This window comes from Lytechinus pictus, unplaced genomic scaffold, assembly GCF_037042905.1.
Source record: "Lytechinus pictus isolate F3 Inbred unplaced genomic scaffold, Lp3.0 scaffold_20, whole genome shotgun sequence".
Classification (NCBI taxonomy): domain Eukaryota; kingdom Metazoa; phylum Echinodermata; class Echinoidea; order Temnopleuroida; family Toxopneustidae; genus Lytechinus; species Lytechinus pictus.
This window is the reverse complement of record NW_026974141.1, coordinates 4,969,874-5,039,721: the sequence shown is the minus strand read 5'-3', so window position 1 is coordinate 5,039,721 and position 69,848 is coordinate 4,969,874. Positions and strand designations below refer to the sequence as shown.

The 69,848-nt window shown below is 36.2% G+C and overlaps 3 protein-coding genes across 3 annotated transcripts; all 3 read left to right on the top strand.

The window, feature by feature from the left end:
* The first annotated feature begins 30,954 nt into the window (after positions 1-30,954).
* Positions 30,955-31,944, top strand: LOC135157938 (galanin receptor 2b-like). The gene has a single exon (XM_064115143.1). The coding sequence runs from the start codon at positions 30,955-30,957 to the stop codon at positions 31,942-31,944; it is 990 nt and encodes a 329-aa protein (XP_063971213.1).
* An 8,977-nt stretch (positions 31,945-40,921) lies between these two features.
* LOC129282843 (galanin receptor 2a-like) lies at positions 40,922-42,126 on the top strand. The gene has a single exon (XM_054918701.2). It carries the CDS (start codon positions 41,074-41,076, stop codon positions 42,124-42,126), a length of 1,053 nt encoding a protein of 350 aa, XP_054774676.2. The 5' UTR covers positions 40,922-41,073.
* A 3,468-nt stretch (positions 42,127-45,594) lies between these two features.
* On the top strand, positions 45,595-46,723 carry LOC135157937 (galanin receptor 2a-like). The gene has a single exon (XM_064115142.1). It carries the CDS (start codon positions 45,659-45,661, stop codon positions 46,721-46,723), a length of 1,065 nt encoding a protein of 354 aa, XP_063971212.1. The 5' UTR covers positions 45,595-45,658.
* The last annotated feature ends 23,125 nt before the right edge of the window (positions 46,724-69,848 follow it).

The window sequence follows — 69,848 nt, the reverse complement described above, 5'->3', positions numbered from 1 at the left end:
AATATAAAGGAAAATATTTTAACAATCTTTTAAATTATATTCAAAGATGATGCAACATTCGAATTTCTGAACAAAATTTCATTCACATTTGAAATATTCATTAGATTGTTATGTTGATTACTGCGATTTAAAGGCTCCTATAAAATGGATACAAGAATATATAATGTATATACATATCTTCTTTTCTTCTTCATACTCTTCCTGTAAATATCATCTCTATATCTTTATCGCTATTAGTAAATTATCTTTTATTTGTGTTTCTTTGTGGAAATAGTACAATTTTATATTTTATTATCGTAATTCTACACATGTCGAGGACCCACTGGAAATAGGTTTTCGAGCTTTCGTGGGTCCTTGTGCAAGCCTGTTTTTTAACGCTACTGTATATATGTTGTGGTGACTTGCCAAAAAATCAATCAATCAATCAATACAGTACATACATACATATATACATAGTAATCCTAGACTAGTGTAGGTTTATCTTGTTAACGGTATTGATGAGTTCAATGTCATCATTAACTCCTTCATGCCATATCATTTCTCCCGTTTACACAAAGATGACAGAATATGCCCACCCCCCCCCCCCCCCATCCACGCCGGTGTATTTAAAGGATATTGGTAATAACCATATTCAATGTAATAACCATATTCAAAAGTAATTGGAGTCATACCATTTGTAAATGAACTCAATATTGCCATACTCTTGTAATACAGCGAATATAACGTTTGCAATATATCTGAACGATGGAATATGTTCAAATTCTTGTCAGAATGAGCACGGGAGCGGAGCAACCGCGCGAAAAGCATTGCGATTTAAGAGCATTTTGGCGGCATTTAAAAATAAATCTATGCATATACACTAATATTAATCATCGGTCGATTAAAACAATTATCGTTTTAGTGTCGTGAAAAATGTGTGGGGTGATTGAATAGGCCACCCCCTCCGAAAGTTGAGGGGGATATATTCCCTATCACCCAGCATTTACGCTAGTGTACAGGCATATTTAGATGATGTATGTTGTTTATTCTGACGAAAAATGTTACATAGTTATATCATGTATATGCTTTGTTGTAGTGTTACATTATACCTGACAATATCCTATTTCGATGTTATGATTTTGGTGCCATCATGTTGGTGGGGTGTAATAATTTATTTCGTATACAAAATGTGTATCAAATAACTACATTGGTTAGTAATATATTGAAGGAACATAAGTATGCTGATTATTCTACATTTACTCATACAATTTATCAATGTTTTTTATTATCATTTTTTATCATTATTATCTGTTTGGCGTCACCTGTGCCTGGGAGGCGAAAAGCGAACTGAATCACTATGACCCGCAGGTCACTCCTCCCGATATAACTGATTGGGGGGAATGCAGGTGGACCACTCTACCGGGGTTTCCCCCTACTCTTATATGAATAGTGCAGTGGGTTCTTAACGTGCAAAAGTAGTGACTCTCCTCTAAACGGGTCCTCCATTTAAAGTCATATCCGAGGGACGGAGTGTTTTCCATTGTAACATAGCCTGCATCTATGAAACATGGGAGAGACGTTTACACAAAACGCACTGGCTTCAGTCATCCGCCCGGGGTGGACTCGAACCCACGATCTTTGGTTCGACGGCAGACGCGTTACCGACTGAGCCAACACCGCTCTCAATGTTATAAATATTATAACATTGATAAATTCTATGAGCAAATGTTATTTTATTTCCCTATCAATTTTCATTTGTTTTCCCCCAAATTATTATGAAATAAAATATAAGTGTCTGTTATTGCACTGTAGTAAAGTCCCCCCTTCCTTTCGAGGCCAGGCTCCTAAAGTGCTTGGGCTGAAAGTCTCCAGCATTTTCTTTATTGTTAAGTTTTTGATCGTGTAATATTTTCAACGATTGATTAAAAGAGAAACAAATGCAGGGCATAATTCATACATTGTATTTTAATTAGAATAAAATATGCTTTCTCATTTTTATAATGTAAACCTTTCGCTTACTAATTCAGTTGAAAATATGATACTAGTATACCTTTGTTAAAATATTAAATTAACACGAAAATCAAATCAAATCAAATCTAATTGATTTTCAATTGAAAGGAATAGTGAAGTGTTCACCCTTTGTATTTCCTCTCTTTGTAATATTTTTTTTGGGTATTTTACATGATTTTTTGAATGCTGTATGTAGGCCTATATACTTCCTTTTACATAATCATGATGAGAGATGTTGTATGTTTATTCTTACAAAGAATGTTATTAGTCACCATAGCGATGCATGCATTGTCCCGCGCAATTTTATAGTATTGTCTGTCCTACGGGAGACACAATCAATTGACTTTATGTTTTGTTGCAGCATCAAATTATTCCTTTACAGTTCTCTCTTTCGATATTACATTTTGATACTATCGTGTGGGTATAGGTGTAACATTTCTTGTCTCGTGTACTATATATGTTTGTTTCAAATATTTAAATACATTTGCTGTACATTTCTCATATTTTATAGTCAATGAACATAAAACACTCAGTAACTTTATATTCCCACTATGCTACCCAAAGGAACATTTTAAGTTCAGAAACATATCCTTTAGATTGTTTGTACCATGCAGCATACTATCGTGTGGGTATAGGTGTAACATTTCTTGTCTCGTGTACTATATCTGTTTGTTTCAAATATATAAATACATTTGCTGTACATTTCTCATATTTTATAGTCAATGAAAATAAAACACTCAGTAACTTTATATTCCCACTATGCTACCCAAAGGAACATTTTAAGTTCAGAAACATATCCTTTAGATTGTTTGTACCATGCAGCATACTATCGTGTGGGTATAGGTGTAACATTTCTTGTCTCGTGTACTATATCTGTTTGTTTCAAATATATAAATACATTTGCTGTACATTTCTCATATTTTATAGTCAATGAAAATAAAACACTCAGTAACTTTATATACCCACTATGCTACCCAAAGGAACATTTTAAGCTCAGAAACATATCCTTTAGATTGTTTGTACCATGCAGCTGGATATGAGGACATAAGATTAAACAAATCAATGTAGACAAAAGTTCATTTCAGAGATCTCCAGCATTTTTCTTATAATATTTTGTCATGTAAAGGGGTTTAGGCCTACACATTTCATGCTTAATTTTAGTTTCACCTGCATAGCAGAGTGAGACTATAGGCATGATACGCATGATAGGCACCGCTTTTCCGACAGCGGCGGCGGTGGCGTCAACATTCTGATTCAAATCTTAACCTAAGGTTATATAAGTTTTTGAAATGTCATAACTTAGAAAGTATATAGACCTATTTCATGACACTAGGCCATAGGGTGCGTCAAATAATACTAAACATCCTGCCTGAGGCCCAAGTCACATGATCAAGGTCAAAGGTCATTTAGGGTCAATGAACTTTGGCCAAGCTGGGAGTATTTGTTGAATTACGATGTAAACATTTCGCTTACTAATTCAGTTGAAAATATTATACTAGTATACCTTTGTTTTTGAAATATTAAAACAACACAACAATCAAATCAAATCTAATTGATTTTCAATTGAAAGGAATAGTGAAGTGTTCACCGTTTGTATTTCCTCTCTTTGTAATATTTTTTTGTATTTTACATGATTTGTTGAGTGCTGTATGTAGGCCTATATACTTCATTTTACATAATCATGATGAGAGATGATGTACGTTTATTCTTACAAAGAATGTTATTAGTCACCATAGCGATGCATTCATTGTCGCGCGCAATTTTATAGTATTATTTTATAGTAATGCCTGTCCTCCATGATACATTATGTTAGACTTTATGTTTTAATGCAGCATCATATTATTCCTTTACAGTTCTCTCTTTCGATACTACGTTTTGATACTATCATGTGGGTAGGTGTAACATTTCTTGTCTCGAGAATGATTATGTTTGTTCAAGTATATAAATACATTTTCTGTATATTTCTTATATTTTATAGTCAATGAAAATAAAACATTGAGTAACTTTTTATACCAACTATGCTACCCAAATGAACATTTTAAGCTTAGAAACATATCATTTAGATAGTTTGTACCATGCAGCTGGATATGAGGACATAATATTAAACAAATCAATGTAGACAAAAGTTCATTTCAGAGTTCTCCAGCATTTCTCTTTAGTATATATTGTCATATCAAGGGGTTCAGGCCTATAAATTCATGCTTCATTTTTGTCTCACCTGCATAGTGGCAGAGTGAGATTATAGGCGCCGCTTTTCCGACGGCGGCGGCGGCGTCAACATCAAATCTTAACCGTAGGTTTATTTTTTTTTAATGACAGCATAACGTAGAAAGTATATGAACCTAGTTCTTGAAACTTAAACACAATATTAATCAAGTATTACTAAACATCCTGCCTGAGTTTCAGGTCACATGACCAAGGTCAAAGGTCTTTTTAGGTAAATGAACTTTGGCCATTTTGGGGGATATTTGTTGAATTACCATCATAATTATGTAATGGCATTGGCCTAGTTCATACAACTTGGACATTAGTATAATCAAGTATCACTGAACATCTTGTGCGAGTTTCAGGTCATATGACCAAGGTCAAAGGTCATTAAGGGGTATGAACTTTGACCATGTTGGAGGTAGTTATTAAATCGCTTTCATAACTTTCAAAGTTTATAGATATAGTTTATTAAAAGTGGATATAAAGGTTATTTAAGTATCAATGACAAGTCTCATGTCACATCAAGTTTATATGTCATTAAGGGCCAATGAACGTAGTATTGTATCATTATATGAATGGTGTTTTTTTTGTTAATGATTATTTTATAGTAGTTTTCAAAGTCAGCACTGCTGCTATATTTAATCGCGTAATGCAGGTGAGACTGCGAGGCGCTCCACTTGTTACAGGTGCTTCTCTCCATGTTCTCCGGGCACAAAATGGATCCTTGGTCTTTTCGTGCTGGCACAGACCCTTGGTTTTCGCAATTCACATAGTGCATAATGCAGAGTCTGAATTACCGAGACTAGATTTACTATGTACTGTGGCTGGCTCTACCCTCTAACATCCATGGCTCTACCAATAATTGATAAAGACGTAGAATTTGGCGTCTACTCTTAACTCTGGACCTGTTACTTAAAGTGTCAAATATGGGTCTGTGCTTGCAGATATCTCTCATTAATTGTGTGTTATGAAATAACTAGTCTAATTTAAAAATTACCACACATTTTTAGATAACCATTAATGATTCAGAGAATGAATTAGCCTATGATAATACAGAGATACTAAAATGTTTTGAGAGGAAAGGAATTGCTTTGCTACTTTGTAACACAAAGAATGGGGTATAAATCATATTGAGTGGTGAATTAATGCGTTATCATTCAAGTAGGCCAATATTCCAAGACTACACAGCTCAGAATGTTGCATTATGCTGGCCAGATTTGAGTAGTTCATTACTTGAGGAAGCGTTATTAAGGCCGCTGGTTCGTTGCTGCTTTAACTAAGCAGATATCATCACAATGATGTTTTACATGATTAACCTCTACTTTTATCCATATAGACGGGTCAATATACGACCAAAAGTACCCTTACCCGGAACAAATTTCAACAAATGATTTTTCAACAGCTTTTTGTACAATTTGACCTCAGGAATAACATACTAAAGATCGACCAAAATCCGCATCCGGGAAAGTGGTTATTTTCAACATGGCGTCCAAGATGGCCGCCATTCACTGAAAAGGGATACAACTGACTCATTATCCACCCTAGAATCATATTTCGATTTATATTCCATGGTCTAGGGGGTAAACAAATTGTTGATACAGGCTAGAGTGAATTATAAGCCCTCCAGCAAGATGGCGCCCAAAAAGGCTGAAAATCCACAATTCATCTGAGTGGCCTTTTATTTGGTTTTTATTCAATGGTTTTAAGGGTGAAGTAGTACAATAAAACAAGTTACAAGGTCAGCCAGTGGTGTGATGTGTCCAAAAATCCAAGATGGCTTCCAATCATTGAGTTTAAAATGGTTATTAATACTTAAAATGGAGATAGGTCATATTATTTCGACCTGGGAAATATGATTTTGGTGTCTAGACCATGGTTTTTAATAGTCAAATAATACATTGGGTCAAGTTACAAGGACAGTCAGTGGTCCAGTATGTTCAAAAATCCAAGATAGCTTCAAAAAATGGAGTCTAAAATTGATGTTGCTACCTAAAAAAAACCCGACATAGTTTAATATCCAGAAATGTGATTATTTTGTCTATACCATGGTTAAATGGGTCAAATAATACACTGGGGCAAGTTACAAGGAAAGTAGTCTGGTAGGGAGGTAGGGTTCCCATGCACCCGAATGATATATTTTTTTAACCTACATTTTTGTAATCCTTAAGATGTTTATTAAATGAATTTTGATGTTCCCAAAACGAAATATTGTCCCATGGGATTCAAATTCAAGATGGCGTCCAAAATGGCCGCCATATTCATGGGATTTGGATTTTCGTACATAGATTCCGACACAAACATTCATTTGCCACAAAATTAGTGTCATATGAAAGATAAATAAATTTTCTACAAGTTGATACTATTCAGGGGTGATGAAATGGTAATTCGGCTGAGATTTTAATGAGAAAAGTACAATTTTGATAATTTTTTCCCCAAAATTGAAAATTTGTGAAATACATGACATACCATAAATCTAAGGAAAATAAAGGAATCGCCTCGAAAATTTCTAGAAAACTTTCCTAATATACAAATATTAAGTGGACGAAATTCCAAATTGATATCAATATTGGTCACAAACTTATTATGTCTCAAACTTGAAAATTCAATTTTCAGAAATTTAGCTTTTTTTACTGCATATCGGAGATTTGGATATATTAATGTATATTGTCACATTTTCAACCCAGAAAATGTAAAAAGGCCTTCATGAAATGCGAAATTATCTATTATTTTGTTGGTAGAATTTACTACAATCCCTTTATTTATTCTATTTCAAGTCGGTTGATATAGTTTTTAAAAGAATTAAGACTTTTGGCCAAAATATGTATGTTTTTGGTAAAAAATTGCACATGCACTGTTATTGATCAGATTTATTATGAATATCAGTAATAAATGCACAATCTCAACATTCGATATGAAAGATGATGTATCAACGAGAATATTGGCAGGCTTCATGCCACCATGAGTATCTTCATTTGCTTCAGATGGTAGGAAAATATGCTGAATGTATTAAGCGATTTTGCGCTAAAGTGAGGCCAAAAAGCAACCTCGGTGTGGCAGTCACACCTATGAAAACGATTGCAAAGTGATGAATGGTATGCCATTCAAATAATACAATAGCTCTGATCAGCCTTTTGCATCGATTGTGTTGGTATGACTAACACACCGTAATGTACAGTATAGAATGTGCATGGTAATAGAAATGTATCTGATTCAACAGGATGTAAAGGGAAAAAAGGTGTTTCTGTTACATCATAAAGAAATTTATTTATTGAAGTCTTTTGGAAACATTTATAAGATACACTAGCACTGCAGGTAATAGAGATGAAGTTCTGACATATCAATACATAACTGAAAGGAACATGTCATAGCTACCCCCACCTTATCTGTATTTTGAATCTATGGCCTGTATTCCAAAATCAGGTTTATTTTCCAACACGTTCTAACTCTTTTCTAAATTTATGAAGAGCCAATATTCTGTTTATTGTATATCTCTTATGTTTACAACTCTGTTCCGTTTGCTTTCATAATGAAGGAAAAAAACCTCAATTTCATTCTCAGACAACTATGAACCATTTGGGGGTCAATATTAATGGAATTTGCTCTCCACAGTAAAAATCATTTGGGGTAATTCTGTCGTCAGTCAAAAAGTGATCATAGTTGAAAACCATAACGTAGTTCAGATGACCGAAGATCTGACATGGTATGTGATGGTCGTTTACCAAAACAAAAGAAATCACGATCAAAATCAAAACGTCGAAAGAACTAACCAATCAGCGAAATGGACACAGCACATGATACTATCACAGATCCTGATCATTATCGGTCTAAAGGCAGTCTATCCAACTTTGCATAATTTGACATAATACATACCAATGGACCACACACAATCGTAAATTCAGAAGGCACAGTAGCATTTGCTAACATTTACATATGCACACAGAGCCGGTCAACATAAGCTCTACCTAAGAGTTGACTCAAGTGCAAGTACTAACACTATCATAGTCCGTACGCCAAGGAAATATAAAGTTCAAAGTGGGAATCATTAGTGAAACAAACACCAGTAAAACTTGGAGCTTATGGTGAGATTCCAATTAAATGTAAAGGTACACTAATTTGACATAAAATGGTACAGTCCAAAATGGTCAACATAGACATTCTATGTACCAGATGTCAAGGTTTCAGCTATCCTTGGGTTGTTAGGTTGCACTGACCTTGGAATTATCACAATTTACTCAATGTACAATTATGACACACCAACACCTAACCCTAAACCTGAACAAATACTTATCACAAGTGATGAGGATCTCGTACAAGCATTTCCAGAGCAGTTCGATGCTATTGGTAGTTTCAAAGGAAAAAACTATGCTTCATGTCAAGGACTTCGCTAAACCTACCATAGACGCACCACGCAAGTGCAGCACATTAATTGAAGGACAAGATCAACGTGGAGGAACACGACAAGAATCGGTACTTGTTCATTAAGACGGCAAAGCAAGAAGGGTCAGTGTTCAACAGCTCCAAGTGCACAATCAAGAAAGAAGCTATCAACTTATTTGGCTCCAAGTGCACTAGATCCGATATCTACTCAGATCATAGCAAGGTAGAAGCCAACACATTACCCAAGGACGAAGAGGATGATATTCAGAAATGCCTAATATTGTTCAAATACCTAGCAGCATATATTCCTAATTTGTGGGAAAAGTCAGCACCACTTCGATAACTTCTCCACAAGGAAGTACCGTTCACTTGGGACGATGATCATGAACATTCCTTGAACAGCCTGAAATGTGCAGTATCATCAGGTGCATGCCTACAGTTCTATGACCCAGAGAGAGAGGCCTGTCGAGATGGATACATCAATGAAAGATCTAGGAGCATGCCTTGCTTCAGGATGGTAACCTGCTGCGTTTGCATCCAAAGACTTTCCACTGCACAGTCCAACTACTCAAACATAGAGGGAAATCTTAGTCCTAATGTTTGGTATCAAACGCTTCTATAATATCAGTTCGAGAAGGAATTCACAGTCATAATCAATCACAGACCACTGGAAATTATATGGAAAAAACTCTTACAAGTGCACTGCCGCATCTACAGCGATCGCTTATAATCAAAGTCCAAGGAAACAGGTTTCAAGTCAATTACCGACCTGGAAACAACATGATTCTTTCCAATTCATTGAGTTGACTTTGTAATCCCAAGGAAGCATGCGATGTACCGTTAGGAAAAAGATTCGCATATGCGATCGACTTATTACTCTTCGGAAAACACAAGAGGACAGAACTTCAGAGAGAAACAGCTAATGATCCAATACCTAGATCATTATGGCAGATAGTTACTAAGAGTTGGCCTGAAACAATCCAAGAGTTTTTGAAATCCCTTATGCAGTATTGGTCGTATAGAGATAACATCGGATTATCACATGGAATACTCTTCACGGGAAGTCAAGTCATCGTACCGAAGTCACTGAGGAATGATATTCTTGGACAGCTTCACCTAGGACACATGGGAATCGAAAGTACCAGCTGACTTGCTCGTGAGACAGTGTTCTTGTCAAACATCAACGAGGACATCGACCAGTTGATAAAGCAGAGTGAAACATGCCAGAAACATCAAGCAAGGCAGCAGAAAAAAAAGAAGTGGAATATCAAGCACATTACTTCTTCTCCACACTATCCAAGATCAAACGGATTAGCTCAGAGGGTGGTTCGTACAGTCAATAATCTGTTGACAAAATTTTCTCAGACTGGCCAAGACAGTCAACTAGCAATGATGAACCTGAGAGCAACACCAGTCGAAAGTTACTTTAGATCACCAGCAGAAATGTTATTTGGTAGACCCATCAGAACCACATTATCAAGTCACTATTTCTCGAGAGATTCTACTGCCACTGATTTTCTCTTGAATAGGCAAGGCAAGGTGAATAAAGTGCATTATCGACATGCAAGTTCTGATCTACCACTTCTGCATGGAGGACAGCCAGTGAGAGTTATACATCCATGATAACACACTTGGATACCAGCTAAAGCATCCAAAGTCTGTGAGGAACCCAGGTCTTACGAAGTATCAAAAACCAAACGGAGGAATCTTAAAAGGAACAGATCACACGTGAGGGAAATTCCATCCACCATCCCCACTCCAAAGCAGGAATCGAAATTAGCGGTCGCCCGGGTGACGTTGGCAACCAAAACTGCCATCATGGTTGCCCGGATGGCAACCTAGAAAATTCCATGTTTTTTTTTCTCAAAGAGAATAAAATTCTCTTGAATTTTGCAGCAAGCAAAATTGCTTTTCCAGTCCAAAGTTTACAACTTCTGGATCAGGAATATATCTTTCAAAATCACATTGGCACAAAGTTTTAGCTAAAAAAGATCGCCCAAATGTAGCACATGAGCCTGCCAATGACTTCTAAGATTGACTGCCTGTTTGTCAAAGTCCTCCCTAAGAACCATACAGCTTGCATTTTGACATGATATAAGTTAATTGTTGGAAGTTGTAAAATGCAATTTACAGGAGGCGTTTTCCGTGGTACTGATTCGTCACCACATTTTCTACTTTTGAAAATATTAAATAGATTAATAACACAGCCATACACATCTCAATGTTCCAAAAATGCCTTCCCCTTCTTTACATTGGTCAACAGAAAGAGGTTTTTGTCATTTTTGGCACTTTAATGTATCAGAATTGTTTGATTTAAATTGTAAAGAATAAAGATAACCCACTCAATTAATTTCTCATACTCAGAATACCCTCAAAATAGAGTTCTTTTGTCAGAATCCAAGATGGCCGTCAAAGTGGCGGCCAAGGGACAATATTCAAGTATTCAGAACATCAAAATAAATTCATTCAGTGTACGACTCCAGGATTGAAAAGATGTAGGTTAGAAAAACTTATCAAAATGGTGAAAAAGGGTGGTAAGGATTATGACAAAATAGTACATTTAAGTCTGTAAAATGCAGTAAAAAAAACTAAATTCCTTAATAATTTAATATGAGGAAAGTTTTCTAGAAAGTTTCAGGGCAATTCCTTTATTTTCCTTAGATATATGGTAAATCAAGTATTTTGCAAATTTTCATCTTTGGGGGAAACATTTTCAAAAATGCACTTTTCTTATTAAGATCTCAGCCGAAATACCTTTTCATCACCTATGAATAATATCAACTTGTAGAAAATTTATTCATCTTTCATATGACACTAATTTTGTGTTCGAAGATAAACCTGATTTAGGAATACAGGCCATAGATTCAAAATACAGATAAAGTGGGGGTAGCTTCGACATATTCCTTTGAGTTGTGTATTGATGTGTCAGAACTTCATCTCTATTACCTGCAGTGCAAGTGTATCTTATAAATGTTTCCAAGAGACTTCATTAAATAAATTTCTTTATAATATAACAGAAACACCTTGTTGTCTTTGCATCCTTCTGAATCAGATACATTTCTATTACCATGCACATTACATACTGTACATTAGGGTGTGTTAGTCATACCAATACAATCGATGCGAGAGGCTGATCTAAGCTATTGTATTATTTGAATGACATACCATTCATCACTTTGCAATCGTTTTCATGGGTGTGACTGCCACACTGAGGTTGCTTTTTGGCCTCACTTTAACGCAAAATCGCTTAATACATTCACCATATTTTCCTTCTATCTGAAGCAAATGAAGATACTTATGGTGGCATGAAGCCTGCCAATATTCTCGTTGATACATCTTCTTTCATATCAAATGTTGAGATTGTGCATTTATTACTGATATTCATAATAAATCTGATCAATAACAGTGCATGTGCAATTTTTTTACCAAAAACATACAAATTTTGGCAAAAAGTCTTAATTCTTTTAAAAACTATATCAACCGACTTTAAATCTAAGAATAAAGAGATTGTAGTAAATTTTACCAACAAAATAATAGATAATTTTGCATTTTATTAAGGCCTATTTCCATTTTCTGGGTTGAAAATGTGACAATATACTTTAGTATATCCAAGTCTCCGATATGAGTAAAAAAGCTAAATTTCTGAAAACTGAATTTTCAAGTTTGAGACATTATAAGTTTGTGACTAAAAACGACGTCGATTTGGAATTTCGTCCACTTAATATTTGTGTATGAGGAAAGTTTTCTAGAAATTTTTGAGGCGATTCCGCTATTTTCTTTAGATTTATGGTAAATCATGTATTTCGCAATTTTTCTATTTTTGGGAAACAAATCTCAAAATTGCACTTTTCTTATTAAAATCTCAACCGAATTACCATTTCATCACCCCTGAAAAGTATCAACTTGTAGAAAATTTATTTATCTTTCATATGACACTAATTTTGTGGCAAATGAATGTTTGTGTCGGAATCTATGTACGAAAATCCAAATCCCATGAATATGGCGGCCATTTTGGACGCCATCTTGACTTTGAACCCCATGGGACAATATTTCGTTTTGGGAACATCAAAATTCATTCACTTCACATCTTACGGATTACAAAAATGTAGGTTAAAAAAATATATCATTCGGGTGCATGGGAACCCTATCTCTCTCCCCTACTACAGGACCATGATGTCTAAGGATCTCAGGGCAATTAGTAGTTTCGGATTGACTAAATGTAAATTAGAAGAATTACGGGTGGGGTAATCATGAATAGTTTTATTTAAAGTATAAAAATTATGAAATGATGGTGGTAGCATCCCATTTCAATACTTGAATATGAACAATAAACTTCGTAGTGTATTAATGTCGAATACTGTCAAGAGTTTTTAATTGGTAAAATAATGGTCTGGTGTGAGATAAATATTGTGAACCGGTACAAATGCGATACTGGTACTGCACTATTAGTAGTTTATTTTAAAACCGGTACTGCTGTATTTTATTCAGTCCAATAAGACCAGTGCCTCTTTGTACTTATTCGATTCGGAACCACTTATGACATGTATGAGGGACGTTTTTAGAACAGTTGCGATCACCTTGGAGTTCTTCTTACCAGTTTTCGTCACATGAAGTGACACCTTATCACTCGGAGTATCATAGCGGGTTATGGACCTTGGGGGTTCAGGTAGAAGTAGCCGTAGTAAAGTGTGCTCTTTGAGAAAGTGTTCTTTGCAAAGAACACTTTCTCAAAACTTAACAAACTTCTCACCAACCGGAATATAAGCAGTAACACACGATTACGCCTCACCAAATGCTATGTGTGGTCCATCTTCATGTACGGCAGTAAGACATGGACACTAAACCCATGTATGGAAAAGAAAATAGAGGCCTTCGAAATGTGGTCCTATCGCAGAATGTGCCGGATATCATGGAAGGAAAGGAAATCAAACGATATGAAACTAATCGATCTCACACGGAAAGAACTATTGATATCAATGAAAGAACGCAAACTCTCATTTTATGGCCATACTAGAAGACATGAATCTTTGTCAAAGAAAATCATAGAGGGAAAATTTCAAGGCAAAAGAGGGAGGGGACGTAAAAGGAAAACTGGCTTGGAAATATTGAAGAGATGACAGACAGAACGATAAAAGAATGATGCAAGATAGCACTGGACAGAGACAGATGAAAAACCATGACATCCAACCTGTTTAAAGAGAAGGAACAGCGGTAAGGTAAATAAAGTGTAGTGGAGCCTAAACAAACCCTCACTTGAAGTAGTTTCGGGGAAGCTCTTCCTCATGAGGCATAGAAAGAAGGGGGCGGGGCATAACCCTTTAGGTTTACTTTATGCCAATAAATAAATTGTGCATCTATAGTAATAAAAGCTTTGAATCATCATCGATCACTGCGATATTACAATATTATAGTTATAATATTTAATGACATACGAATCAGCAGCCTTAATCCCACCTCAAGTCGTCCTCCACTGTAATGCAACATTCTAAAGAGTGCGGTCTTTAACCCACCATTAATTCACTTGCAATCAATAAAACATATCATATTGTGTTAGCAAGTAGTAAAATAGGTACTCATTTATCATGTTTATGTCTCTCTACAAAAATAAATTTTGTTAGGCTAAGTTGTCCTCTGAATCACCAACAGTTATACCAAAAGCTACATTTTAAAACCAGCAATTTATAAACACACAGTCTTTAATACATGTCGTCGGGATGAGCATATTTTAACCTTGATGATGGAGGGTTTTTTTTTTCTTTTCTTTTTACATCATACATGTCACAGGCCTGGTGGGTGCGTCATTTAAAGCGGTTCGTAAAGTTGCGCGCGACTTTACGCACGACCAAAGACACTATATACTTGTCGTGTCCTTGTAGTGTCTTTGGAACGACTGGAGCACGTTCTTAGGTGCTAGAATCATCTGAACGGGGATCGTTGTAGGACAAGAAAGGGTTACCAGTCGTGCGTAATGTTATTCGGAAACAGCTTCATAAAACACCCAGAAGGTTGTAATATGAAAGTATTCATTCTACGCAGCCTATATAAGTGACTTGCATTTCGAATCATATCCACATAACATTAGAGTTGATTACAAATCATTGAAAGTGATAATTTGTTTGCCCTTTTACCGGCATTTTAAATGGACATAAGCAAGGATTTACATGTAATGGACTACCAAATCGTCAAATAAGTACTCGGACAAAGGTATAATTCGTCACGTCTTGATGACTACATGCATAGGACTACCAAATTACATCAACGGTAATCGTCAAATACTATATAGAGCAACGGCTTCATCACGACTAAATGGCTGGGCTGAAGGGAATTGTCATAATTGACTTTATACGAAAGCAAGAACTAAAGATTTAACCGTGGATAATTCTGATCAGTGCATCAAATAGTCTTTACATTTTTTATTATAGTGGATTCGTTTAATCTATAGTAAAAGCTCAAACATTTAAGTTTGTGTTAAGTTGTTTAGAGATTTCTCTTTAACAAATAATTTTATTTGCGATTTTTTGCTACGAACACGTTGATGAATATCTTTAGTACTTCAAACTACATGTGAATGATACAAAGGGATACTCTGGACTTTTAAACAGGTCTCTAGGACAAATTCAAATATTGCCTTCAAAAGGTTCGGTAATCATGGATAACAGTACTCTACCTAAGACATCTTCAGAATCCAACCAGCTAACCACTATGATTGTCTACACTGTATTCGGCATCTTCGGAATCGTCGGAAATGGTCTCGTTCTCGTTGTCATCGCCCAGGTCGATAATCTTCGTGGTGTCACAAATATTTTCATCGCCAACCAATCCTTGATCGATCTTTTATCCTCGATCGTCCTGATACTTAATTTCGTTGTACCTCTGCCATCGTTGCCATCAAATCAACCAATCCTTGCCGAGTTCCTTTGCCGATTCATGTACTCCGAGTATTTATTCTGGTCCCTCATAGTTGCCAGCTCCTTGAATCTTGTACTGATGACACTGGAGCGTTTTTGTGCTATTTACCATCCCATCAGATATCGCAGCTACACTAACACTCGATGCTTGAAGCTCATAGCAGGTTTACCTTGGATTATTGGCTTTTTGTTCCAGCTAACTGGTGTATTTTATTCAATTGTCCAAGAAGACGAGTGCCTCTTTTTGTACTTATCCGATTCGGAACCTCTTTTGAGGGACGTTTTTGGAGCCGTAGCGATCTCCTTGGAATTTTTCTTACCAGTTTTCGTGATGATCATCGTTTACACTTCTATAATGTTTCGGTTGAAAACAGGATCACTTTCTAAACACCACCTAGATGGCACGGTAAAATCTGGCCCTATCTCTGACAACCAACATGTCATCGATTATCGCAATCGCGCAACAAAAAACACTATCAAAACAATGCTTGTTGTGTCACTGTGTTTCATTCTGTGCTGGTCTTTGAACCAAATTGTCGTTTTTTCTTTCGCTTGTTGTGGTGGAGGTATTGATACGAATGGCCTTCTTTATCGGATCTCCGTGTTTATGGGCTTTGGGAACATGTGGATCAATCCATTCATTTATTCATTCCAATATCGTTGGTTTCAGAAAGGAATGAAACAATTGTTCTGCAAAAATACGGGAAACCGTCGTAGCCAAGGGCTGCCAACCATATCGAGATTTTGATACGGCGCAGATGAAAAATAAAGAAAAGACAACATATCGCTATTCCAATGTCATTACGAGGAATTATTATTTGTAGTGCGTAGCCAGCAAGAGTAGACTGAACCCAAACACTACTGCTATCAATTTGTATTTAGATACTCGTTAATGATAAAACTTTGGAATAACAATTTGCAAAGAACGGATTTCAACCTAACCTAATGCTCACAATACTAAATGAGAATGGCAGCAGAACCCTGTAAATCTGATAAGGCACGAAAGACGAAGGGAATCACCGCCCGGGATGAGAATATGATAATATGATTATTAAAAGTTGCAAAATTGAAGAAAGCTATGATTTTCAAAAAATTATTGCATCAATATGTCACAACAAATTACATTTTCATCAATATAACATTTAGTGATCTATAATCCAGAAAAGAAAATAATTAATGTTTATCAAGTTTATGATTATTTGAGACGGATTGTTTGTCATTTCAAAGTCAGTATATAAAACAAGTGGTTTTAGAATTTTTTCTGTATCGTAAACTCTTTTTATGTTTGTTTAATATTTATAAGCATATTTTGTTTGCCTTTGACAATTTAAATGTCGTAGTGGATTTCGTACAATTATATTTGCATTTGAGGCATTCGGCAAGCCCTCAAAAAGTAGCTTCTTTTATCCAAGTGATATTCATGACTAGAGTGTTTTTGCATTGTTAATGAGCTTGGTGCAGACCAAAAACACCTCTTTTTATTCGGCCATTGCTGCTCTAAATATAGAACAAATTTCACGTTCTTTAAAAAAAAGAAAAATCATTCTTTTAGGTCATGTGTTTGGATTTAAAAAAAAATGTTGTAATATATGGGAAAATTTTGATCTAAAACATGAAACAAAATAACTATTTTCATGCAACAAATGCTGTTGTTCTTACACTTAATTTCTGTTTGAGCCCAAATGATTTTTACATTATAATAAAGCTGAAGATCTAAGCTTTAATATGATATAATTTTCATAACAAGAGGTATTTTAGATGGGTCAGCAGCCAGATTTTCATGGGCCAAGTACATTTAGCAGCTCAAAAACAAGAATACGGCGCTCTGATTGGTCAGTCATAGAGACCACACTCCCACGCAAATTCCAATGTTCCCCACACTGGGCCTCTGCAAGGTCACACTCACCATGTGGTAATATCTTCAAAACCTTATTCAGCCAATCAGAACTCTAGCTTTTATGCCACTCAGAAATGTCAGAAATCTCGTCTGGCATCTTGATGGAAAAAGCTGGCTGCTGACCTATCTAGAGTTTGAGCTCTCCGATGATATAATAATGTTTGCGCCTAAAACTCAAAATTTTGCACAATTTGCAAGAAAAAACAGAGGAAGAAAACTCCATTAGAGGCTTCTTTTCAGGCCTGAAATTCACTTATTAATCATAATATTTTATTCAAAAGAAATAACCAATATAAAAGAGTAACCTTTACTCTTTCCCATGGTATAAAAATAATCAATTTTACTTAAGGAAAAAATGGTTAAATTCTTTTAGAAAAAGTCTCACAATTCATGAGATTTTGCAGTGATATGAATTCAGCCACGAGAGGACTTGGATAAATATTGCTCATTTGCTCATTAACATAGGGACTTGCAGACTGACTGATTTGTTATTTAATCGTTTAGCTAGAAATATGTTTTAGAGTAATTACCCATATGTGAGACTGATGTGAAACAGTTTTGCAGGTCGCTACCTTTAACGATAGTGTAGTGTTAAGAATAGCGATATTTTTATAAGTTTATGTAGGACAACTATTTTTAATGTTCTAAGGCTATGTTAGGTCCAGCTCCGACTTAAGTTATGAAGAAACAACAAATCAATCATCAACGATTTTTAATTCAGCCTTTTTTACGCTTTTCGGGACTTTGAAGCTGATGTCATCCGAGCTCGATATAAATTATTCGAGATCGCGGCTCCAGTTACCGCCGACGAACTTCGAAGCTTTACGAGCCACATCGACGTCGTCATCGAATTCGTACATATATTTCCCAGCATGTAACTTATTTGGGGTATAGGCCTATGCATTAACAATTTTATGAAATATACGCCTTTATATACCTTCACACTGCTGAAATCTTATAATTAAATTGTCATTCGAAATTTGAAACTGTACTCTAAGAACCTGTTTTATCTCGTACTTGTTTATCCTGGCAGATTGCGTATTTTTCTTGGAAAAGTTTGGGGTGCTGATTGTGGATTGATTACTTGATTGATTCTCTTTATCAGTTCCTTGTTACTACACATCCATCCTTAATTTAGAAATATCTGATCCGTGCTAACAAAGGTTTCGGGGAAGCTCTTCCTCACGAGGTATAGGGCCTTGAAAGAAGGGTGGCATAACCTATTAGGTTTACTTTTTGCCAATAAATTGTGTATTTATAATAATAAGAAAAGGTTTGAATCATCACTGATCACTGCAAGATTACAATATTATAGTTATAATATTTAAGGACATACGAACCAGCAGCCTTATATAGCCCCACCTCAAGTCGTCTTCTACTCATATAAGGCCAGGTTTATTACCCATAATGCACTATTCTGAGGAGTGTGATCTTGTGATATAACCCACCAATTCACTTCCAATAAATCCATTTCACAACAATTGTGTAAGCAAGTGGTAAACAGGTACATTTCTCCCAAAAAAATCATGTTTCTCTACAAAAATAGATTTTGTAGGCTAAGTTGTCCTCTGAATCACTAACAGTTACCAAAACCTACGCGTTAAGACTAGCAATTTATTACACACAGTTAATGATAGTCAACACACATTTTTTGGTCAGTTCGCTACCTCCTAAATACGTGTCGTCGGGTTGAGCATATTTTAACCTTGATGATGGAGGGGTTTTTTTCTTTCTTTTTACATCATACATGTCACAGGCCTGGGGGGCGTTTCATGAAAGGACTTGTCGGACGTTTTATCCGACAAGTCCCATTTTATCCGACAGTTACCATAGTAACAGTACCTCTCAGCCAATCAACATCAGAGAAAGATGTCAGATCTGACAACTTGTCGGATGAAAATGTTGATGAAACACTCCCCCGGTGGGTGTGTCATAAAGCTGCTCGTAAATTTGCGCGCGACTTTACGCACGACCAAAGACACTATATACTTTTAATGTACTTGTAGTGTCTTCGGCACGACTGAAGCATGTTCTTAGGTGCTAGAATCATCTGAACGGGGATCGTTTATAGGACAAGAAAGGGTTACCAGTCGTGCGTAATGTTATTCGGAAACAGCTTCATAAAACACCCAGAAGGTTGTAATCTGAACGTATTCATTCTACACAGCCTATATAACCGACCTGCATTACGAATCCTATCCACATAACATTAGAGCTGATTACAAATCATTGAAAGGGATAATTTGTTTGCATTTTTGCCAGCATTTTAACGGGACTTGACCAAGGTTCTGCAAGTAATGGACTACCAAATTGTCAAATAGGTACTCGGACAACGGTTCAATTCGTCACGTCTTGATGACATGTGCATAGGACTACCAAATTGCATCAACGGTAATCGTCAAATACTGTATAGAACAACGGCTTCGTCACGACTTAATGGCTGGGCTGAAGGGAATTGTCATAATTGACTTTATATGAAAACGAGAACGAGCGATCTCACCGAGGATAATTCTGATCAGTGCATCAAATAGTCAATACATTTTTTATAGTGGATTCGTCTAATAGAGTAAACGTTCAAACATCTAGGTTTATTCAAATGTTTAGAGATTTTTCTTTTATTATAAATTCATTTACAACTCAGTGTTACTGAGCACGTTGATGAATTAATTCAGTATACTCCAAACTACCTTTAAATGATACAACGGGTCCGGGATATTCTGAACATCTAAGTTGGCATATAGGACAGATTCAAATATTGTCTTCAAAAGGTTCGGTAATCATGGATAACAGTACTCTACCTAAGACATCTTCAGAATCCAACCAGCTATCCACTATGATTGTCTACACTGTATTCGGCATCTTCGGCATCATCGGCAATGGTATCGTTCTCGTTGTCATCGCCCAGGTCGAAGATCTTCGTGGTGTCACAAATATTTTCATCGCCAACCAATCCTTGATCGATCTTTTATCCTCGATTGCCCTGATAATTAATTTCGTTTTACCTCTGCCATCTCTGCCATCAAATCAACCAAACCTTGCCGAGTTCCTCTGCCGATTCTTGTACTCCCAGTATTTATTCTGGTCCCTCATAGTTGCCAGCTCCTTGAATCTTGTACTGATGACACTGGAGCGTTTTTGTGCTATTTACCATCCCATCAGATATCGCAGCTACACTAACACTCGATGTCTGAAGCTCATAGCAGGTTTGCCTTGGATAATTGGCTTCCTGTTCCAGCTTACTCTTATATTTTATTCGATCGTCCAAGAAGACCAGTGTCTCTTGCTGTACTTAACCGATTTGGAACCACTTTTGAGGGACGTGTTTGGAGCCGTAGCGATCTCCTTGGAATTTTTCTTACCGGTTTTCGTGATGATCATCGTTTACACTTCTATAATGTTACGGTTGAAAACAGGATCCCTTTCTAAACACCACCAAGAAGGCACGGTAAAATCTGGCCCTTTCTCTGATAACCAACATGTCATCGATTATCGAAATCGTGCCACAAAAAACACCATCAAAACTATGTTTATCGTGTCAATGTGTTTCATCCTCTGCTGGTCTTTGAACCAAATTGTAATTTTTTCTTTCATTTGTTGTGGTGGAGGTATTGATACGAATGGTCTTCTTTATCGGATCTCCGTGTTTATGGGCTTCGGGAACATGTGGATCAATCCATTCATTTATTCATTCCAATATCGTTGGTTTCAGAAAGGATTGAAACAAGTCTTCTGCAAAAATGCGAGAAACCGTCAGAGCCAAGGAATACCAACCATATCCAGATTTCGGCACAGCGCAGATGAAAAATAAAGATTGTGCAAAGTTGGTGACCCCATCTAATTTTGTGCCAACCATTATTATCTCATTTCCACTTTTTGTTTCGGTTATGTTCTGTTGATACTTTGTTTTTGTTATGATTTATATTTTCTTTGTGAATATATAATTTTGTTCTCATTGTGTTCTTTTTATTGAATTTGGAAATAGATACTTGAATTAAAAAATTGAAAGACGGATGTGTTTAAATGGATAATACATGTATACATATATATACAAAGGAAGAGGGCCCTTTGCATAACGTGTGATGCAGCGCGTCATGTGCTATGTATAGGCGTAAAATAATCCAGGCATGGACGATAGACGTAGCTTTCAAGGTATCTCATTTAATGCTAGCTTTCGGCCAGTAGGGCCTTTTATCAGGCCTATCTGTATTGAAACAAACAAAACAAAATAGAACAAAACCATACAAATAAAATCGTAATAACAACAAAGTAAGTAAAGGGTTACAAAAGGTACAGAACAGAAGGATAATAGTAAGATGACAAAAAAAACTACAAAAGAGGAGGTAATGAATTAAACGAGATGGTTTGGTACAATAGAAGTTACCAAATCCTTTTCTATTGTACCAAACCATCTCGTTTAATTCATGACCTCCTCTTTTGTTTTTGTCATCTTACTGTTATCCTTCTGTTCTGTACCTTTTGTTACCCTTTACTTACTTTGTTGTTATTATGATTTCATTTGTATGGTTTTGTTATATTTTGTTTTGTGTGTTTCAATACATATAAGCCTGAAGAAGGCCCTACTGGCCGAAAAAGCTAGCATTAAATGAGATACCTTGAAAGCTGCGTCTATCGTCAATGCCTGGATTATTTTACGCCTATATATATATATACATATACGTGTTACATTAAAGGATTGCGAGGACACTTATGTTGCTATGGCAAGAGTAGACCTAAACCCAAACGCAATCGATAGATAATTTGTATTAAGATACCCGTCAACGAAAAGAGATTTAATTAACGTAATCGGATTTAAGCTAAAATAATACTTATACGCCTTTATACTGTTATACACTTTATACAATTACACTGCTGAAAATACATTGCCATTTAGGATTTAGAATTTATCAATAAAATTCATCAAAGAAGATTCTCGATTATGCGATGTATTAGGCCTATACAATTAGGGTCTACTGAACTGTAAGAACACGTTTTATATTGTACTTGTTTATCCTGGCAGCGCAGATTGCTTATTTCTTTTGGAAAAGTTTGGGATGCTGAGTCACCTCGATCGTTTTGTGGATTGATTATTCTCTTTAATCATTTCCTTGTTATTACACATCCATCCTTAATTAATCAAAAAATCTCCAAACCAACAAAGGTTTCGAGCAAGCTCATCCTCAGGAGTTATAAAAAGAAGGGGACACAATCCATTAGGTTTACTTTTTGCCAATAAATTGTGCATCTAGTAATGAAAAGCCTTGAATCTCATCACTGATCACTGCAATGTTACAATTTTATTGTTGTTATTGTAATACGTGTCGTCAGTTCGAGTCTATGTTAACCTTTATGGTAGAAGATTTTACATCGAAAAAGGCCTTTTCGTGAAGTTGCGCGCGACTTTACGCGCGGCCAACAGGAGTAGCGTCTTTGGCACGACTGGAACATGTTTTAGGTGCGAGAATCGTTTGAATAAGGATCGTTTAGGACGAGAAAAGTTTACCAATCGTGCGTAATATCTTACGAACAGCTTCATAAAACACCCAGGTTTTAATCTGAAAGTATTCATTATACACAGCCTATATAACTGACCTGCATTACGAATCCTATCCACATAACAGGAGTGTTGATTGCAAATCATTGGAAGTGACAATTTCTTTGCATTTTTGCTGGCATTTTAAAGGGATTTGAATAACTTGGTTCTGCATGCAATGGACTGCCAAATTCCATAAGGTTGATAACGTCAAATAAGTACTCGGCAAAGGTATAATTCGTCACGTCTTGATGACTGCATGAACAGGACTACCAAATAGCACCAACGGTAATCGTCAAATACTATATAGAACAACAGCTTCGTCAAGTCTTAATGACTTTCAAGGAAATTATCATAATTGACATTATATGACACTCAAAAACTCAAAACTACCTTTGAATGGTACAAAGAGAAGGGATATTCTGAACATCTATATAGGCCGATAGGAAAACAATTCAAAATATTGCCTTCAAACGGTTCGGGAATCATGGATAACAGTACTCTACCTATGACATCTTCAAAATCCAACCAGCTATCCACTACGATTGTCTACACTGTATTCGGCATCTTCGGCATCGTCGGCAATGGACTCGTTCTTCTTGTCATCGCCCAAGTCGAAAATCTTCGTGGTGTCACCAATATTTTCATTGCCAACCAATCCTTAATCGACTTCTCGTCCTCGATCGTTCTTATTGCATGCTTCGTCGTACCTCTACCATATTTGCCATCAGATCGACCAATCCTAGCTGAGTTCCTTTGCCGATTCTTGTACTCCCAGTACATATTCTGGTCCCTCATAGTTGCCAGTTCCTTGAATCTTGTCCTGATGACACTGGAGCGTTTTTGTGCTATTTACCATCCCATCAGATATCGCAGCTACACTAACACTCGATGTTTGAAGCTCATAGCAGGTTTGCCTTGGATTATTGGCTTTTTGTTCCAGCTTACTGGTGTATTTTATTCAGTAGTCGAAGAAGGCCAGTGCATCTTGTTGTTGATATCTGACTCGGAACCCATCTTGAGAAGCGTTTTTGGAGCAGTAGCGATCACCTTGGAATTCTTCTTACCAGTTTTCGTGATGATCATCGTGTACTCTTCTATAGTGGTACGGTTGAAAATAGGTGCGCTTTCTAACCACCGTCGGGATGGCACGATCAAATCCGACTCTACTTCTAAAAACCAAGGAGTGATCGATTATCGCAATCGCGCCACAAAAAACACCCTCAAAACTATGTTTATCGTGTCACTTTGTTTTATCCTCTGCTGGGCTCTGAATCAAATTGTACTATTTTCTTTCGCTTGTTGTGGTGGAGGGATTGATACGAATGGTCTTCTTTATCGGATCTCCGTGTTTATGGGCTTTGGAAATATGTGGATCAATCCATTCATTTATTCATTCCAATATCGTTGGTTTCAGAAAGGATTGAAACAAGTCTTCTGCAAAAATAAGAGAAACCGCCGTAGCCAAGGAATATTAACCATATCCAGATTTCGACACAGCGCAGATGACAAATAAAAAAGGCGATACACCGCTATTTCAATTTCCTTACTTTGGAGTTATTATTATTTGGTGTTTTTTTTTTTTTTTTTTTTTTTTTTTTTGGGGGGGGGGGGGCGAAAAGCGAACTGAATCATTACAATTGGCAGGTCTCTCCCCCCAATGCAATTGATTGGGGGATGCAGATTGGTCACTACACCAGGATTTCCCCTTACTCTTGAATATGAATAGTACATTTGGTTCTTAACAACTGTTAACGCGCAAAGGTGGGAAACTCCTCTAATAAACGTCCTTTCCGAAAGACGGATTTAAAAATGGATAATACATCTAATTGAGAGCTTCAACATATTACATGGTATTACCCTGTTACACCGGATGTCGTACCCGAGACAAGTCTCGGGGCTACCCGTGACTGGTTTCCAAAAAGTTGACCTAAATTTTTGACCCCCTATTACACCGGAATAGTAACGAGTCTCAGGGCACCCCGAGACAGCTTTTTGTGCGTTTACACCGAATTACCAAAGCTGTCTCGGGGCTTCCCGAGACCGGTGTCGGAACACATCGCGAGGTGGTCCGAGATAGATTTGCACAGAAGGGGCCTCGGGTAGGTTTGTGCGTTTACACCGGATTAGAAACCGGCCCGAGACTGGTCTCGGGGCACCCCGAGACTATTTAGGAAATCCTGTGTAACATGATTCTCGTCAACGACAAGAGTTTTGATTAACGTACATGTAGATCGGATTTCAGCTAAAATAATAATTATACGCTTATATACAGTTAATACCTTTACACTGCTGAAATATGTTGTCATTTAGTATTTTGAATTTATCAGTCAAATTCTTCAAACAAGATTGTCGATTATGCGATGTATTATATTACTGAACTGTAAGAACTTGTTTTATCTCGTACTTGTTTATCATGGCAGATTGCTTATTTCTTTTGGAAAGGTTTGTGATGCTGAGTCGCCTCGATCGTTTTGTGGATTGATGACTATTCTCTTTAATCATTTCCTTGTTATAACACATCCATTCTTAATTAATTTAGAAATCTCTAAACCAACAAAGGTCTCGAGCAAGCTCATCATCAGGAGTTATAGAAAGAAGGGGGCATAGTTCATAATGTTTACTTTTTGCCAATAAATTGTGCATCTAGTTATGAAAAGCATTGAATCCGGTCACTGATCACTGCAATTTTATAATTTTATTGTTGTAATAGTAATACGTGTCGCCGGGTCGAGTCTATCTTAACCTTTATGGTAAAAGCTTTTACATCAATAGAGGTCTTTTCGTAAAGCGCGCGCGACTTTACGCGCGACCAACAGGAGTAGCGTCTTTGGCATGACTGGAACATGTTTTAGGTGCTAGAATCACCAACATAAGGATCGTTTAGGACAAGAAAGGGTTACCAGTCGTGCGTAATGTCATTCATAAGCTTAGGAATAGCTTCATGAAACACCCATAAGGTTTCAGTCTGAAGGTATTCATTCTCCACCGCCTCGTAAGTGACCTAAGGACGTATCGTATCCATTAGAGTTGAATACAAATCATCGACAAAGTGACAATATCTTTGCATTTTTGCTGGCATTTTAAATGGATTTGAACAAGGTTCTGCATGCATGGGACTACGAAATTGGATCATGGGTGATCGTCAAATAAGTACTTGGACAACGGTTTAATTCGTCGCGTCTTGATGACTGCATGCATATGACTACCAAATTGCACCAAGGGTAGTGTTCAAAGACCAGAACAACGGCTTCGTCACGTCTTAACGATTGGGCTCAAGGAAATTGTCATATGATTGATATGAAAACGAGAACTAACGAGTTCGCAGTGGATAAACTTAATCAGTATACTCTTTACACTTCAGTCGTGGTGGATAAGATCGATTTAGAGTAAAGAGCTAAAACATTCAAGCTTGTTTTGAATGTTTTGAGATTTATCTTTAATAATAAATTATGTGTGATTTATTGTTACTGAACAATACAAAGAATAACCTCAGTACTCCAAAGAAATATACGAAGGGAATTTCTGAACATCTACATACTGTCTTCAAAGATCAAATGTGTGAAAGGGTTTAGCAATCATGGATAACAGTACTCTACCTATGATATCTTCAGAATCAGGCTATCTATCCACTACCATTATTTACACTATGTTTGGCATCTTAGGCATCGTCGGTAATGGAGTCGTTCTCTTTGTCATCGCCCGAGTCGAAAATATCCGTGGTGCCTCCAATATTTTCATCGCCAACCAATCTTTGATCGATCTGTTATCCGCGATCGCCCTGATATTTATTTTTGTTGTGCCTCTGCCATCTTTGTCATCAGATCGACCGATCCTTGCCGAGTTCCTTTGCCGATTCTTGTACTCCCAGTATTTATTCTGGTCCCTCATAGTTGCCAGCTCCTTGAATCTTGTCCTGATGACACTGGAGCGTCTTTGTGCTATTTACCATCCCATCAGATATCGCAGCTACACTAACACTCGATGTCTGAAGCTCATAGCAGGTTTGCCTTGGATGATTGGCTTTCTGTTCCAGCTTACTGTTGTATTTTATACAATTGTCCAAGACGATCAGTGTCTCTTGTTACACTTTTCTAATTCGGAACCCATCTTGAGAAATGTTTTTGGAGCCGTAGCGATCTCCTTGGAATTTTTTATACCAGTTCTCGTGATGATCATCGTTTACTCATCTATAGTGGTACGGTTGAAAACAGACGCCCTCTCTAAACAGCGTCAGGGTTCCACGATAAAGTCTGACTCCATTTCTAAAAACCAAGGTGTGATCGATTATCGCAATCGCGCAACAAAAAACACCATAAAGACTTTGTTTATCGTGTCACTTTGTTTTATTCTCTGCTGGGCTCTGAATCAAATTGTACTATTTTCTTTCGCTTGTTGTGGTGGAGGAATTGATACGAATGGTCTTCTTTATCGGATATCCGTGTTTATGGGCTTTGGAAATATGTGGATCAATCCATTCATTTATTCATTCCAATATCGTTGGTTTCAGAAAGGATTGAAACAAGTCTTCTGCAAAAATAAAAAGAGAAACCGTCGTAGCCAAGGGATACCAACCATATCCAGATTCCGAAACAGCGCAAATGAATATTGAATAATGAAAAAAAGACGACAAATCGTTTTTCTTTAATTACCTTACCCGGAAATTTTTCAAAATAAATGATATGGCTAAATGAGGGCTGAAACGGGCAAATTGATGAGTAAACAGCTTTGGTTAGGACAATTAAATTGGGGAACAAGTGTTACACTAGGATCGGAAGGACACCAATACGTTGATTTAGCAAGAGTAGACTAATACCTAGTTCCCACGTTCTGTCACAGTTGGCGTTACGATTGAAATCGTGGTATAAATCGTGGAGTTATCGAAGTAATCGTACTAGATCTTAAGAGATCTTGAGGTCACTCTTGGCAATGTTCGTGATTGTAATAAAAAAAATCAAATGGTTCAAAATTTTTCTAGATTTACGTAAGGACATTCGTATACTAGTATAACCATGGCATGAAAGTTGTTGTTGTTATTTTGAATAGGCAAACTAGTCAGTTTTGACTATTGTTGCCTTGTAATTTGCTTTCCTTTTTTTTTCAAAACAGATTAATTTCTTTGTTGAATCTATATCAGTTAGAAAATAAAGGAAAGAGAGGAAAGAAAAGTTCTTAGGAAATCGTGCAAGACCACCTCTCCTGCCCTGTACAGCACGTTATCCTGACAAGCCCGTTCGATGTGCATTTCGAGGGCGTCTCAGGAGTACAAAAATGTATTTCCTATGTCTCTCAAACGTGAGCAGGGGGCATGAAAGTGGGAGCGAGGTATAAACATCTACCGCTATATCGTAGTTATATACTCGTTAACAAAGGGAGATTTAATTGATAAAGATAAAGGTTCATCCTAGCCTTAAACTGATATGAATACATGAGAATAAAAGTAGAATCCTGGTTTGACCCCAAAGAGAAGGTCATCAGTAATCAGTTGTACGTAAAGTTTCGCGTGACTTGACGAAACGCCACCCGTGATGACGATATGATTTTAAATTATTAAGATTTGCACAAACCCCCTTTCTTTTTCTTGACAATGGCGTAATGAGGCAAAAATTTCGAAGGGGCATCATAATGGCGTATCAGGAAAATCTCATGAAAGGTGCGAGCGAAGCGAGCGAGCAGAAATTTCGACATGTTTATTAAAAAAAAAAAAAAAAATTGTAGTAGATTTTGACGTAATATTCTGAAAATAATATTATAAATAAATATATTTCACACTTCTCTCTTCCCCTCCTTTTTTTTTGGGGGGGGGGGGGGATCGTAAACAATTGCTTGGCGAGAACTTTAATTTTCGAAAATCAGATTTTGTACAGGTGATTTTTATGTAATATTGATTTATAAATGTACATAATCTTCACAATAGATGTTGGTATCAATGTAAATACTGTTTTAGGTTACAAGTATAGTACTTGATTTTTTTTAAGGATATCAACGACTCCGTTTTCATCACATTAATGTACACTTAATTAGTGCACTAGTGCACTGAGTGAATATTGCAAAAAGCTTTCAACAGGAAAAAAATTTAACTCAAGGATATAGTGTGTGGGTGATTATAAGAATCTGATTGGATAACCGAACTTGGTGGTTAAATTACTAGATCACATTACTTGTGGACACCAGGGTTAGGCTCAATTACTTTCTTCAATTACAATTACAAGTAAGTAATTGAAGAAATGCTCAATCACAATTACTTTTCAATTAAATTACATTTTTTCAATTACAATTACTTTTGTCATGCAATTACAATCATAATTTCAATTACTTTCTGTAAAAGTCATAAATGAATTGAATTTGTATTATGTATGTACTAACGTTAGTATCACCAATTTAACACGATTCTAAGTTACAGAGACACTGACAAGATGAATGTTTATAATATTAAAGAGCGTGGATTCTGCCTATAACACTCTTTGATGCTGAAGCAGTTGACATGAAAAAGGTCATGAAATTAAATCATAAATTAAGTAAGTTTATTGTAAAGTGATTGAATGTAATTAAAAGTAATTGACAGTAATCAAAGTCAATTATATTTTTTCAGTTACAATTAAAATTACAAAAAATTGAATTAATTACGTAATTGATCTATTACCTTGTAATTGGTGAACGCTTTTGAATGCTACTTGCAATATTGTTTGCGTGGGTTATTCAGATGACCTACGTTGTGAAAAAATCCCTGATTTTACAGAAAAAACAAGATTTTGCTGAAAGCAATTACATAATCATTCTGTAAATTCATAAAACAGGAATTTTCTACAATTTTACAGAACAGGTCTGACCTACAATGTTAAAAAAATGATTTTACAGAAAAAACAAAGATTTTGTAGATAGCAATTACAGAATCATTCTGTAAATTCATAAAACAGGAATTTTCTACAATTTAACAAAAAGGGGAAAATGATGTTTTATTTAAGGAAATTTGTAAGGTTCCATATACACCAAATACCAATTTCCTGTAATCTTTTACATGATATAATGGAAGATTAAACAATCTGGTAAGATTACAGGTGTTCTCGAGACTCTGCTGCAGGAACTTCTTTTATTTTAAGGATAAATTCTCTAACAGTGTAGGATATGAATAGACGAAGAAGTATTGATTATGAATACGACAATGTACATCAGAACGATAGCTAACTTCGACAGAAGTATCAAGGTCATCAAGGAGAGGGTGAACGAAAATAAATACACCTTGAAAGAATTCGAGGCAAATTTTTTTTTCATATAACGATCATCTCTATTGTTTTTAGTTTAAATATAGTAGTTTAATATTGTATTTCAAAACATTTGATTCTTAATAAGTTCTTAATAAACACACATGTATTATATATGTACACTTAATAACGATTCTTTTTTGGGGGATCATCCAATCTTTACAAAACATACTTGGGTTGTCAAAATGAATATCTCTATAAGCAAAGTTCTATGGTGGCTTGCGATATGAACACACATGATGACGTTCATTATTTTTTTTATTGATGTTATTGTGAGTTGGCCACAGAGTCATATTACAGATGTTATTTGAGAGTCAAGCATCATGAATACGACTATCAAAGTGTTACCATGGAGGATAATGCGCAGTAAGTTATCTGATCATCGTCCTTTTAAATTTGTTTTAATAAAGCGTCTCCAGGCAAATAAACCGATGTCCATCACCTTCATGAGTTTAAACATTTTCATTCTTCCGAGCACGTTTAAAAATCAACGCATCTGAAAATCTTCTCTGATAATTCTAGTGGCATGAGGCACATTTGATCAGCTAGCTCGTAAGGTGCGTTATACATGATAGAGCAACACTTTAATTTGTACTATTTGTGGTTTTGCTTTGGTTTAACCGTTCAGGTTTGAGCATACGAGATAAAATAGAAATTAAAGCCTTTTTTGTGCTCTTTCAAATACAGAACAGAATGCTTTGAAGTATTTGGTCAATAATACATTAATTGTTTGAAATTATCTAATCTCAATCGGCATTATTCTGCAAGCTTGGGATATTCACCATGGACAACAGTACAGAACTCTTGGCAACTTCCGCAATTCCAGGATCGAGAGATCTATCCACTAGCATCATCTACACTGTATTCGGCATCTTCGGTATCGTCGGCAATGGACTCGTTCTCCTTGTCATCGCCCAAGTCGAAAATCTTCGTGGTGTTACCAATCTTTTCATTGCCAACCAATCTGTAATCGACTTCTCATCCTCGATCGTTCTTATCGCAAACTTCGTCGTGCCTCTACCGCATTTGCCATCAGACCAGCCAATCCTAGCTGAATTCCTCTGCCGATTCTGGTACACCAAGTACTTCTTTTGGTCCCTCATAGTTGCCAGTTCCTTGAATCTTGTCCTGATGACTCTTCCCATGAGGTATCGCAGCTACACTAACACTCGACGTCTGAAGTTCGTAGCAGTTCTTCCCTGGATGATTGGCTTTCTGTTCCAGCTTGCCGTTGTGTGTTATACAATTCTAGAGGATAACCAGTGTGTCCTTTACTGGTCATACTGGGAACCCGTGTTTTTCAAAGTTTTTGGTTCCATGGCTGTGTTCTTGGAATTCCTACTACCGTTGATAGTCATTATCATCGTTTACTCATCTATAGCAGTACGGCTTTCCCATTCCTGTCAACGAAGTGAGGTGAAGTTGGATCCTCTTTCCCGAAGCAAGAAAGTTGTGGATTATCGCAATCGCGCCACCAAAAACATAATTAAAACAATGATGTTTGTCTCAATATTTTTCATCATATGTTGGTTTTTAAATCAAGTTGTAGTTTTTGCTTTGATATCTTGGGGTGGTAACGTTGATCCAAATGGTATCCTATATCGTATATCTGTATTCATGGGATTCGGAAATATGTGCATCAATCCTATCATTTATTCATTCCAATACCATTGGTTTCAGAAGGGTCTGAAAAAACTGTTCTGTAAAAACAGAAGAGGTATCCAAAGTCAAGCGATTGAAACAGTGTCAGGAACTACAAAAAATAAACCATAATAATAGAAATAAAAACTAGTAATACTTGCATTGGTCATGATTAAAGGGGAATGGAACCTTTTGAACAAGTTAGCTTTTGTAGAAACAGAAAAATCAAAAAATAATATCAAAGCACATTTGAGAAAAATCGGGCAAATAATGAGAAAGTTATGACAATTTGAATATTGCGATCACTAATGCTATGGACATCCTCTTATTGGCAGTGCGACAAATAGTTGTGATGTCACATGTGAACAACTTTCCCTTTGATGGACTAGTACTATAAAATACCAACAAAATATATATTTTTGCTCTTTCTTGGGGTGATACAAACTCTGTATCCTTAGTGTATTCTTTGAAAATATGTATTACATGCCCTATAGAAAGAATACATGATATTCTGATAGATGTGATAAAAGAGGCATTTTAAATGAAATGTATAGAACAGTAATGGGCTGTTCAAATGTGACATCACACATCTTTGTTGTATTGCCAATAGGAGGATCTACATAACAATAAAGATCTAAACTTCAAATGATCATATAACTTTTTTATAATTCATTCAATTTTTCTCAAACTTTAGTTTATATGTTTCTTTGATTTTTCTGTTTTTGCACAATCTATCTTGTTTTATGTGTTTCATTTTCCTATAATATGTTAAACCTAGATTTAATCCTATAGTCCAGTCATTTTAACTTTTAACTGGGAAGAAATTGCAATAGAATTATATTCTACTGCAGTGAATTTCTTTGAGGTCCACAGAAGACCATGATAAAAGTCCTCACAAATCCAGATAGAAAGTTTTCCAATTTGCAAAAGTCCAAAATGGCCCCCAAATATATTATTTTTACCCACTTAAGAGTAAAATAGCCACAACTGTGGGATATCATTTGATAGAGTTTATAATTTGATTAAATGAGTGATTCGTTTGCATTTTATTTAACCTATATTTTTAAATATCTGCCAAATAATTATTTTGATATTTCATACACATGTTTTTAATTTTACTTTCAAATACAGAAAACCAAAAGTTTTGTTTTGTGCAAGATGTTTTACACTGCAATACATTCACTTGAGATCCTTCGAAACAATATCAAAAATCCTAAAGAATCCAGATGATATAAATCCAGCATATGGACATTGTGGTCCAAATCCATGTCAATTTTCACGGTGCCCGATGTGCTTATTTGTGAGGGCGTCGTGATCTAGTGGTTACGGCTCTCGTCTTTCATTCTGAGAAAAGTGGGTTCGATTCCTAGCAAAGGTATGTTTTCCTTAAAAAAAAATATCCACATTGTGCTGCACTCAACCGGGGTGAAGTGAAACTTTTTCCTCGACAAAAGCCTCTTCTCAGTCATGCAGGCTCAATTTCGCATGTGAATGTGAGATCTTTGAATCGCAAATTTGAAAAGTATATGAAGATGAAAGTTCATTGATATTACCACAAGTTTTCTTTGCATTATGAACATAAGTTTCAAGCAGGAAAAGAAAAGATTCAAATAAAATTTGGGGTTATATCAATGAACAAAAATAGTGGCTCGAATATGTGATTACCGAGAGTTCATGGGTCCATACATTAGTCAAACATTTTTCTTCCTGCAAATAACAAGTTCAGAAGTTAAAGAAATGTCATAAACACTTGATCAATCTAAAGCAAGTGGTTATGATGGCATATCAGTTCGACTGTTGATATATGCTATGGATTGTATGTGCAAACCTCTTTCTCATCTATTCAAATTTTCATTTACCATAGGCATTTTCCAGATAAATTAAAAGTCGTAGAGGTTATACCAGTTTTCAAAAATGGAGATAAAGACTTACCTGGAAGTTATAGACCAATATCGGTTTTACCCGCGATTAGCAAATTATTTGAAGAAAGAAAAAAAAACTAGTTAATGCACGTTTCATAGAAAAAAATGAAATATTCTATAAACACCAATATGGTTTTAGAAATTGATACATTACGACACTTTCTCTGATAACTCTGATTAATCAAATTACAAGATATACTGATGAAGGAAAGATGACAGTAGGAATATTCATAGATTTTGCTTAAGTTTTTGATACGATTAAACATTTTATTCTCTATAAGAAACTAGAACACTATGGCATTCGTGGCAAGTAGAGTGGTTTAATGATTATTTAGGAAACATGAAAAAAAATTATTATAATGGTGTAAATTCCAAATACAGGTCGATTTCATGCGGTATTCCACAAGGATCAATTTTAGGTCCAAGTTTGTCGTTGTTGTATAAACGATCTGATAAACTCATCAAATTATTTCAATGTCTGGCTTTTTACGGATTACACGAATTTATTATTACTTTCAATTGCGATGAACGACATATTGATTTATCAGAAATTGGTGTCAATTTAAAGAATATAAAAGCGTGGTGCAATGCCAACAATTTGAAATCAATGTTACGAAAACAAAGTATATGTAACAAACAGAATCGTAGTTATGTTATACAACTCATTTATTTTACCACATATCACATATGGTGAAGTTTGGGACGTGTAAAACAACCCTGAACCCTATATTATTACTTTAAAAAAATAGCTAAAATAATGACGTTCAACCATTATACTTATCACTATATTCCTTTATTTTATGATCTAAATATTCTCGATATTTTTAAACAATACCAATATTTGATAGGAATATTTATGCACGATTTAATTAATAATCGATTGCAGCATAGTTTTATTGATTATTTTTCATTCATAGACCATCCTTGCTATACAAGAAATAGAGAAAAGCGGAATATGATTCGTGAAAAAAAATCCACCAATTTGGGAAAACAATCAATTTCATTTTTTGGTCCTACTTAATGGAATAATCTGCCAAGTAATATTTGATATACCCCCAGTCACAAGATATTTAGCAAATCGTTAAAACTAATGCTACTGGAAGATAATAGTTAACTTGGTCTGGTATATACTGCATGAAAACAAATAATTTCTGTATAAAGATTTTTGTGAAAAATGAAGATATTTTTGCCTTGAAATAGTGTAAATACTTTCACTAAAAATTAAAATTGTCTGTATCAGGAATACGTAGAATAAGTATTGTATTTGATGTACAATATTGTGATTTAGTTTTATAAACAATTGTTTAAACTATGATAATGACATTATTTGGGGCTAACCTCGATTAGCATCTTGCCTTAATTGCCAAATGTTTTGTTCATACGTGATTAAAAAAAAATATTATTACATAATTTATTGACATGAATTGATGTATATATGAAGCACTTGTTTCAAAGAATAAAATACATGTAAAATGTGCTAAGTCATTCGGCCTTCTCCCGGCTTATCTATTACCGATGAAATGCAGATGCCTAAAAGCTTTTCGTGAAACACTCTTGAAATTGCCTCTCCTTGATCGTATACAAAAGCCTGCTGCATTATAGGGAATAACATGATCACGATTGGTTTAGTAAAATGGCGCAGAAATAAAATTGTAGATTTTGAAGGAAGCGTTGCTCTAAAAAATGAAAGGTAGTCACATTCTTCGTCAGTGCCAATGGTGTGACAAAAAAAAAGAGAATTCAAAATCCGTTTCAGAAACATTAGTGAAAAACACGTCTGTTCATGGGCATACAGCTTGTGAAGCTCACCTTTCAAAGAAATCAATGCGCTGAAGAAGAAGCGCACTGAAAAAGACGCATCTAAAGACGCGTTGCCATGGTGATTTTATTTCTACGGAATTTTAATAAACCAGGGGGTGTTTCACAAAGATTTAAGTATGACTAAAGGCCACTGCTCACCTTACGACTGTTTGCGATCTGATTTTGGAACAAATTGCATTTTACTCATTTTCTGAAAATGTGAATGGAACATGTCATTTTATTTGAGTTTAAAATTAATTACAAGAATACTAATATAACATTTTGTAAGATTGTAAGCCTTTATTTTGGAGTAAAGGCCAAATAAGGTTCAAATCGTAGCCAATCGTACGACTGCTATGACGTCAATACGACTAGATATTAAACTTACTTTTATTCTAAGAAGGATGATAGCATAGTCACAAATTTGAACATGGGTATTCGTACAATGATTTCGAACAATAGCTATATATTTATTAATAACAACATATATATATATATATATATGCTTGTCATTGTTCAAAACCCACCTTCACCCGACAAAGGAAATTATAATTGGTATAGTGTCGAAAATCTGTCTATCTGACGGTCAATCGGATCGGGGTCGCCCTAGCCACTAAACCCGTCTCTGTGGTCTAGTGGTTAAGGCGCCGGCGTTCAGAGCTGGGGGCCCGGGTTCGATTCCCGGCAGAGACATTTTTTCGGCATCACCAATTTTTCCAAAGGGTAGATAGCTCTGGGAAACCTTGATTTAAGCTACGCCTACCATTGTTCTCTTCATCCATTTCTTTCACACTATATGTATATATATATCTATATATTAATAATAACTGGGGGTGTTTCACAAAGATTTAAGTATGACTTAGAGTCGCACTTAAAGGCCGAGTCGCGTGCATTATAAAGGCATTACTGCATTGGTCAGATCATGCCAAGAGGAGGCGCACTACTGCGTATTGGTCAATAAGCGCGTTTAATATCATGCACGCGTCAGCATACTTAAATCTTTGTGAAACACCCTCAGTTGTTATTAATATATACATATATATATATATATGTGTTGTTATTGATATATATATAAATATAGCTATTGCTTCACCAATCAAATGTTTATTAAAAGCCTTTTATCAAAAAAGCATTGATAAAAGGTTTATTAAAAGACAAGTCCACCCCAACAAAAAGTTTATTTGGATTTATAAAGAAAGAAAAATTCAACCACGCTAACACTGAATTTTAAAAATCAAAATCGGGTAAAGAATGTTATGACATTTTTAAGTTTTGCTTAATTTCACAAAAGAGTTATCCACATTATGGTCGGTATGCAAATTAGGGGACTGATTACGTTACCCGCTTTCTATTGTATTTTATCATATGAAATATGAAAAATTCAAATTTTTCCTCATTGTCATGTCAAGCAAGGATTTATTCCCACTGAACATGTGATATTACAATTATTTCAACATGTTATGGTTCAGTTATGTTGGTCCTTTTAGTCGAATCTGTAAAAATTGAAATATATATATAATTCAAACAATAAAAAAAATCAATAAATAGTGCATGAGGGACATCATTGACTCTCTCGATTTGTATGGCCCTGAGTAGTGCATAAGTATAACATTATACTGTTTTTTGAAGAAAAAAAAATAAGCCAAACTTTAAAATGTCATAACTTTCTTATTTTACATCATTTTAAAGACATTTTCATTGTTATGCTTGTTCAATTTCTCTATATTGGATTCAAAACAACATTTTTTGGGGGGATAGACTTAACCTTAAAAGACTTTCAATGAAAAATATTTTATAAAAGGCTTCAATAGAACGGTTTAATAAGAGGCTTAAATAAAAGACCTTTGTTCAAATCAAAGCCTATTTATTTAAATCAAAGGCTTAGAGTTTAAGGATTTTGTTAAAAGCCTTTTAAAGAGATTTTTAGTAAAGCTTTTTATTAATTAGAAGGCTTTAAAGGTCGAGTCCATTCCAGAAAAAATGTTGATTTGAATCAACAGGGAAAGATTAAACAAGCATAACACTGAAACATTCATCAAAATTAGATGTAAAATAAGAAAGTTATGGCATAAAGTTTCGCTAATTTTAATAAAAGGTTTATTTTGTTATTAAAGTCTTTTATTGAAAACCGTGTCCGTTGATTGTTTTGCTTATGTTTTCGTCGTTATATTCGCATGAATGGTGAAACACTTTTAGCCTCACTTGGCTTGCTTCTATCACGGCATCTGTAGGTTTACACTCTCTGATCATAATTGCAAGGGACCGAAGGAGACTGTTTACATGTGCATAAATGTAAAAGGTGGACATGTGAAAGACGAAATACTATAAAAAGTATAAAGGATACCTCGCATGTGATTGTTGCCACAATGAAGAGCAAGGTTCACTGGAATGCTTTAAAAGGACTTCTGCAGAAACAGATAAAGAAATCCTTCAAAACATATGCATTCTTAACTCTTTAAGTATCTGCTGTTGGCATTTTTTCAGGCTTACTACACAATGGAAAACGGCACACAGCCTGCGACGTCTTCAGGATCAAGCCATCTATCTATCTTCTGTTATTGTCTATTCTGTTTTCGGTATCTTCGGTGTCGCCGGCAAAGCACTCGTTCTCATGGTCATCGCCCAAGTCGAAAATATTCGTGGTGTCACCAATCTTTTCATTGCCAACCTATCCTTAATCGACTTCTCATCCTCGATCGTTCTTATCGCAAGCTTCGTTTTCCCTCACTAGTCTGTACCATCTGATCAACAAATCCTCTCTGAGTTCCTCTGCCGCATCTGGTGCACCAAGTAATTATTTTGGCCCCTCATAGTTGTCAGTTCATTGAATCTAGTCCTGATGGCACTGGAACGTTTTTGCACCATTTTCCTTTCCAACAGATATCGCAGCCATACTAACACTCGATGCTTAAGTACTCCCATGGGCCATTGGTTTCCTTTTCCATTCTTTTGTCCTGTTATATTCTTTCGTCGAAGACAATCGGTTTGTGCTATACGTGTCATTATGGGAACCATCTTCATGAGAACCTTTGCGGCTGGAGCTTTTTTTTTTAGAGTTTGTATTTCCAGTATTGGTAAAGGTCGTTGTTTACGCATCAGATGCGTAGATTCCTTAATGGTGAGGTTTCTGGACGCAGTAATCATAAAGAAATAAACCCCAGGCCCATTATCAGAATTGAGAAGGTTGGAGATTATCGAAGTCGAGCAACAAATAACACCATTAAAAAAAATTGTTAACCGCCTCGTTCCTTTTCCTGATATGCTGGTCTTTGAATAACGGTTTTGCTTTTGCTTTGGTTTGTTGTGTGGTAGGGATCGAGCTTAATAGCGTGCTGTACCAGATATCTGTATTTATGGGCTTTGGAAATATGTGGATCAATCCATTTATCTACTCATTCCAATATCGTTGGTTTCAGAAAGGTCTGAGAAAAGTATTCTGCAAGAACAGGAGAGATGACCACCAAAGTCACGTGTCTACGATCATCTAAAGCAATTAATAGTTCATCGCCAGGAAAAAAAATCATAAGCAGCACACGAGTCATTCTATTATTGTACTTATAACTAATTGATACTTTAAGTACTTAAGTTGCACAATCTTTTGTCAACTTGGTAAATCATAGAAAGTAAAGTTTGTTGCATTTAAACGCCTTGGCTTGATTCCGAACACTAATAGAGTTATCAATCCAAAGGGCAACAAATCAAAGCTAAGTTCCATGGTAATAATCTCATTAAATGATAATGATAATAAAGACTGAATCTAAGCACTGGTTTATTTACTTATTTATAATAATAATAATGATAATACCAACAACAATAACAACAACAATAATAAAACTAATAATACAAATCGCCAGGGCGCTGTTACTGAACGTCAGCCTACATTTTGTTACAGCGTTGCGGCTGATCAAAACGAGTATTGCCGAATCAAATTCACCGTGGTAAATTTCTGTATTGTAGTTTATATCGTTTGAGACCCAATTTAATTATCAATAAACTGATTAAAGCATCAGTCCGGGTTTTTTCCAACGGTCATTTGGAATTTGTGTTGCTACTATTTCCTTTTGTTAAATGAAATGCGAATTTTGCCTGCGTCAATCAGCGGAATAAAAAAATACACAAACATGAAACAGGGAGTGGTAGCAAATATTGATAATTTAATATACTGCCCTTTCACATGGTAAAAATATCGTAATTTGAATGATGATTCCAGTGAAAAATAAGGCTAATTTAGCACGTGTGACACCATACTAGAACATGATGTGGGGCGTTGTGGCCCAGTGGATTAGTCTTCGGACTTTGAAACAGAGGGTCGTGTGTTCAAATCCCAGCCATTGCGTAGTTTCCTTCAGCAAGAAATTTATCCACATTGTGCTGCACTCAACCCAGGTGAGGTGAATGGGTACCTGGCAGGAATTTATTCCTTGAAACGCCCCAGCGCTGTAAAAGGCTGCGGGGCTAAAGCCAGGGTAATAATATCCAAGTCCTTTGGAAGCGCATAGAGACGTTATTTATAATGTGTTATGCGCTATACAAGAACTGTCTATTATTATTATTATTATTATGATTAGAATCTCGAACGCTAATCACAGTCACGATTACAATAGCAATGATCATTACAATGATGATTCAGGATTCACGTGTGAAAAGTCCCTTGGACATGCCAATATATAGAAAGATTAACCATTATCATGGGCGGCTTTTAAAGGAATATCAATAATATAGGTAATGCCTAGGGGCCTTTTCACACATAATTTTGTATCACCATTTTAATGATTGCTATAATAATCGTGACTGTAATTAGTGTTTCTGTTGCTAATCATGTTCTAGTTTGGTTTCACACGTGCTAGATATTCGTCATTAGCCTTATTTTTCACTGGAATCATCATTCACATGACGATTTTGTTTAACGTGTGAAAGGGCGGTAATATATCAGTTAGTCAAAGCTGACTCTGCTTTCATAAACCTTTCACTGCAAGTCCATGCAAATGAAGTTTACTATAATTGCCTTTCATACGACAGCTTGCATACTCACCATGACAAATCTGTTTGTGATAGCTAGCGGATGGACGGCTATACACAGTCTAGAATTGTTACATCCACCCCCCCCCCCCTCTCTCTCTCTCACTGTACTTAATTTTTGTCTCCCATTTTTGATGAGGCTATATAAAGTGCTTTCCGTAGAACGTAAATTTTACTTCGACGTATACTTCGACGTAACGACGCATTCACGCTGACCATTTATCAATTAAGAAGATGAACACCTGATTAATGCATCGAATGTCTATCTGTTGCTCAGTTAAGTATGCAGTATCACTCTAAACATGTGGAAGTGGAAAAGTGATGATGTGACATTCCTCTATAACTAGCTATGCCGGATGCCATGGAAGCGATAGAAAGGAGTAACATATATAAAGCCATCTTGTAATTCCGTTATTTACCCCTGACATTTCTTTTCTTGTAAAAATAAACAACTCATTTTCTAACGTGAATTATTATTATCAGGAGATTGATATAACCGTGTCTAGTACATCTTTCAAGTATGAATAACTCCAGCGTTCCAAGTACAGTTTCGACGTCTGAAGGGCTCAGCTACCTCTCAACCACAATTGTGTATGTCCTGTTTGGCGTATTTGGAATCATTGGCAATGGGCTCGTACTCCTTGTTATTGCCAGAGTCGGTGATCTCCAGAGTATCACAAATCTCTTCATCGCCAACCAATCCCTGATCGATCTGTGTACGTCGGTTATCCTAATCGCTAACTATGTTCTACCACTACCATCACTGCCAAAAGATCGACCAGGTCTGGCTACGTTTATCTGCCGTTACTGGTATAGTAGGTACCCGTTCTGGTCACTTATCGTAGCTAGTTCTCTGAACCTGGTCTTGATGACACTGGAACGTTTTTGTGCCGTATTTTACCCCATCCGTTTCAGACAACATACCAACTATAAGCTCCTCAAGTTCATCGCATTCCTCCCATGGGCTATAGGGTTTTTATTCCAGCTCTCGTCGGGGTATTTTACCTTCTTTGATGGTAACGACTGCATACAATCATTCTTTTCTCATCCTGCTTTCAAGAACGTCTTTCAACCTGTAGCCGTTACTCTGGAATTCATATTGCCTGTCGTTGTTATGGTTGTCGTGTACACAGGGATCTTCATTCGGCTTCGCAACGATAGTATGCGCGCATTCAATCATTCTACGCGAGGCGAGAAGAAGCCCAATTCAAAAATCGCAAGCCAACAACCGCGCATCGCCGATTACCGGAGCAGAGCAAGAAGAAATATCATAAAGACCCTACTAATGGTTTCGGTATTCTTTATTGTATGTTGGTCTACGAATATGGTCTTACTCTTCATCTTCAATTGCTGTGGAGCGGGCGTGGACTTGAACAGCTTGCTCTATAAGATTTCCGTGATTCTTGGTTTTGGAAACATGTGGATAAATCCCTTCATTTATTCTTTTCAATACCGCTGGTTTCAGAAAGGTCTAAGAAAGGTCTTCTGCAAAGGTAACAGAAAGAGCAAAACTGAAGCGGTACAAACAATTTCCAAGGCTCGGAATCAGACAAGTGAAACGGTTTCTATTTAAATTGATAAAGGGGCATTCATCTTTATTCAGCCCTCCTTCACCTTGTCACGAGTACATGAAGTAGTAGATATAACAATACTTGCAGTGGTAAGACTAGTAGTAACTGTAGTAATATTGGTAATAGAAGTAATAGTGTTACTGCAGTAGTTGTAATAGCAGTTTAAAGTTCAAACGATTTAAACAAACCGTTTTACTATTATAAAGTGATCAGGTTTTGTTTGACAAAAAAAAAATGTTAAATTTCTAATATGTATTGCTTCAAACGTTTAACATTTGTGTTAAAAAAGGTTCAAAAACTTCGTTAATCTTTTTAAAAGCCGTATCATAATGAAGTAAACCAGATATCAAATTATGCTGACGTTGCAATAGTAGTAGTACATCGATAAATGTTTCTTATATATCTGTTGTTTTAGTGTATGCCAATTTCATTTGTATTCATTCTTTGTAAATATTGTACATATTGATTTTTATTTCAGGGTCCTCAAGGACAGCAGTTTGTTAAATGATGAGGCCACCCTGATTAAATAAAACTGAAAATAAATAAAAATAAACAAATAAATGAAAAATATAATCGTGGGGAAATATCGAGAAAATCTGTACAAACAAGGAAGAAAAAGTGGGAACAAAATAATGAGCCAAGTTGAATAATGCCACGCATATGGAACACTCGCACAATATGGACTTGATCTAATGTGGAGGTTTTGTGGCTCAGTCAGTGAATAAGTCTCCGGACTTTGAACCACAAGTATGACAAGGTCGTGGTTCAAGTAACATCCGCTACTTGCCTCCTCCGGCAAGGCCCTTTTCAACCTCTGCCACTCTCCACCCAGGTGCAGTAAATAGGTAGCCGGTAGGAAGGAATTTTGTTGAATGCTCGAACGCCTGATCAAGGTATAGCCGAGCTAAAGTCGGAGTATTACTCCGTGTATATGGAGCGCTTAGAAATATTGCATTAAGCGCTGTTGTTTAATCATATCACAATTATTATTATTATCATTATTATTATTATTATTATTGTCATTATCATTATTATCATTATTACTATTATTATCATCATCATCATTATTGTTCTAGATTTTTGCATAAATTTATAGTTTCTACAGCGTGTCCCACAAAAAATGATAATGGGACTCCAAATGAGAATTATGCAAAAATTAACGAGCCATATTGTGTAAATTCATAAACACAAACAAGCATCTATTTTACCTACCTACCTATGGATACCTATGGATGCTTCTGAATGTAGTCTAAGACTATATTCAGCTCCAAATTCTGTCTCCTCTTTAGGTTGGCCGGATCATGTCCTGGTGGGTCAGCGTCAAACTTGTACTTCACAGGTTCACATCTCTAATACTTATCCAGTCCATTCTCGAAGCTGTGGACACTGGGTGCATTTACTAATTCATTACTTAGGCTATTCCAATGTTTCCTCATTCTTGTGTAAAAATAATTCTTACGTTTCTCAGTTACTGACCTCGGAATGTACAATTTTTTATCATGACCTCCAGTAGGCCCATGCACCTGACCCAAATCTGGCACTATATACCTCTTGGTCATACCTGTGAAATAACTATGTTTCGATCATATCTCCTCGCGCACGGCGATATGCTAATGTAGGAAGTTTTAGTTGAATCAATCTTTGTTCATATGGAAGGTTCTTGACTTCAGGTACCAACTTAGTGGCCCTTCTTTGTACATTTTCTAGTGCTTGAATATGTTTCTTTAAGTATGGACTCCGTACTGCATGAGCATACTCCAAATGAGGTCTAACCAATGCTTTGTATAGGAGTAAGAAGTTTTCCTTGTGAAGATAAACAAAATTAATGTTCTCCTAATTAGATTCATTAGCCTATTGGCTTTAATTATCTTTGACAGAAAGTGCTGGTCAAAACTAAGCTTTGCGTCGACAATCACTCCTAAATCTTTACTAGTTTCAACTTATGATAGATTATGTGAGGCATTATCATGTGTCATTGTATAATCATTGAATTCATCAATCTTTTTACCTATTATAAAATGCTAATGGGACTCCAAATCAGAATGATACAAAAATTAATGAACCATATTGTGTAAATTCATAATCGCAAACTAGCATTTATTTTATACAACTCGTCCAAATCTTATGAGATATGGTCCACTGAAGAAAAAAATCCGAGCCTTCTTTTAGCACTTATTAGAAAACCTCTATATTATGTTAAGTTCTTACGTTGAATAATGTCCTCATTCCCCCCCCCCCCCCCTTCTTCCTTTTTTCCCCTTTCTTCATGTGAAAACAATACAAATTTGGCCCACAACGCGCGGGGCAATACTTCAATGTAAGAACCTATTGTCGAAACTAAGCCCTTATGACAAAGCAGCCTTTGTCGAAGATCTGGGAACCGAGACAACAGATCGTCATATGATTCGGAGCTGACGAAAAATAAGTAGCTTGTCCAGTGTCCAGGACGACACTGTTTTTTTCATTCACCGATTTTACAAAGGCCGTTTGGTCATGATGGCTTTCGACAATAAAATTTCTATGTTGTAGTCCCCATCACGTTTACGAAAACTCCCTTTTTAAATGAAACACAGAGATGAATGGCAGACGTCAGTTCAGTGGAATAAACAAATACACAAAGATCGAACAGGAAGTGCATAAGGGCAGATATTGATGAAATGTAATTTGAACATGCCAATCTTTAACGAATATGTATTGAATTATCTATCAGCTCATCATTGAAGCAGGCCTGATGACTCTACTTTTCATACAAATTTCACTGCAAGTCCACATGAATGAAGCTCACTTTTATTTGATATTCATACAAACGCTTTCGTTTTCACCATGACAGTTCAGGGGCCATCTTCATATAGCTTTTCGTAAGTTAAGAGCGACTTTAAGAACGACCGTTGATCCTTTCTTATGCGCTAAACGATCGTCAATGAACATTTTGATGTATACCATTCACCACTAGAAAGGATCACCAGTCGTTCTTAAAGTCGCTCTTAACTTACGAACATCTACATGAAACACCCACCTGGTAATAAATGCTAGCGGATGTACTGCTATACACTGTGTAGAATCGTTAATCCTCCCCTCCCACCCTCTCTTTCTCTCTCTCTCTCACACACACACATACACACACACACACTATACCTAATTTCTGTCTCCTATTTTCGATGGGGCTATATAAAGTGCTTTCCGTACAAGGTAAATTTTACTTCGACGTAACGACGCTTGTCACGCTGAACAATTTTCAATTAAGAGGACAATTGTATTATTCAATTTTCATGTGGTTTAATTAATTAAAAAGGATCAATCTAAACATGTGGAAGTGGAAAGAATAATGATGTGACATTGCTGAGATGAATACATCAATATATTTTACCCTATTTTATTAATGCCCGATTCGATACGAAGGAGTAATATAAAACTATCTTGGAATTTAGTTGTTTACTCCTGTCGGCACCTTTTTTCTGGAAAAATAATCAACTAATTTTCTAAGGTGAATATCATCAGGTAATCTATAAATGTGTCTGGTGTCTGGTCTGAAGTATGAATAACTTAAGCGTTTCTAGTACAGTTTCAACGTCTGAAGGGCTCAGGCCGCTCAGCTACCTCTCAACCACAATTGTGTATGTCTTATTTGGCGTATTTGGAATCATTGGCAATGGGCTCGTGCTCCTTGTTATTGCCAGAGTCGATGATCTCCAGAGTGTCACAAATCTCTTCATCGCCAACCAATCCCTGATCGATCTATGTACGTCGGTTATCCTAATCGCTACCTATGTTCTACCACTGCCATCACTGCCAAAAGATCGACCAGGTCTGGCTACGTTTATCTGCCGTTACTGGTATAGTAGGTACCCGTTCTGGTCACTTATCGTAGCTAGTTCTCTGAATCTGGTCCTGATGACACTGGAACGTTTTTGTGCCGTATTTTACCCTATCCGTTTCAGACAACATACCAACTATAGGCTCCTCAAATTCATCGCATTGTTCCCTTGGGCAATAGGGTTTCTTTTTCAGCTCTCGTCGGGGTATTTTGCATCCTTTGATGGTAACGACTGCATATTATCATTCTTCTCCAACCCTGCTTTCAAGAACATCTTTCAACCAGCCGCCATATCTCTGGAATTCATATTGCCTGTTTTTGCGATGGTTTTCGTGTACACAGCGATCTTCATTCGGCTTCGAAATGATGGAATGCGCGCTTTCAATCGTTCTACGCGAAGCGGGAACAAGGCCGCAAGTTCAAAAGCCGCAAACCAGCAACCGCGCATCACCGATTATCGAAGCAGAGCGAGAATCAACACCATAAAGACACTGCTAATTGTTTCGGCGTTTTTCATTTTATGTTGGTCTACGAATATGATATTATTCTTCATCTTCAGCTGCTGCGGTGGAGGTGTTGATTTGAACAGCTTGCTCTATAAGATTTCCGTATTTCTTGGTTTTGGAAACATGTGGATAAATCCCTTCATTTATTCTTTTCAATACCGCTGGTTTCAGAAAGGTCTAAGAAAGGTCTTCTGCAAGGGTAAAATAAAGAGCAACACTGAAGCGGTACAAACAATATCAAAAGCTCGAAATCAGACAAGTGAAACGGTGTCTCTTTAAATTCATCAGCTAAAGATAAGAAGGGGCATACACCTTCATCCAGCCCTCGTTTAATTAGTCACAAGTAGTAGTTATAATAATACTAGAATTATAGTGGTACGGGGATTAATAGTAGTAGTAGTAGTAGTAGAAGTAGAAGAAGTTCAGGGCTCCGTCTTACAAAGAGTTACGATTGATTCGATCAATCTCAAATCCAATAATGTCATATTTTTTTGTACAGGATATTTGCACACTGTCGTTTGTTAGCAAAGAGAAGTCCACTTAATTTAGAATTTTCAAGAAAACCATGAATGTATGAATACACATTATATCTAGAAAATATTCTGAACAAAATATGCATTTTAGATGTTGACGTTGCTGGCTTTCCATAGTTGTGGTTGGTCGGATCATCACAACTCTTTGTAAGACGGGCCCATGTTTTGTTCAATTCAAAGCAAAACAATGTCATATTTTTATGATCTATTGCTTCAAACCTTCAACATTCTTGTTGAAACTTAAACAAAAATCTTTTCAACAAACTTTATTGAAATTAAAGACACGTAAATTCATATACTAAACCAGATTACATGAATTTATTTATGAAGTAGCAGTAGTTGCAGTAGAAGTAAACTGTAAAAACGCCGCTTAGACTTTCAAGCATGTTATTTAAGCCTGTTTCTCTAACAACTATTGTTTAAAGTTTAAAAAAGTTGTTTAAACCTTAAAAACAATTAAAACAAGTTGTCTAAACTTTTAAAAACAATTGTTTTAAAAGTTTGAACAACTTGTTTGAAACTTTAAACAATTGTTAATGTGACAGGCTTAAACGATGTGCTTGAAAGTTTAAACAGCTTCTTTTTACAGTGAAGTAGTAATAGTAGTAGTAGGGGCAGGAGACGACGAAGAAGTAGAAGTATTGATGTATTTTGTCGTCAAAATACGACACGCTTAGTAGTTTGCCGATGTTTACAAATAAAATAAACGTCCTTTATAAAACGAGTTCCAGTGTATGTAGCTAATAGTGAGTGCATATGCAAGTCACGTGTTCATGCTTTTATTCTACGCAACCTCCCAGTCGTGCAGCATTGCATTTATTGTGAAATTTGCATTTTGGGTGCATTTTTTAACATAGAGCTTAGAGACTGATACGCACTTTGAAATCTGCGGGTTTTTTTTTAAATGGAAAGGCTTACTGGCGGCGCTTACTGCGATGTCTAAATAGAAAGCAGGTGCCACCTCTTCACCCTTGCGATCCTCGAAAATTTGGAGGGATTCGAACAGCACTTCCACCATAAGTTAATACTGCCGACCAATTTCATGTAAAAAAAATACAATAATAATAATAAAATGCACATTTTTACATTTGCGATGTTATTGACGATGCAGGCATTTCGGATACCCCGATTGCGCTTCATCGCCATAACACACTCATAAATGTGCATTTTGTAGGCTGTAATAGGGGTTAGAAATGATTAATTAACAAAAATGCAATTGCACAATATCTTACCAACCAAGATGTAACATTTTGAAATTTAACAAGAGACGATTTGTGTCCACACTATAAATGTAAAATAAGATATTGCGGATCTTGAAAAAAAAAGTATATTGATATTACATTGCGAGCATTTTTCACCGTTACAGTGTATACCCGTCAAGCAATTACAGAAATAGAAACTGACGCCAAATGAATAAATGATTTGTTTGTAAATAAATGATTTGTTTGTAACGTTTGTTTTGTGGTCCATGTATAAGGTCATTATGGACGGGAACAAGACAGAAATAGGAAGAAGTGGTTCTATTTTTAAACATGTGTTTATGAGAAACAAAACGAAAACAATATTTTTTTTTGATAAAGACGATCGAAGTAAAATATGAGTTTCCTAAGGAATAGTAAAGAGTTAATTAATTTTTTTTTTAGTTACATCTGTTTTTTAATTATTATGACTATTGCTGTATATTCATGATTTAAATGATTATGATTAATGCGTAACCTTTGATTTGAATGTGAATACACTTCTCTTATGAATGAAAAAGTATCAACGGCATACAACTATTTTTATGAAAAGCGTTAGCAATCACACTCAAGGCTATTATAATGATTATTTGATTGCTTGTATTGATATTTCTTGAGTTATGAATTGATGTATGTACATTTCCGGTATGATTATTTAGATTGAAAATTATGTATATTAAATGAATATATTAATATATCAATATATTAATGCATATAGTCACTGTCTGTATTCTACTAGAATTATTTGTAAAAAGTACATATTTACAATTGAATTGAATGTTAGCATCCCTTCAAGATATATATATGATTTAAATTTGATCTAGAAAACAAGAATTCCAAAGTGCACTCACTATACAGTGCGTCCCAGAAAGAAAGAAAAACCGGGATTCCCACATCTCCTTTTTCTTCAAAGGCGAATTAATTTTGATATTTCATTTACATCATCATAAAATTCTATTATTCCTCTACATTCTGATATCTAATATGAGACGAACATCTAACGCATTAGTGAGCAAGACGAGTTTGGAATTTTAATGTCAAAATAAGATTGCGCAGAAAAAAAATTGGGCAAGATTGGTTCATGATACCACCACAGTGCTTTTTGACGATGGCTCATTAGCATTTATTCGTTTGTATCATTTGTAAAGTTTCTCTCCCTGATCCCTAAAATGAGTGGTGGTTCACATTAATACGTGAGTTTCTGCGCAAATTGTTTCTGATAATCCTCGATATTTGTTGTTTGTAATTTGCCATGCGTGAATAATTTCCCATGCTGTTGGTCTCAAATTAGAGATGAGATCCTACTCTTACCAAAAGTATGAAATTTATAACAAAAGCATATTTGATAGTTGTCAAATCTATCTATGAATACGGGTTTCCTTTTTTGTCGGACGCGCTGTATATATACCAGCTATGCTTGTAAGTGCTAAAGTAGCACTTAATTTTTAGAATGTGTTATTATTATTACCATTATCATTATATTATAATCAATAATGATAATAGTATTAATAATAACAATAATATCATTAATAGTTTTATCATCATTATGCAGTGCGTATCAAAAAAAAAATTCTCGCTTTGAAATATTTCTATAAAGTTATATATTTGTGCTATTCTTAATTTATAAAAATTGGTGTACAGTTTGTCTCTTTACCCGAATTACGGTCACTCGATTTTTGCCTTTTCCCATTGACACAGCGTGAGCATCATCATTACTGCGAGCTTTATACAAATAGACAGTGCTCACTCTAGCGTAAGATTGTGTCATAACATTATACTTTCACCTGGTAGATGAGGCCAAAGGTCTAAGAATTAATATATGTGAAAAAAATATCCCCATGATGTATTTTTGGTTTGATAAAGGGAACTTTTAAAAAGTGTATTTTTTATTGATACGCGCTGTACGTTCGTGTATATACTTATTTTTCTCTATCTATTATTAATTTCTTTTTAGTTTCTAGATATTACATTCCTTAATCATCAACATTACGTTCCTTTGAAAGTTTTAATATATCAGTAATTGAATATGTGTAATATTTTAATGTTATCAAGCTATATAGTTTGATGAGGTACGTCGTTCGGGCCTTTAAATCCGATGTTCTACGGCAAGGCAACTGTATTTAATATAAGGCACATATTACAGTACAAATGATTAAAAAGGCACAGAAAATATACAAGGCCAATAAGAAGGGTAAAGGATGGCCTTGGGGTAACGCCCGGTCATTCAACGTTTTAATAAATAGCATGTAATATTTCTTCACCATATATATATGCCTATTACACATTTATGTTTGTTTGATAGTGTGCTATAATTCGCTTTGCACTTTTTGGAAACGGGCACTTTGCATAACTTATAACCACCATGATAATGGATATTGTGAATCTTTTTTTGTGAATTAAAGAAGTCTTCATGTATCCTGCACTTTTCAATTCATTGCATTTTATTCATTTGTGATGTTATGTGTCGTAGTTGGGGTCATATGCGGCATCTCGAGTTATTTGAAATCACATTTCTAGATGTAATGCAACCTTTAAGTATTTTATATTTCCCCTGTAAGTAAAAGTGAGCGATTCATCTAATGATATTGACCGGCCGGAGGGAGTGAATAGTGACTAATTGGCCAGTAAGTCTTTGAGTCTAAGGCCCGTATTCTGATAGCAGGTTTAACTTAAACTCAGGTTTAAAGTTATGGTTTAAGTATGGAAAGCCAATTGTTACATAAATCTATAACAGTAGAGTTATTATACTTCAGATCATTTGGCTCTCAAATCATTTATAATTGTGTAAGAAGTATAAATAGATGATTGTCTTCACCATCGATGAATCAGGAAAGAGCACAGTAAACATAAGAAACATACAACTTAATAAAAATTTTGATACTTTTGGCTTCCCATACTTAAACCACAACTTTAAACCTGAGTTTAAGTTAAACCTGCTATCAGAATACGGGCCTCAGAGTTTAATGGTACTCCGTCCTTTTAATCTCCATGAATAAACTGAAAATTTAATTAAGTAATGTGACAAGAGCAGCTACCCCAAAACCAACAATTAGTTGCCCGAACTAAATTTTGAATTTTTCATTATAAGCTTTAAAATGATCCATAACTTGTCAAAATCGATCAATGGCAACCCTCACAAATACTTGATTAAATGTTTATAGAATTCAGCGTAAGCTTCAAAAAATAAAGGAGAAAAAAGGTTTTAAGTTTGTTTTTTAAAGTTCTCAATCAAGCATCAGAATTTGTGCACGCAGCATGCACAGTGTTAGCTTGATTAAACTTCCAAGCAATCTGCACATTAAAAAAATGATGCCAACGCTTTACTGTATCTCAACTTTACAAATTCGAATTCTGACAGCATTAAGCATAATAAGCATTTTTTTTTCGAAGACCTAATCACTATTTTGCCTATTTACAGAGAAACGTCCCTGGCGACTTATTGCTGGTTTGGGGAAGGCTTGTCATTAGCACATGCACGACATGTACCTAACGTGTACGTAAGAAAATGAAACATTAATTTTCGTCAATATTATTTTCCTTCATACCATTTTATTTTCTTTTTTTCAATCACTTAAGAGAATTAGTAGCCCAACTGATTTTTGACAAGTTTCTGATAATGAAAATTAATTTTCCTCAATCAAGACCTCCACCCTTTATATCCGTTGGGAACGTCCTTAAAATATGACATATTCTCTAATGATCAACAATACTACTCATCAATATGATGTATATAGGCCTATTTAAACCAGAACAAAAGAAAGATAAATAAAAGGTGTTGAAAAACGGGCAAAGGGCAGCTCAACGTTAAAACCAAATGATACATGAGCTTACGTAGTTAACTTAAAGGAAAATTAAAGCTTTGGAACAAGATTGCTTGTGCAAAAACAGATGCGAAAACAGAAAAATCTAAGAAACAGATCAACGGAAATTCGAGAAAAATTGAACAAATAATAATAGTTATGAGCATTTGAAATTTAGATCATGATTGTAATGTAGATCCTCCTGTTGGCAATGCGACAAAGATGCGAACAACTTTCCCATGACTTTTGCATGAACTATAATTTCACTTGAACTGGCTCTTTTATCACATCTATCAGTAGATCGTGTATTTTTTTCTGTAGGAGTGCATGTAATACCTATTTGCAAAGAATTCATTATGGATAAAAAAAAAGAAAAAAACTTGTATCACCATAAAAAAGAGCAAAACAGACATTTAGTGGTATTCTATAGTCCATAACACAGAGAAATTGTTCATTTGTGACATCACGCATCTTGGTCGTATTGCCAAGGGGAAGATCTCCATAGTATTAGTGATCGCAATGTTTAAATTCTCAAAACTCTATCATTATTATTTTGTCCGATTTTTCATAAACTTTCTTTGATATCGCTTATTTTCATTTTTTGTTTCCACACAAGCCCACTTGTTCCAAAGGTTTTATTGCCCTTTAAAGGGGAATCCAACCCAGATAAAAACTTGTTTTTAGAGGAAAATGAAATATCAGACAAGTTGATAGGTGAACGTTTGAACTATATCGGACAAACAATGAGAATGTTATGAATTGAAGGTGTAAAAATTGGTAATCACTACACCCATGGAGATTCAAATTTGCCGCATATGTGATGTCATAGTGATGCAAGGCAACGGCTACTCGTACTCCAATGCATAAAATGGCTAAAGTGTCACTTTTTCCAAAGTTATACTTAAAATTATATTTTTCTTTCATGAGGACATAAAACAACACTACCTGGGTTATCTTTAGATTACTGCCCCAGGGGAATGGGTAAAAAACACAAACCCCTCATAAATAAGTACATGGCCTCTGGGAAAGTGGTCCTTGCCCCTTGTCATAATTTACTTATCCAGTTGCCAATTTGAAATCTACAACGGTCTTAGTGATCTCAATTCTAAAGCAGCCATAACTTTCCTATCGCTTGTCCGATTTCTTTCAAATTTTCACAATTTTGTTTTCTTTATTTTTCTCTTTTCCAACACAGCATTTATGACCAAGGCTGTGTTCCCCTTTGAAGTATGCTCTCGGTATATTCGATATGCGATTATGAGAGTGTGCGTTAGAGCGGGAGCGGATGATGAAGGGACCCAGTCCTAGTTAGCGGTGACACGACATTTGCTCTTGCGACATTTCCTCTGGACTTTAATACCTCAGAGGGCATAGGGTTAGAGTTCGGATTGTAAATGAAATTTTGGTCAAGAATAATGTAAATATGGTTTATTCATATAGTTTGGGAGGTTAGGTTTTATGTTTGGCTTAACGTGCAGATTTTCCATCGGAGCAATTGTCGCCTGAGCAAATGTCATGTAATCGTGCTTAGTATCTGTGGTTTCAGAAAGTTGCGTAGTGTGTGTGTTAATGGTGTGCGCGAGTGTTAAGCCCAGCGCACACTATGCGATTTGTTGCGATCCGAATTTTGAAGAAATTGTAATAACATTTGATATGAACATTCCAACCAATAATATTGGCTATCAGAGTTCAGAATAGTGATATGACTAGTTAGAGCCTCTCTGTAGGAATAAAAGCAAATTCAAATCGAAATCGTGATGACGTCATCATCGACTGCGACTTGAAGCCGATTTCGACTTTACTCCGACCACAGGGTTTACCGCAAAAGAAAATTATGATTTTATTATTCCTAACAGATTTTAGATTTAGATTTATTCATTTTCCGTTCACAAAGCACAACAAAATCAAAGTAACAATACATTGTCAAATTTAAATTACAACATCAATCGGAATAATGCATAAGAATTAGAAGGTATAAACAATGAGAACTAATTCGAACTAAAGTAACTTTGACTAATAAATATAAAATAGAACGGAACATTATGATGTACTTCAAATGAAATAATTTTAGTTCTTGAAACTTTCACATTTAATTCAAAATATGATTTATAAAAAAAAAATTGGATCGGATAGTGTGCGCTGGGATTTGGATGTGTGCTGTGTTTACCTTGTAGAAATACAAACGGAAGCTTGATAGAATCCTAATTGGGAATGATCAACTAGTACGCACCATTAGATACCCAGGGGTGGGGCTGGAAGTTTGGGTTGATGCATTTTTTTCTTCTTTGAGCAATTTTTTTTTCCTTACTCCATTGATACATTTTTTTTGTACCCTTCAGATGTGGAGCAAGTGGAACAAATTTTTATTTTTTTGGTCAAATGGCAAGTCAATTTTGTTTTAACTTGCAGCCTCCCCCTTGACATATAATGGTGCGTCCCTAAAGGTTTCCGTACATTATTATTTCTGTGACGTGACAAAATAAATTATTTCAGACTGTGGAGATGAAAGGCGTTTGTATTTTTGCACCTTATACTATCAATAAAAAAAAGAAACCGCACTGCGGAGGCTTGCGGGTGTCATTATGACATTCCCATTATCAAAATGAAAGTATGCATTCTAAAAACTGTCACAGGACAAACTTTGAAAAGTTGAAAGTGGCAGCATGCACGTACGCCAGTTTTATATTCAAGGTTATCTTTTTCTATCTCCCACACGATAAGCACATCAAATGACTTGGGTTGTATTACCCATACTCTTGAATTTTATTTTCTAGAAACATGAATGGCTTCTGACTGGAAAAGGGGAAAAATGATTTCAATTCAAGTTAAGAAAAAAAAAACCTATTAAACTCGTAAAATGTATTAGAATATCTATTGTGTCTATTGATAACGATCATCTAAGAAAATGATCGATAACCATTAGGTGTAGGCCGAAAAGGAACACACAACCATGTTACTGCTAGAGTGCAAACCTATGGACGACAAAAAGGTAAAGCTTTGATAAAAAACGAACCAATCTCTTACTTTTTTTCTGTTCAATTGGCATAAATGGGGTGAGAGACCTTTACAACCTACGTCAATGTGGCGAGAGTTATACCTGTAAACAATATCGATTATTTTCATACAAAATAGAAATTAAAAAAGATTTTTTAATTGCATTTAAAAAAAGAATCTCAAAGCAAAACAATTTCATATTAAAGGGGGAAAACCCACGCGAAATCTATATCTGAAGAGTTTGGTTGCAAAAGGGGTTAGGTCCACTTTGGACCATTCCGAGAAAAATCATGTTTTAAATCTCACTTATTGCAATATTCTTATGAGAAACTAAATTGTCATAATGTACTACCATATCATCTGAACATAAAATTGGGTATAACAGAAATCTGACTGTCTTCAATTGTTTTTCTATATATTCTTTCAAAAGTTATCATTGTGGACCTTACCCTTTTACAAGCAAACTGAAATGAATCCAGTCTTTTTTAATAAAAAAGTGATTTTTCTTTGCCATTTGTGTTCTCTTTTAAATTAGAATTTTAACTTTTCTTTGGTATCATCTTATAGAGCTACTAAAAAGTCTGTACATTGAGACAAGAAAATCAAATTTGATGAAAAATGGACCTAAACCCTTTTGCAACTGAGCTCTTCATAATGCATAGAACCTTTTTTTACAAATCAGAGGCTCGATCCAAAAAGATGAACAGATCAAATGCGGATTGAGCGCTGCAATTTATATACTTATATAATTTATTTATTTCATTATTAAACTTTTTCTAAAGGTACTTGAAACTAACTTCTTCAATCTTATATATAGTAACTTAAGCTTACTGTCAGCCTTGATTTTTTTCAATGGCATTGATGTGAGAAGTAGGTTAAGTTTTCAAAGACAGACAAATATGAAAAGGAATTCCAGGGCACCTATAGTGGGAGAAATACAAAGGTGTATAAAAGTGCAAACGATAAAAGGTTGCCTTCCGGATTATTGAAAGTTCAATCCTCTTTTATCTTCCTTCCTGAGAGATATTAAGTAATAATCATGTATTTTTTATTGCGAAATGATGTGTAATGATCGCAGGTCTAAGAAAAGAATTTCTAGAATAGAAGCAACAAAGGAGGAACGACGAGAGAGATAAAGAGAGTCAGAGGGAAGGGATAAGGATAAATGTCGATGAAAATGGAGAATAAAGAATTGATCATCCTTCCTGTCTTTTCATTGCTTCAAACTTGAAAGCGGTGGGCCTATTTAGAAGTGGAGATATAAATCCATATTTAGATTTTTTTCCATTTTTTTTTTCATGTAGTCTATGGTTTCTTATTACAGCTCTACATGATGACAGAGAATTTTCATGGAATGAACATTTAAAGGTGATAATAATTTTCAAATTAGATTATGCATTACAGCTTTTTATTGGATGATTTAGAATTTCCGATGTCAAACAGAAGATCAAACAGGGAACTGCCATTTAATGAATACAAACTAGTTTTAATAGATTAATATTTCCAAAGAGCAATGTCTTACAAAGATATTTTCAGCGAAGAAAAAAGGATAAAGACCAAGATACAAAAAAATATTACACACTGTTTGAAGAGGTTAATGATACACAATGACTTTAATGTTATTTTGATTTATATAGCATTTCACAATCAATGTTTCAAGAATAGCTTATGTCTATGTTCATTGCAGATGATAAAAGCTGCAGGATTTAAAACTTTTTGAAAGGTGCGGCAAGGCCTTTATAATAGACCTTATGCCATGACGTCACCACAACACCATTTTTTAGGGTAAAGCCATTGCCTTTTATGCATTGGTAATATGCAACTGGTGGATCTCCGACAACTCTTTTGCGCGTTTTCCTATATCCTCTGAGGGAGGGCGCTATAAGATTATGACTTCACATGCAATAAAGGTCTATGTGAAGAAAAGGATGTTATCATGGTTATTGAAGGTGTGTGTTATTGCAGTACAGAGTGAGTCAGAAAAAAAGTCCCATCAATTTGAAGTTGTCTTGCCTGAAGTAGAAATTTAATCATTGATTTATTGCTACATCCTGGTATCTGTGGGCGTTTTGGTTACCATTTTCATATGGGTGTTTGCAGGCATGACTGACGAGACAATCTGGGCGTAAAATCTCAGTTACGCCAAGATGCTGGGTGGAGAATGAAACAAACTGTGTGCACACAGAAAGACACCTGCCATTAATCCGCACACACATCCACTCTCACGCATAAACATGATAAAGGGGCTTTCACAATTGCTCGTGCGATCGTTTGCGATCATTTGGTCAAAATATATGTTGCACACAATTGCAACGGTTGTAAGCAGTCACACCAACAGTTGTGAAGGGGGTTAACACATCAACTCTCTCGAAATACAGCCGAAAAAAATGGCGCCAACGTTCAGATCGACCCCCATCCCCCCATTAGAATACCGTATGCAACAGATGTAAGTTTCGAATCAAACAGTATAATGATGTGCGCTCAACATCAATCAGTCAACAAAGGAAATCAGAAGAACTTTGGATTTCAAGATGATCATTTATTAGGAAACATTTCTTAGGATATTTTTATTTTTGCAAATAGTTGGCATAGAAGTGATAATACATGAAGTGCAATTATAAATCAGAATTTACAGGCCTGTCACACATATCGCCAAATAATAACACACAGTGTCGGGTAAAACAATATCTCTTTGTAAAACAACATTTCTAATTATGTTCTTTCTAATAATCAATTGTATTTCAAGTATATTAAAACCTCAAAAGTGTACTTCGAGAATATTAAAATAACATTGATTTCATTACAGTTTTTATGCACTTTTCCAAAATATCATTTATTCTATTATCATCCACCCACATATAAATATACAGTGAACATGTTCACAATAATGCTCCCCTGAAATATATTCTTAAATATCAATTACTCATGACACGATAGATAATAAAATAAACAGGTATACAGATGAAATTACCAATAATTCGAATACATACACTCGAACTGTAACTAAACCTTAATATAAGTACTGATTAGTTATGAAATGACTCATTGTTTAGGTTCGTTTTGTTCGTTTCAAACAACAGCATGTTTCTCTACATTGGTAACGAACTTAATCATTAATAAGTTACCAGTGAACGTAAATGACAGATCTCCAAATGTCTAAAATCTGACTACGAACCTTACTAGTACAAAAGCAATCGTTTGAATACCATGAGAACCCTTCGCAAATATACAATATATAACTAAATATATATATGATGAAGGGGGACAAGGAAATTCATTTTGTATGGCAAGGAGAAGATTTTCAGTGTAAATCATTATGGGAGAAAATATAAGAACTATTGACTCAAGCGCAGGACTATAACGGCCAGGTCAGATGCATAGTTGAATTTCCCGGTAAAAAAATAATAAGATTCGTTTGGCCATCTATCAAATTTGTGCTCACTCAAAATGAAAAATAAAAAAAAACATTAACTATTTGCTACGAAGATAAATACGTGGTGCTAAACAAATTTGTAAAACAAATACAAAATGAAACTTGGAAAAGTTAAGGACATAGAGTGCCCTGTATTTTAAAATAAGAGAATTGGACGATGAATTTTAGTTGACTGCCCCCCCAAAGGACCCGAACATCACCTGCAACACTGCAACAAGAGAAAAAAAGTTAGTGGAGTCTCATATGAATGCCGATACACATCAATACCGACGGATCTGACATTAATGCAAAAATCTCACAAGTACATGATCTATGAATTTCCACCACAGGAGGGAGAAGAGTACAAAGGGGATAGATCTGAGGGAGAGAGAATGAGATCAAATCGTCTTTGTGAAGAATTTGTCGGGAACGGAAGTGACACACGAAGAAAAATGAGATTGAAGATTGACAATTGGCTAGACTGATTAGATGAAGACAACTTGAAAGCTTAGAGATCAATCACGGCGAGTGACTTTGGATGTACTTGTAATGATGGAACTGGCGAAGGTCAGATAAAGAATCATAGGCTTTTTGATATATTTATTTTTTTACTTTTACTAGAATAAATTTTGGTTTTGGATTGCCAGAATTAAAAACGTCTTCACACTTCATTAAATCATTAGTAAAGAAAATATGGTACACCTAGATCCAGACACGCCGAATTACTTTCATTTTATGTAAACCGATACCATAAATAAATGATGGAAAACAAATTTGTATCAATCCCATTGTATCAAATGTGGAAATTATGGAAAAATATGGATGCTAACTTTTCGAAAATATCCAAAGGATCGTATCAATGCAGGTATAAAGAAACAAAATGGAAGAGATCAAGCACGTCAAACCTAATCATTGACTGGTTTGAAATACAATTAAAAATGAGTGCCCCTTAGGAATGACGCAAACCTTAAAAAAAATGATGGGTAAAAATAAATTTGAACAAAAATAATTGCTCACAAAGTATCACTAGTCAAAACACAAAGGTAAGGGCAAAACGGATTTGAAACGTACAAAAAGTGCTTACTACAGCTAGGATTGGAAAAAAAAGCTGACAAAAACAGCACATGTACATCTATACAAGTATATATATCTATAACAAGATTCCATCTCTAGCAGCTAAGATTTTCAACAGATTAACATCTTGATTATAGATGATGATGGTAATCAGGCACCAGCCTGATGACAGGTGCCCATATTCTGAAGTCAGGTTCAACTTAAACTCAGGTTTAAAGTTTTGGTTTAAGTATGGGAAACCAAAAGTATCCAATTTTTTATTAAGTTATATGGTTCGTATGTTTGCTGTGCTCTTTCCTGATTCATCGATGGTGAAGACAATCATCTATTTATACTTCCTAGACAATTATGAATGATTTGAGAACCAAATGAGCTGAAATATGATATCTCTACTGTTAGTGATTTATGTAACAATTGGCTATCCATACTTAAACCGCAACTTTAAACCTGAGTTTATCAATAAAACCCGACTTCAGAATACGGACCAGAGTTTGATTGAACACATATAGGAGCCACAACATTAAGATTTCTAGCAAGTAAGACATTCAGAATGTGATAAGAAATGTGACACAAATCAGCCAAGCTTATCAAAATATATAGATCTATATCTGTCATTACAGGAGCTGCTTGCAACCAAGCGGGTAAGTACATTTACTTTTGGCGGTATGCTACATCTGCTACTTAGAAAGTGCCTTTGGCTGTTGTTTCCAATATGCCAAATCATGAAACATTGAAGAAGACCTCGCTCGAATTTGCTTGATTCATGCCATTACGCAACAAAGCTTGTCACATAATTGCTAATTTATTCTTTAAAAAATACAGCTACTCAGTTTCTATGTTTACTTCAGTTTCAGAAGTGGCAGAAAGTAAATGGAGTTACCGGAACATTGCATTTTATTTTCTCATTTTCATGTGAAATTGTCAATTGATTTTGACTACTGTTCATAAGGGCCCCATAAAATATTTTTGATGCTGTACCCCAGCAAGGCCCATGATTCTTCTTGTAATGATAAACATGCTGTTCCAAGTGACAGAAAATTTATGATTTGCTGCAGACAGGAAACAATATTTCCATGCCCTTGTTTTTTTTCAGCATGCAGATACCATCCGAGGGACTGGTGATTGTGTGTGAAGGAAGTGGAGCATTGGAGGGGTGCAGCTATGGTGCTTGTTTGGCACAATTGATGCCATCTACATGGATTTTATGAAGGCTTTTGATACTGTGCCAAATCAAAGATTACTGACAAAGCTAGAGGCAGAAAATTTATGATTTGCTGCAGACAGGAAAAATTATTGCTATGCCCTTGTTTGTTTTCTGCATGCAGATACCATCAGAGGGACCGGTGATTGTGTGTGAAGGAAGTGGAGCATTGGAGGGGTGCAGCTATGGTGTTTGTTTGGCACAATTGATGCCATCTACATGGATATTATAAAGGCTTTTGATACTGTGCCAAATTAAAGATTACTGACAAAGCTAGAGGCATATGGCATTCGACGACATGTCCATGCGTGGATTAAGGCCTTTCTTCTTGGACGAAAGCAACGTGTATATGTCATGTCAATGGTCAGGAGTCAAACTGGTGTGAAGTCTCAAGCGGTATTCCTCAGGGTAGTGTGCTCGGTCCCTGTCTGTTCTTGGCATACCTTAATGCTCTTTCCAATACAGTGCAATCAAATATCAAGCTTTTTGCGGATGATACAAAGCTTTATGCCCGCTCGGATCTATCTGGGTCTTGTCAGCGAATCCAGAATAACCTGTAACTGTTAGAAAGCTGGGCTGAGAAATGGCAACTTCGCTTCTACCCAGACAAGAGTACTGTTCTGAAAGTTGGTCGTATGCAGTCTGCATTTGAATATCACATGGGTAAAGACGATGACTCTGTACTTCTTAGTGAAAGTCATGTAGAGAGGGACTTGGTTGTACTAGTTAATGCACGACTCACTTTCAAAGACCACATCTCACAAGCTGTCTCTAAACAAATAAATTGCTGGGTTGAATGAGGAGGCCTTTTGTAAATTTGGATGAAGATACAGTGAAGCTTATGTTTAAGAGTCTAATAAGACCGTTATTAGAATCTGGCTATTCAGTTTGGTCTCCTTTTAGAATAGGTGATCAGAAACGACTAGGGAGTGTGCAGCGAAGAGCTACCAAGCTAATCCCTCGACTAAGGAACTTGTCCTATTCAGAGCGACTGCAAGACTTGAAACTACCATATCTTCTACATAGCCGTCGAAGAGGAGATATGATAGATGTTTATAAGTTTATGCATGGTATCTATTGCACTAGCATAGATCTGCTTGTACGAAGTAAGGAAGGGAGGACTATAGAGGCTATTCCCATAAACTTGAAAAGCAGTATAAAAGGCTTGATGTAAAGAAGTTCTTCTTTTCAAATCGAATTATTAGTTCTTGGAACAGTCTACCAGAAATGTGGTTTCAGCACCTGTAAATTCCTTTATGAATCGGCTTGATAATCACTGAAAGGATATTGCTTTTGTGTACAACTCTGACATGACCAGTCAGGTTGTTTAATTATTGCTGATATCGAGGTGGTTTGAATCATGATCATGTAGCATGAAATTGTTTGAGTAGTTGTTTTCTCCCTCAGCAACGTAGGTAATTTAGACCACCATGCAAATTGTTCTTATCTTACTTCTAGAAGCGGGTCGAAATAGCCACCTTGTACAAATTCTCCATTATCAAGAAGTTTGAGGCTGCTATTGAATGCCCAATCCTTTGGAAGGAAAACTAAATCCTAAATATTGAATTTTTTTCAGGAAGTCGCATAACAGTACACTTTCATACTGGGAGGCATAATGATGAAATCAATCAAATTAGATTTTTTTTTTTGGTCAAATAAATCCATTATTCCCAAAGATGTGTCCCCGAGTCAAACTTGACCAAAATCGGAGAGGTCATGGTAAAACCTCTGTCATGTCTGTTGAATGGGCTTGTATACACTGCACTGCAAAAACTCTAGTGTTGATTTAACACCGGCCCGGAATCTATGTCTACACCAGACAAGTGTTAAACAATACCAGTTTCGTTTTGGTCTAACACCAGATAGGTGTTTATATAACACCAATTAGTATTAAAACAGCATCGGTTTGATTCCAAACTGGTGTTGTTTCAATACTTATCTGGTGTGGACATATATTGATTCCGGGCTTGTGTTAAATCAATACCCGAGTTTTTGCAGTGTATGTATTTGAATTTGAGTCGAACTTTTGAACAATAAATGTGACAATTGCACTGTTCTTGAATACAACAGATTTCCTTGTTTTTAATAATTGTGTACTGCTTTGAAAAACATTCCAACTTCCATCTTCAGTGAGTCAAAGCAGTGAAAAAGGAGTCCAACAATCACCTGTTAGGATCTCATTGTGTGAAATGAATTGTACCCATGACATGCATGATGAACATATTCTTGTTTAGTCGGGAAATAACACTAATTATGTTGACTACACCAGGAAGTCACGACAAATGTAAGACTAACATTTTTTAGTCAGTAGGCCAAGAAATGTTAGTCTGATTGACCTAGTTTGTTTAGTCATCTCTTTGACTGACTAAAATGGAAAGTCGCCTGACTAGCAATGCAAGTCCCTTGACTAAAGATTAGTCCTATTAGACATCGCTTGAATTGTCAACAGTAATTAGTCAAAATTACTAATATATGTTAGTAATAAGCGGCTGACTAATTAAAATTGTTCCTGTTAGATATTCCATACGACTATCTTTTTTAGTTAAATTGACTATTGTTTACAGTGTACGGACATATGACAAGAAATGAGAATAAAAATGAAAGGACTATAGTTTGCAGTAAACTGTTTGAGAACAGGCGATTTCCTTCGCGACGGTGTGTACAGTGATGAAAACACTTTTTATATTCGATAGTATCATAAAAAGCTTTTATTTTATTTTCAATTCATTCAAGAGAAACTCATCCATACCCTCATGTCATTCATAAAGACCAGAGACTAGTATAGACTGATAAAAGATATCGATCCCGAAAACACTAGCAAATCAGCGCAAAACTTCACCAGGAAGACAGGGATGAAGCGATTCAAAACACCAGCTGAATCACCAGACACGAATCCGGTGGGGCAAATTTGGCACCAGATGAAGTTTTACATGCGAAAGGAAAGTCGGTAGCACATCAATATTAAAACGTGGACAGGGTGTATCTTGTATTACAATGGAATCTAAAGTATTGCGATACCTCAAGAAACATGATGTTAAACACTTTCAAGAGGTACCAAGAGACAAGATCAACCAAGGATCGCCCAGGAAGTGGCCACCAGCATCACATTGGCAACAGCAAACAGGTGTTCGAGTCTCATATGAATCTTGACAGAGAACTGACAGCAGGGAAGTTAACTCAACTTCTAACTGAACGCTTCAAAATGAAAGTACAGAAAATATTAGTGCGGTGATAAAGACAGTCAATTTGCTAGACAGCAAATAAAGGAACACAATAAGAGATCGTATTTTTTATTATTGACGTCCGCTCTGAAGCGGAAAACAGAACAGTTGTTTTAGAACCGGTTCCGCCGTTTTGGACATGGCAAGGAACTTGTCGGCAGAAGGAAGCTGAACGGTGATCGGTGGATCGCAACGGAATGGTTCCCAGTCACATCGCTAGCGTCAGCGATATAAGGATCGGCGGAATGAAGCGGAATAAAACCTCGTCACGGCGCACAAGCGATAACTGGCGATGATCGGCGGAATGCAGCGGAATAGCGCCTAGTCACAGCACATGCAATATTGACTTGCATATTATTAGCGCACCTAGCTTTCATTGCATCGAGGTCATGGCAGAAGTATTAGCGTGGTTGGATCGGGAAAGCCCTAAAAAGTGTTAGCTTTCACAAAAGAAAGTGGCTTGTAAAAGAAAACGGCCAGGAGGCCCATCTGTGCAAGAAGAATTCCCACAGGCAGTAGAACCCGCCTTTGGGATAGGAATCATCTCCTTGATACTGTTCCAGGTTGGAAGGAGCAACGTCCAAACCTCATTAGGTGATTTCATTTAGTCCTTTTCTTTAGTAGTGATTCATCTCTTATAGAACTATTAAAACTGATATTTCAAGAGTCTCAATACTTGGAAAGTGAAAGGAAGGGAGTGGCGTGTATTTCAATAGTTGACTAATCACAATAAATATGTACCGTACATGTAACGTTAGAACGTAATATATATGCATATGCAGTATATATATATTTTTTTTTTTCAGACAAATATTTGAAATAATAATAAAAGCTGGTTTAAATTTAGCTTGCGATAGAAACATACCTGTAGAGATGTGTTTAGTGACGATAGCACATTTAACATGGAGAATTTCGGAACATACACTTTCAGGAAAATGGATAAACAAATAAAAAAAGGAAGGAAGCCAACATCCATTCGAGGTGAAAATATGGGATTAGATGAGCAAGAAGTGAACAACCGAACTTGTTACAATCGATGGTATTGTGGCATAATTAGGGGTGTGAGTGGTCACAAATAAAAAGATCTGAAAAAAGCTGAAGAGTGTTGAAAAAGTCTGAAATAGAAAGAGCTCCCATACTTTTTGTACAGAGGAAGGCCAAAAATAAGCTGAAATTAAGCTGGGAAAAAAAATCTGAAATCAGATAAAAATCTGAACTCTCACACCCCTGCATAATGTGCTATAAATGTAATATTAAGCACTGCGCACTGCGTTTCTATCATGATTCTTGTTGACTTAATAAATTCATCATTTCCTGATGAAGCCCTATGGGCCAGAATTTGATAAAAATGTGTCATTCTACTTCTGTTATATTCACATTGTATTTTGTTTTATACGACCACAGCCGACGTAGGACCCTTATTTGTAAATATATATATCACAAACACGCGTTACTATGACAATAGTCGTTTCTTTGAAGGGCGCGCATCCTCAGCCAGTTATCATAGCAACATTTGTCTCAGGATGCGCTCTCTGATTCATATGATACCACATTGTTAACTCCTGAAGAAGACGGAGGACCGTCGAAAATTTGAGGGAATAGTAAAAACTCCATTGGCAATCAAAGCATTATCATCTGCATTGTTTTTTTTTAATAATACATAACTTCAAGATTTCATCGCATAGTTAGCAACTACCATCCATCCCTTAAGTTCACGCATTGTATCTCTAGCACCAGTGTGTACATCCTGGACATCTCCATCTCTATCAAATGTTTAGGTCTTTCTACTGATGTCGTCTACAAACCAGCAGCTTGTAAGAAGGCGATCCCCTAGTCCAAGATGACCAGGCTACGTAGAATCTGCAGCGATGATGCTTGTTTTAAACAACGGGCTGCCGAGATGGCTGATTTCTTCGTGAAGAGAGGCTACCCTCGGGAGCTCATTCAACACTACATTCAAAGGTCTAGTTTGATCTCACAGGACGAAGCTTTGAGTAAGAAGATAAACAACAACAACGGTCGTCGAGTTCCACTGATGACTTATCATCCCACGTCTGCACTCATTACAAGATCTATCAAAAACAACGCCAAGCTGTTCCTGTCATCTCCTTCTTGCAAGGAGATCTTTGGAGATAATCCCGTACTTCTGGCAAATAGGAAAAACCGTTCTCTGCGTGACCATCTCGTTCGTTCAAAATTGCCGCCTAGTCAACCCGCAAATGCACATGGCACATCTCCATGCGGCAGGTCGAGATGCCATACCTGTCCCTACGTCATGAGGGGAGATGTCATCCAAGGACCCAGAAGAACTTGGCGCGTCAACGCCTCCTTCAATTAAGTGCACCACCAGAAACGTCGTCTATGCTATACGATGCTCTCGCTGCACTAAGCTTTACGTCGGAAAAACCAAAACGACGTCTAACAGACAGAGTAACAGAGCATCTGCGTTCGATCCGACTTAACACACCTGGCCTTCCAGTAGCATCGCATTTCAATCAACCTGGACATTTCATCAACGATCTACAGGGATGCATTGCCTTCACTTGCGACCGTGAGACGGATCGCAAACTCAAAGAAGAGAAGCTAATCTACAGTATCGGGACCATTGCCTCCCACGGAATGAATGTGTCTTTCCGCGCCTTCTCAATGCCTGAAACCAAGTGAACTTTTCTTTCTTACCGATTAATCAATAGACTCTTTTTTCTTAAACTCTACGTTTTAACTCTACGTCCTAATACTTGCCTGGACTTTACTCATTAAGTCAAAACATCTTCTACCAATGCACCTTTCGTGTTATGTTGTTGCGGATTGTATGAATTCATAGCGTGTTGGTATCATCACCAAATGATGCAACCTGTTTTGGATAATAAAATCCATTTTTGTCTATGACAAAAAATTTGGAAGATTATGTCTCCTCATCACGTTTTAAGTCTTCTTTTATTTTTATATATATGTATGCAGTGGCGTAACTACGGGGGGAGGGGGCACGTGCCCCCAATCGGCTGGCCCAAAAAAAAACGGGGAAAAGGAGAAAAAGAGGGAGAAAGAAAAAAAACGTAGTGGGGGATGAAGAAATGATTGTATATTATATTATACTATGTTATATTATATATATTATATTATATTATATTATATTACATAAGAAATATTTTTCATAACTTTATAAAACATAATTTGCTTAGGGCCTATGTGTTCTTCATTCCTGGTGCTCGCATTGTCTGTTCAATTCCTGTTGTACTAAAACATCCAGTTTTCAACTCAATATACACCAAATAGGACTATAGTTCCAGTTATCATTGTTTTATGTAGTGGCATGATATGCTTATTTTTCATGATTACCTAAAGTGATTTTCCCCTTTTAAGGTCTGAATATAAAACATTTCCAATCCGTACTCACGTTTGCGTTATTGTATTGGTGAGATATGTTAGCTCTTCATGAATTCCAAAAAACAATTCTTAAAATTCTCAGCTCGCGCTTTGCGTTCGCATCATTTTTATAGTGAAATACTTATGGTCTTAGTGAATCCCTAAGAGCAAGTATAAGAATGCCCCTCTTCAGGTTTGAGTTACAAAAATTTTCAGCTCTCGCTTCGCGCTCGCAATATTTGATTAGTGATTATGTTCATAATTACAATGACAACAAAAAGTGTTTCACGTGTTTAAATGTAATTCTAACAAAATAAGCAAGCGCTTGGCGCTCGCATTAGATGGCTATGGTGATCGAGATACGTGTGCTATTCATGAATTTCAAAAAAAAAGTCCTGTCCCTGTTTGGGGTCAATATATGAAAAAAAAATCAGCTCACGCTTCGCGCTCGCATTGTTTTTAGTGAGACAGGTATGTATCATGATTGTAAAGAAATGGCTTATAATGTCTCTTTTTTAGGTCTGAATATAAAAAGATTTCAGCTCGCGCTTCGCGCTCGCATTAATTGATCAGTGAGATACATATCCGTTTAATGGTACAATCCTTAAAATTTCTCTTTCAGGTCAGAATAAGCCTATTGGCAATTGCGAGCGCTTCGCGCGCCCACTAAATGACTAAAAAAATTTGCTGGTGCCCCCCCCCCCCATGCCGTGACCCACGGTACGCCACTATATGTATGTATGTATAAAACCCTCAGCGCAGACTGGTCACCTGGTTTCCTGCGCCCACTATGTGCTTGCTATGGTGTTACGCGCTTTGCGCACCAATTCAATGCATTGTTCAATGGTATTGTTGAAAAGCTTTATCAGTTGCCTGATGCTCGCACCTCACGTAGGTTGCGTGAAACTCAATAAATCTGATGAACCTACAGTCAACCGTGTGAACTTGTATTATTATTCAAAGCTCTTCCTGCGAAGGACATGGAGCACTCTGTATACAAGGATATAATTCTCAAAGTATATTATACATGTATTTATATCTGTATATAGGAGCATCTTGGAATTCCACGTTGACATCAGAAATGCGAAACAATGATATTAACGAATAATTTGCGTAAAATGCCATTGAAAATTTGCATTACTCGTTGTGAATATTATTATTTATATATATATATATATTTATAAGGTGGGAAATCCTGGGCGTCCGATTGTTTCTACGATTAACTGTCCCACCGAGCTCATCAGTGAATATTTGGGTAGTATCTTCTCTCCTATTGTGAACGGTCTTCCGACCCAAGAGTAAGAGACTCGTAAAAGATGACCCTGACTCTTGAGACTATCACTCTCCCAGAACATGGAGAGAAGTTTCTTCTTTATACTTTAGATGACAAGTCTCTCTATACCATCATCCCCCGATCAGATGGCCTCAATGCTATTCGTTTCTTTCTACGGAGTCATCAATCAGCTAACAGACCCGACGAGGACACTATAGTGCGCTTGGCTGACCTCGTTCTCACACGTTCAGCATTTAGCTTCAATGGTAAATACTACAATCAGAAGAAGGGCGTGAAGATGGGTACTAAGATGGGACCATCTTATGCTTGCCTGTTTATGGGATACATCGAAAGCAGGTTATTGTCCAATTACGAAGGGCCCAAACCTCTGCTTCTACGAAGATATATTGATGATTATCTTGGAATCGCTGTGTCTTCTAAGAATAAAGTTATGGAATTCATTGACCGACTTGGCAACATACATCCTTCAGTTCAACTTAGAAACGAAGTGTCAGACGCCAGCATGGCTTTCATGGACCTCAAAGTCACAATCGAAGGCTCGGGTATCACCACGTCGGTGCATTACAAGCCTACTGATTCCCATGCTTACCTGAACTACGCATCTTCACATCCACCTGATTGCAAGAATTCCATTCCCTTCTCTCAACTTTATCGCATCCGTCGTATTTGTTCAGAGGAAGATGACTACAACCAACGAGCAGATGAAATGCAACATTTCTTCAAGCAACGAGGATACCCGGATGAGATCCTGGCTAAGGCAGCTAAGAGGGTTGAGACATCAACACGTGCGGATTTCCTTCGGCTCAAGCAGCAGAAGTATGTTTCAGGAAGGATTCCGTTAGTCGTCACTTACCATCCCATTAGTGAACGCGTTGCCAAGTCCGTGAGGGAAAACTTTCACATCTTAACCGAGAATCCTGCCACTACGGAAATTTTTTCCGAACCACCTCTGACTTCGTTCCGGAAGGACAAGAACCTACGCCAGCTCCTCGTGAAATCCGAGCTCACTCCGATCAATGCTACATGTGTTGCCGGAAGCAAACCATGTAGAAGACCTCGCTGCAACACGTGTGGGGTCATTTCATCAGTGACAGAGATATCCGGACCAAAGGGTACCTGGCATATCCACGGCTCTTTCACTTGTGTTACCGTGGATTGCATATATTGCATCTACTGCTCCAAGTGCAAGGCGATCTACATCGGAGAAACGAAGAGGAGGCTTGCCGACAGAGTGAAGGAACATCTTCGGTCCATCAGGATCAGGTCAGCAG

Excerpts from the sequence above, each read along its gene's own strand:
- LOC129282843 (XM_054918701.2), top strand. The coding sequence starts at position 41,074 with ATGAATAACTCCAGCGTTCCAAGTACAGTTTCGACGTCTGAAGGGCTC.
- LOC135157938 (XM_064115143.1), top strand. The coding sequence starts at position 30,955 with ATGGACAACAGTACAGAACTCTTGGCAACTTCCGCAATTCCAGGATCG.
- LOC135157937 (XM_064115142.1), top strand. The coding sequence starts at position 45,659 with ATGAATAACTTAAGCGTTTCTAGTACAGTTTCAACGTCTGAAGGGCTC.